The 72,089-nt window shown below is 44.3% G+C and overlaps 2 protein-coding genes and 1 pseudogene across 2 annotated transcripts; 1 reads left to right on the forward strand and 2 right to left on the reverse strand.

Moving 5' to 3' along the window:
• Nucleotides 1–474: 474 nt before the first annotated feature.
• Nucleotides 475–1,293, forward strand: LOC110135997 (myeloid-associated differentiation marker-like). Its single transcript, XM_020891420.2, has one exon. It carries the CDS (start codon nucleotides 475–477, stop codon nucleotides 1,291–1,293), a length of 819 nt encoding a protein of 272 aa, XP_020747079.2.
• Nucleotides 1,294–6,948: 5,655 nt separating this feature from the next.
• Nucleotides 6,949–7,893, reverse strand: LOC110135995 (myeloid-associated differentiation marker-like). The gene has a single exon (XM_020891419.2). It carries the CDS (start codon nucleotides 7,891–7,893, stop codon nucleotides 6,949–6,951), a length of 945 nt encoding a protein of 314 aa, XP_020747078.2.
• Nucleotides 7,894–25,965: 18,072 nt separating this feature from the next.
• On the reverse strand, nucleotides 25,966–27,308 carry LOC110135994 (myeloid-associated differentiation marker-like; annotated as a pseudogene).
• Between the last annotated feature and the right edge of the window lie 44,781 nt (nucleotides 27,309–72,089).

A 72,089-nucleotide genomic window follows, 5' to 3' on the forward strand; every position in this document is an offset into this window, starting at 1 on the left:
GAGATAAGGGCCATCCTATCCTGTGTCTCCATAGATAATGGCCCACAGCTCAGAGAGATCCAGGATGTTCTTGGTTTGAGGCCAGACCCAACGCAGCTGGGAGCTTTGGGATAAGACAAGTCTCCTGACAAGGCCAAGGGTGATGGGTGGGGAGAACCATTCTGGAGCGGCCGTGCTGTTACCTGAGTGTCTGGGTCACTGGTTCTAACCCCATGGATCCTGAGCTTCAGCTGTAACAGGGCCCTGAGCCTTTTCCAGGTGTCTGGCTTAATCCACCTCCGGAACTGGACCTTTCTCTGACGGGTCCTCAGTGAAGACCCCTGCCATACTGGGGACCGTGACTTGCCTGACCTTCACAGCACCATGTCCACTGGGGTCACATACCCAAACATGGAAGCCTGGAATACAGTGTGCTGCTTCCTCCGCCTGCCACAGCTCTTCTCTACCTGTGTGGCCTTCTCCCTAGTGGCCGACATGGGCATTTGGAGAGGGAACATAGGTAACTGGTCCATTTCCCTCTGGGGCTTCTGTTTTGCTGTGACACTCATGATAGTCACAGTCGAGTATTTTAATTTTGAATCACGCTTTCCCTTCTTCTGGTACAACCTCCCTGTCACCTACGCCTGCTACGCCACCCTCCTCTGCCTCTTGACCTCCATTATCTACTCCACCATCTACGTCCGGTTCCTGCCTGATGGACCTCTCTGGGACCGGGCCATGGCAGCCAATGCACTCTCCTGTGTCGCTTCTGTACTTTATGGCATAGATGTGGCCTTTGTGTGGAACTACTATGGGTTCGAAGAGATCACCTGCTATGTGCACACCTTGCCAGGCCTGCTGAAGGTGCTGGAGACCTTCGTGGCCGGTGTCATCTTCGCCTTCCTCAGCAACACCTCCCTGTACCTGCACCAGCCGGCCCTGGAGTGGTGCGTGGCCGTGTACTCCATCTGCTTCATCCCGGCAGCACTAGCTATGCTGCTAAAACTGGGTGACTGGGAGAACATACTGCCTGTCCCCTTCCCCATTTTCCAGTTGGGGCTAATCATGCTCTCTGTCCTCTTCTACATCAGCGCGCTGGTCCTCTGGCCGCTCTACCAATTCTATGAGGAATTCGGCGGGCAGCCGCAGTGGTCCAGTGATATCAGCTGTATCGATGACCTCATGTGCTCCTGGATCCAGCGACTGGCTGTGGCCATCCTGACAGCCATTAACCTATTGATTTATGTGGCTGACTTCGTGTACTGGGCCTGCCAGGTTTCTATAGGGACTGAGGACCAGCCCAGGGACTTCTGATCCCCTCTGGTCACAGGAGGTCTCCTCACTGAGCTCTGTTGTCCTCTGACGCCCTCAATGCACGTGAACTTGGGCAAACTCTGGGAGATGGTGAGGGACAGGGAAGCCCGGCTTGCTGCAGCCCATGGGGTCGCAGAGAGTCAGACATGACTCGGCAAGTGAACAACAGCGATGTCCTCTGATGTCCTCTTCCTGGCTCCCTCTCTCCCTCCTCACAACCTTCCCCACTCATCTCTCTCTCTTTTCTGTTTCCTTCCCTCCTTCTGCTCTGTCTCCTTCCTATTTTGTTGGGTTGCCCGCATTCTGTTTTGCCTCCGTTTTGCTCTCGTTTTTTCTACATTTTCTGATTTTTTGTCCCTTTTCTGGTTGTCCTTGGTTTTCTTGTCTCCTGTGTCCTGACTACCTCTCCCCATTCTCCTTCTGATCCATCAGGATCTGAGACTCCTTCCTTCTCTGTCCACTGCCCCCTCCCACCTCCTAAGGTGCTGACTCCACAACACACAGCCCTCTGTGCAGCTGTTCATACCCTGGGCCTCTGGAGGGGCCTCGTTGCCAAAGCAAGTCTGTTCACCTGGGAGTGCCTTAGTTGGTGTGTATGTGGGGAGAGTTAGGGGGTGGGTTGGGAGAGGTTGGTGGCTGGAGGTATGTAGATAGAATTTGGCCTCATTTCTCCCAGTGGAGAGGGGTGTACAGTGTATCTCCCCTTTAAGTCACACAAAAATCTCTGGAGGTCAGTAATTCCCAGTGGGCAGGACCCTGGATCCCTGGGTCCCATCTTGTGTTCAGCCCCACCTGAAATTGGCTCCGGAATTTTTCCAGGCTTACTAGATATTCGCTGCATAGAGGTCATCTTAACAGAAGTTAGGATACATTTTATCCCAACTGCTTTCTGGGAAAATAAAAAAGGAGCTGGTAAAAAATCACAAGGTCTTGGAGACATCCATCTGCAGTATTTGTGGGGGGCAGCGATGTGGCCCTCCTGCCTCAGTGATCAAAGCAGCAGGTCCTGCCTCTGCAGGGAGCCATATCCTGGAGTTGACAGACTAGTAAGACGTGGTCCAGTGGACTAGGATACTCTTACCAGAACTAGAGGAGTCATAGCTCTTAAGTGGTTTATCAGTGAAATCTTTACCTGGCCTGGGAGTGAGCATTCCTACCAACCTGGGACAAATTGGTTAAAGATGTATCTGAAAACTTGGTTGAAATTAAGGTGGAAATAGAGGGGACTGTGTAATAAAGAATGCTGTCTACCACCCAGTTCTACAAGAATCTAGGCATCAGCTATTGCAGTCACTGATCTACAATCCACCCTGAAAGGAATTGAGGGCGAAGATCAGGATAAGGCACTTTGTGCTCTGGGAAAACTGGAAGAACTGGCCTTCAAAGAGATATTTTCAGGAGAAACTTTTATGGATCTAGTTTCTCGCACCTTCTCATGCTCTTGCAGAAAAGTGCTAAAACTGTTAAGTAAGATGCCTGTTCCTCAGGAAGACTGTTTATTATTCTGAGGTTGACTTGAATAAAATTTCCCATTTCTTTCTTAGACTGTTGATTAATTTTTCTTTTTTTTTGATTAATTTTTCATCGACAAAATCAAGTATGCATTGATGTCTACCAGTCTGGGTAAAGAATCTCATATTCTTCTATTTTCCTAAATCAAACTGAACACAACACTGGGAGCTCACTTCTAAGAGGATGGAGATGCCTCTGTGCTTTAGTAAAAGAATTGTCCAGGGTGGGCTCACCTGAGGGGCTCACTGTCCAAGCCTGTGGTTCATGAGGGCAGCTGCTCCATCCCTCCTGTTGGAGGTTAAGGGTCATTTGTCACAATTCCAAGGCTGGTCCAGTCCCCTCACTGTGGAGCTCAAAAGAGAGTGTAAAGGTCCTCTGCTTAGTCCAACCCTGTTGTCATAGAGAAGGAGCAGCTGGACCACAGGGAGGGGCAGGACGTGTCCAGAGTCACCCTGTGTGTGGCAGAGTCAGAGTCAGGACCCAAGTGTCCTGGTTCACGGGCCAGTTGTCTGTCCATGGCTCCATGTTGCTTGTTACAGGCATAGCAGCAGCATCCTCCAGGCTGGGACTCTGCCCCGTCCACCCTCATTCTGCACAAACCTGTCCTGTCCCCCCAAGGAGGGCACTCACTGATGCTGAGTCAGTTTCCTCATGTACTAGATGGGGGCTGGGTGCCAGAGACCCCTGGTCCCTCCAAGCCCCCCTCTTTCCGGGGCCCCTGGACTTGCCAGTCTTGGAGACTCAGACGTGGAGATGGAAGCCAGCTCCCTCCCCTCTGTCCACCCTCTCTGCTTGTTCCCTCTTGGCTGCTGGATCCTGTTTATTGGTCACATCCTTCCTGATCACACAGACCCTCCTTCCCCATGACCTCTGCTTGGTGGGGAACACATTTCTCTTTCATAACTTGAGTTTCCTCAGTCACTTCACAGTGTTCCAACTCTTGTAAAAATACAAACTGCTTCCAGGGGACCCCGCAGTCTGAGGTGTCCCAGGCTTCCTCGTTCCTGCACATTCTTGTCTTTCCACTTCTTCAGAGTCCAGCTCAGCAGTCTGAATGCTCTCACTCTGTTTGGAGAGCTCATGTTGTTTAAGGAACACAACATTCATTTTGTTGAGAGTACAGAAAGACTCACCATAAGCAGGGGAAGTGGAAACAGAAGCCCAAAATGAGAGAGAGGCAGACCTGGGGTCCACGGCTGGGTCCACAGTCTCATGTTCTCCTGACTCCAGTCCAGTGGCCTCCCAGGCCCGGTCTGGTCTCCCTGGGGATGAATGGCGATCTTGTGGAGAGCAGAGCCCAAGAGATCAGTTTTCTAGTTCTGATTCTGCAGCTCATCTGCCATGAGCACAGACGAGTCTTGTCACTGATCTGAGCCTCAGTTTCCCATTTATAAAATAAGCACATTATACTAAAGGGATTGTTATTAAGCTATTTTCCCTGAAGCTTTAAGTTTCTGGTGAGTTGATGGGGTTGTAATTAGGTTGATGGCATCATCCATCACTTTTCTCTAGCCAGAGCTGTATGACATGAATTCTCTCACTCAAGATCTCATTTGATAATAAGGGTGGCTAGGTTTAAAATAACCCAAGTGCTCATCTTTAGGACAAAGATTAATAAACCATAGTGTAGCCACAATATGGAATACTATACAGCTTGGAAAAATGAGGAGTCTTTCAAAATAATAATAAGAAAATATCTCCAGGATTTATAAGGAAAAAATACTAAGATACAGAATTGTGAATAGTATGATACATTTTAAATAATCAAAGGAGAGAAAATAAAAATAAACATGTCTGTATTTGCTTGATTTACACCAAAAAGCACATGAAGGACTCCTAGGAGTCCAGTGGAGAAGTTACCTGGTCCTGGTGGGGGAGGGGAGCTGAGGGTTGAGTGAGGAGGGATTATATGGCTCAATATATGGCTTTTTGGAACAACTTGATTTTGAAACATGGAAGAAAATTAACTCTTTAAGAAAACAAAATTCAAGCTTGAAAAATATCCCAAGCGGAGAAGAAGGGTCGGGGAGGGATGGTTGGCTGATGTCCTCCATGTTCCCTGCAGACTTGGTGGACAGGCTGGGGGAAGAGCTGAGAGATGCTGCACAGGCTTGTCTCCAAAGGCAGAGGAAAGGAAGGTGCTTTGGGTCCAGGGATCTGGGGGAGGGAAGCTGTGGCCCCCAAGCCCACCATCTGGGTGACCAGGGCCTCCCCCAGCCCTTTAGCACACACAGTTGATGGAGAAGACCCCCCATTCGCCTCGTGTCCAAGCCTCAGGCCTTTCCCTTGCTCCCTGCCTGGCCTGGGCTCCCTGTCTCCTGGGGCAGCAGTCAGAGGCTCCCTTCTCAGCTGGCCAGAGCCTCCTCTGCACATGGTGACTTCAGCTGATGTCCCCCAGACTGTGGCCTGAGCTGCATCCAGAACAGAGCTGAGGGTACAGATATTCCCGTTGTCTGGCTTTTCTTGGAAAATCATGGAGATGACTTCCTCAATCCAACCTTGAATGGAGAGGAGAGATCAGTCTCTCCTGCAGCCTCAGGCACCTGGCTGTCCACCCTGGTTGGGGATGGCAGTGCTGGCTGCCAATCTATGTGGCCCTTTGTCTGTGAGGCTGGCTGTGAATGTCCTTGTAGAGAGGCTGGTGGGTGGAAAGAGAGTGATGAGCTCCATCAGCCCCCACTTAGTCTACACACTCTGTTTTTTCTGGCTGGTTTTCCAACAGGGACTGATCTTTCTGAAATAGGGGTGCCATTGCAGGACCTGTGGGTGGGGCACTGCAGCCAGACCAGGACACACAGTGTCCAGGACATGACTCCTGGACCCAAATGAAGGATTCCAACCTCGTTCCCACAGATCCGCAACTCCTGCAAGTCCACTACCCTTGTTTCCTAGTTTTATAAATGAGAGGAGGGATGAGGTGCTGAAGGTCAGCAGGGGGCACCCATCACTCTTCCTGCACCCTTGCCTGGAAGCTCCCCAATGCTGGGGCACCACTATCCAGATGAGAGGAATGGACCTCTGGTGGGGGGGGGATGTCACCCCCATGAAATAATGTCACCCTCCAGGGAATAAATGCAACTGGAAAAGTGAGTTGGAGGCAGGGTATTAATTAAGTCCCAGGAACGTCTTGGACCCACAGGATCCAGGATGTTAAGGAAATTGACACTTGTCTCCATCCCAGCTCAAGTGTTTGTTGCCGTCTCAGTGCTGGGTGGTGTCCAGCACTGGTGTCCAGCACTCTCTGAGCGCTCAGCTCGGAAAGCAAAAAGAAAGAGATAAGAGGAGGACTCGAGGGAGTAGAGAGAATATGCAGCCATGTTACTGCTAAAGATGCATGTTTCCAAAAACAAAGAGTTTTTGTCCTGAAGAGACGAAGGCCTCTAGTCCTTGGGGAGGGGCTGAACTCCACCAGGCGTGCAGCCCTCACTGTTCTCGAATTCTCCTGGAGATGCGGTGGAGCTTCATGGCTGTCCTGGCGTCTTCCACTGAGTTATGTCACAGCACGCTGTCCTGCAGATACAGGACAGAGAGGGGACAGAGGGCTGAATCCAGGAACCATGGGACTCGGGCCTTCCCTGATAACATCCTGATGTCCAGGGCTGAAGTGGGTCAGGGATGAGTCCCCAAGGCCTCTGACACCCTGGACTTCACAGGTGCCTGGAGCAGGCCTGGCTTCACCCATGAGCCCAGGGCCCAGGCAGGGCCAGGCACAGAATCCAGTGTCCTGCAGCCAGTTGTGCCGTCCAGATGAGAGGGCTTCCCACACTCTAGATGGGGGCAGGGCACTGAGAGAATACTGGAGTAGGTTGCCATGCCCTCCTCCAGGGGATCTTCCTGACCCAGGGGTCGAACATGCGTCTCTTATACCTCCTGCATTGGCAGGCAGGTTCTTTACCACTAGCACCACCTGGGAAGCCCCCCTAGCTTATACCCTTCCTCTTTTCTTTATATAAACTATGAGGAAAACCTGGGGAGCTAGGAATGGATTCTTCGGGACATGGCTTCACATTCTCCCCAGGATTAGCAACTTCCTCAATAAAGCTATTTTCCTTTTAACTGACACTTGTCCCTCATCATTGGACTTTTGAAAAGAGGCAGCCAAACCTGAGGGAGGTTCCTAAATAAGGATCCAGGAAGAGGACCTCATGACTTGTACAGAAGAGGGAACTGGGAGCCCCTGAGCTGATCCTCAGTCCTTGAAAAAACCATGTGGGCCAAGAACACCAGGTCGACCACGTAAACCAGCAGGTTGACGGCTGTCAGGACGGCCACAGCCAGTTGCTGGTCCCAGGTGCACACAGAATAGACAAGTCCATCATTGCAGTGCAGCCGCTCGGGCTGGCCACCAAGCTGCTCGTCAAACTGGTAGAGAGGCCAGAGGACCAGAGCGCTGGTGTAGAGGAGGACGGAGAGCAGGGTCAGCCCCAAAAGAAAAGTGGGAAAGGCAATGGGCAGCCTGTTGTCACAGTCACACCAGTTCAGCAGGAGGGCCGTGGCTGCCAGGAGGAAGCAGATGGAGTACACGGCCACGCACCACACCAGGGCCGGCTGGTGCAAATACAGGTGGCTGTCGATGATAAAGGCGAAGATGACACCAGCCACGAAAGTCTCCAGCCCCTTGAGCAGTCCTGGCACAGTGACCATGTAACCGGTGATCACGCCGAGCCAGACCCAGGTCCGAGCCCAGGCCACTTCGCTGGCATAAGCCACAGCAGCGATGCAGGAGAATGCAGTGGCAGCGATGGCATGATTCTGGGAGCGGCCATGGGGGAAGAACCAGATGTAAGTGATGGGGTAAATGATGGAGGCCGAGATGCAGAGGAGGGCAGCGTAACAGGCATAGGTGATGAGAAAGTTGTACCAGGAGAAGGGGAAGCGGGACTGGAGCCCACAGAACTCGATTATGAGGATGATGAGGGTCACGAGAAAGCAGAAACACCAGATGAATATGGACCAGTTACTTACGGCCCCCATCCAAGTGCCCACACTGGCCACGAGGGAGAAGGCCAGGCAGGTGGAGAGCAGCTGCAACAGGCGGAGGAAGTAGCCCAGGAGGATTGCAGAAAGCAGGCCTGAGGATGAACGCATGGTGATCATAAAGTCAGGTCAGTCTGTCACTGTTTAGCAGTGGTCTTCCCTGAGGACCATCACAGAAAGACACAGCTCTGGAGGGGGTTTAAGTCAGATGCCTGGAAAAGACTCAGAGTCCTGTGACTGCTGAAGCTCAGGATCTGTGAAGTCAGACACCTGGGTAACAGCACAGCTGCTTCAGAATGATTCTCCCCACCCATCACCCTTGGCCTTGTCAGGAGACTTGTCTTATCCCAAACCTCACAGCTGGGTTAGGCCTGGCATTAAACCATGAACATTTTTTTTTTTATTACTTTGTGGTACATGACGTTATCTGCAGAAACACGGGGTAGGATGGTCCTTATCTACATTACTCAATTTTCATGTCTCTGAAAATTCAAAAAGAATTAAAAAAAATTCATTTGGCCTTTAATGTCATGGATTTTGCTACAAATTGGAATCTTGAATAAATATAATATTAAATTAAAATAATTCATTTGGTAACAAAATTTTACCTCAACAGATATGAGACAATTTCTGATCTTTATTTCACTTAGTGTGAATGTTTAAACGTTTGGTTGAAGAAACACTACTGGGTTTGACTGTAAGGTGCTTTAAGACCCCAGGGGGTGTTATATCATACAGGGTAGATTCACCATGTTTCATGATTGAAGCTGAAAAATTCTGAATTCTGGAGGATATATGACCCCAAATGTTTCAGAAATGAGGTACTGGATTGTACTGTTAACTCCGTTTTGCAGAGGAGGAAACAAAAAACACTCAAGGACTTAAGTACCATCCCTAAGTTCATACCACGGCTGCTGCTGTTGCTGGTAAGTCACTTCAGCCATGTGCGACTCTGTGTGACCCCACAGACAAAAGCAGCCCACCAGGCTCCTCTGTCCCTGGGATTCTTCAGGCACGAATACTGGAGTGGGTTGCCATCTCCTTCTCCTGTACTATGGCTAAGAAGTAGAAATTCAGACAGAAGTACCAAAGCTGTGGATTTGAGCACTTTGTTCTATACCGCGCAGGTCAGCAGGGCCCATGGGTGGGAGCACAGGACCAAAATCGAGCTCTGGGACCCAGGACACAGCTGCAGGTCTTCCTTCCACAGCAACCTGAAGACACACATGTCCTGGCCTCTCCTCCCCGCAGCCATCACTAGCAGGAGCTGCCATCTGAGGGGACACAGCCCCACCCGGAGGAGTGGAGATCAGAGATTAACAGGGAGGAACCATGGGGCGAGAGCAAGGCCACGGGGACAAGATGATATGGGAAGGAGAAACTATTCTGAATCCCTCCCCCAACTTTGCCTTAACATGTGGCTCTTCTCCATTGGGACAGGGGACACCAACCCAGCATGACTCCAAGGTGGAGTGTCATGGGGGAACCACATAATAAATTATCATAATGTTTGACTCTTAAGCTCCAAAGATGCCATCCAGATGGGAGTCTGGTAGTAGTCCTACCTGTGAGGATTCTCCTGGCCTGGGAGACTGGTTAGCAGCTTCCAAGCTGGGAAGAAGGGATTGGAAATGAACAAGGATGCTGTGTCTGATGCTGATGGGGAGTCTTTCAGGGCATCTCGAGGGAGGGGATGGGGATGGACAGATGATAGCCCCCTTTAAAGAACAGGAGCTGAAAGAGGAGGCACCCGCTGGACCCTTGGGAGGGGACAGCCCTGAGGATGCACCGGGACTGGGTGGGGGTGGGGAGGACAGAGTGGAGATGACTGGGGGGATTCCAGGGTCCCAGTGGCCCTGAGGCAGCCCAGTAGGTGTCTTCTGACCCAGAAGAGATGCAGGCATGGAGCCAACCTTCCCCATGGAGGAGGGGTCTGGACTGGAACTGAGACAGGAGAACAGGGGCCTGAAGGGGTTTCAGGGCTGTGACAGCGACACGTGGCCAGAGTGGCAGGGACCCTGGAGACCATGGAACTGCCCAAGGCAGTCCCGCCAGCCAGGGCTGCAGTCCTGCTCACCCAGGGGCTCCTCCAGGGTCCAGTGTGGGGGGAGTGAGGCCCCTCCCAGCCCGCCCCCTCCTGGGACAGCTGCCCTGTTTCCAAGGGACTATCTGCTGAGAGGTGCCCAGGGCTGAAGGGCCAGCACCCTGAGCCCCAGCCAGCTTCCTGCCATCAGGGGCCTGGTCACCTTTGCTGATAATAAACCCTGGGGCAAGCTGAGGCTGGAAAAAGAGACACAGAGGAAACCTGAGAACCACCCTGGACTCCCAGAGCTCCTTGAGCCCCAGTTGCCAGGGGAGCCCTGGAGCCTGCAGGCCTCCCCGTGGGCACTGCCGGGTGGGGAGGGGCACTGGGTGAGGGAAGCTGAGGGTCATGCTCTCTGTTCCCCAGTTGCTCTCCCACCAACATCCCCAAAGTCACCCTTCATTCCACCTAAGGTTAAATGACAACTTTGGATCCATTTGATGGGAAGGAGAGGCATGAGGGTTCCAGCTGTGTGACCCTGGGTAAGACCTGTGCCCTCAGTTCCCCCATCTGAAAAGAAGAACTTTGCCTGAGTCTCCCAGCAGCCCCTTCTTCATTCTAATCTGTGAGCCTGGACATGGTGCTCCCGTCAGAGCACAGCCTGGCTGTGGCTGAGCCCCGCCTGCACAGCAGCCAGGCATGTGGACTGGAAGACAGTGAGCTGGGAAGGTCATGGCAGGGACAAAAGAAGGAAGGAGGAGGTGCCAGAAGGGCAGAGAAGTGGAGGGGAAATGGGCACTCATAGAAGGCTCTGGACCTTTGGCAGACATTTCAGAGTTGGATGATTCTGGGCTAGTTACTCATTAGAGCCTCAGTTTCTCCACCTGTACAATGGGCTTAATCCCTACTTTTTATCAATTAAGTAAATAAAAGCATGTGAAGGGCTTATCAGAAGGCCTGTCGCATGACACCCTCAATCCATTCCAGTTACCTGGCCAGGCACCATGGTAACCATTTGCATGAGTTGTTTTACGACAGGAGGTCCTGGTAAGAAACACAGAACTAATAGGCCACCACCAACTGGGAGAGTTTAGGAAAGGTTCAAAAGTGATGCCATGTGTCTAACCACCTCCCAGAATCCTTCTTGCTGGCATCCATCTTGGCTGAACAAGGCATGCACGACCAGGAAGGACTCTGAGTCAGAAGGATTAGCTAAAGACAACCCAGAAACTAATTCCATCACCATAAAACCTGAGACTGCCTGCCATGTGGCAGAGCAGTTCTCTTGGATTCTCTTACCCTACTGCTCTCTGCCTGGGTGCCCCTTCCCAGTAAAATCTCTTGCTTATGTGTCTCCTCAGATAATTCATTTCTGAGTGTTAGGCAAGAGCCCACTTCCAGACCCTGGAAGGAGTCCTCCTTCCTGCAACATAAGTCAAGAAAACCTTATAAATGATCATATGATCATATAAATCAAGCCCAGCATCTTGGGCAACCTATCTCTCTCTGATGTCTTCTTCTCATCCTGGTGTAGTGCAGTTTCCCCTCTGTTTGATTGTCATTTTAAGGTGAGATAAGGTCAGCTGTGCTCTCTACAGACCAGTACAGTGTAGGGGCCTTTGGAAATGGGAATTAATCCAAGAGTCAATTTCCCTTCAATTTTACTATGCATGAGCTAGTTAAGAACACCTGAGGAAAAGATCCTTCCATCCAAGTTGGAGACAGTCCCTTAAATTGTGTCTTTTTCCAATCCTGGTTGCAGGTCATGAGGCATCTGATCATCATCCAAAGATAGACTACCGAGATAAGCTTCAGAAACAAACTTAGGGTGTTCTTTAAGAATTCAATTAGATGTTACATTAATACCCCATAACAAGCAAAGAACTATCCAGGAAGTGAGTCTGACTAGATACAGACCTCCATTAACAGACTGGGATTTGATATTTATAGAAACATCTTTTTCTCCCTAAAATTACCCTCATTTTTATGAAATATAACCAAATTAAGGCTAGTTTGTTTGCAAAATAGGTCTGCTGTCAATAAATTTGGCCTGATGATTTATATAACTGTAATCAATCATAGGGTTTTTGCTTTGCTGAAACTTTAATGTCAGACTGAACTGTTAAAATCAAACAGGGCTGGGAAAGTCATGCCAAAGGCTTATCACAGATTTCACCTAACAAATCTAAGTGAATTCTTCCCTTTTCAAGGTCTCAAAAATTCCTTGAGATCTCTGTATCTGTTAATGAGATAACCTTCTTAACTCATCGGATAAAGTTACTGGAAACCTAAGAGTTTCCAATATCTGGAGGAGTCAGAGAGAAAATACAATTGTTTTAATTTGTTTATAAAGTATAATCTTACCAAATTACAGTCATAACTTGGTTTGAGGGGAAGGTTTCCCCTATTCCCAGAAAATACAGATTCAAACCTGTAATTTTTTTCAGATAGAAACCATAAAAGTTATAAGCATATTTGCTGGTTCATTCCATCCTTTTTTAACTTTTGTGAAGTCATCATGTTTCCCATTAGAATACGAGGACATATCAGAACATTAGGAACTCCATTAATTTCTAGGATATCTATATCAGTAATATTTACCATACATTATAACCTAAGAGGATTTATTACTCATCTGATAATATTTCCCATGCAATTTAGCCAACCAAATAAACACAATTATGTTAACATCTCTCTTTGGGATGTTTCAGGGGCCCTCTGAAGTATCCCAAAGTTAGCTAGAGGTCAAAAGAACTTCAGCAGAATTCAATTTAGGAAGTTTTGTCAAAAAAATCACTCAGAAGGGTTTAGAACATTCGATCAGATTTAGTCGGTGCTGATGGGTATATCATTTAGCTTGCTGATATGTCACAGTGGGTGTACATACCAAGGCTCAAGGTCTAGTAAAAGTCATCTCGGACCTCGTTGGCTCTAACCAGTTTTCCTATGGCTGTGTCATGCCCAACAAAACCCATTTATCCAACTAATTGTAATGCAATTTTAGAAAATACTGATCATGTATAACTCTTTTCAGTTTTATTTTTTGTACCTTCTTTTACTGAAAACACATCTTAGTTTCCATAAAGTACTTTCCACAATGAGGTACATTTCTTGTTAAAAAATTTGTAACAGAATACAGTCTTATTTGACCTCTAGTAAACCTAAGTACCGGAGAAGGCAATGGCACCCCACTCCAGTACTCTTGCCTGGAAAATCCCATGGATGGCGGAGCCTGGTAGGCTGCAGTCCATGGGGTCACTAAGAGTCGGACACGCCTGAGCGACTTCACTTTCACTTTTCATTTTCACACATTGGAGAAGGAAATGGCAACCCACTCCAGTGTTCTTGCCTGGAGAATCCCAGGGATGGGGGAGCCTGGTGGGCTGCTGTCTATGGGGTCGCACAGAGTCAGACACGACTGAAGCGACTTAGCAGCAGCAGCAACAGCAAACCTAACTACAACTAAAGTATTATACCTATTGATGGTTTTAAAGACATGTCTATGTTACTAAGTATTAATTTAATATTGTCAATTAAAAAAAGATGTACAACTTGAGAGTTGTGAGTTAAGTTTTCTTTGGGGCAAAATGAGGACTGCATCCCAGGAGGTAGCATCTCAGATAGCTCTGAGAGATGCTCCAAAGCGGCAGTGGGGGAAAGTCAATATATCAGGTTTTGGTGAAGGGGGAGTTCAGTATCATGAAGCATTCTTTTTACAAAAGGTTTTTGTCAGTCACGAGGATCTGATGTCACCATGAAGGGATTTAGTGCTTCTCTAGATATGAAGAAATGCAAGGATTGAGATCATAAAATGTGTTCCTAAAAACATCCAACTATCTAAAGACCTTTCCCACCAGATTCCCTGGAGCACAGAGTGCCTCACTCCACCCTGAACTCTCTCAGGGGTTGTTGAAGGTCAACAGCTATAGCAGCATGGGCTTCAATCTCTGTAGAGGCAGATGGCAAAGGCCTTTGTTGTCCAGTCATTGGCAATGCTCTTGGTAAGTGCCAATTTGTAGTTGACAATGCTGAATATTTCCCAGTTCACATGAACCTGGAATACATTTAGTTAAATTTAGAATTGTTTGATTTGTAAGTACTTACTTTTCTTTAAACCAATTAAATAGAACTCATTTACAAATGAATCTCAAAAATATTATCCAGAGACAAGAGGTACCCAAGATGTGCACATATTCAGACACAGCACAAAATCTAGCTTCATTTTTTAACCTTAGTCATGACTAGATATTACAATATAAAATTTAATAGTTTATAAAGAACAGTTGGAATAAATAAAAGTTTTGAAGGATTCTTCCCATTTTCCCTTAGTCTCAGGAGTTAGAGATGATCTAGATAAGTGTTCTGAGAGCCCTGGTCTCAATTCAGTTCAGTTCAGTTCAGTCGCTCAGTTGTGTCCAACTCTTTGCAACCCCATGGACTGCAGCAAGCCAGGCTTCCCTGTCCGTCATCAACTCCTGGAGCTTGCTCAAACTCGTGTCCATCGAGTCAGTGATGACATCCAACCATCTCATTCTCTATCGTCTCCTTCTCCTCCTATTCTCAATCTTTCCCAACATCAGGGTCATTTCCAATGAGTTAGTTCTTCAATCAGGTGGCCAAAGTTTTGGAGTTTCAACTTCAGAATCAGTCCTTCCAATGAATATTCAGGACTGATTTCCTTTAGAATGGACTTGTTGGATCTCCTTGCAGGCCAAGGGACTCTCAAGAGTCTTCTGCAACACCCAGTGCAAAAGCATCAGTTCTTCGGTGCTCAGCTTTTTTTTTTTTTTCAGCTTTTTTATAGTCCAATTCTCATATCCATACATGACCACTGGAAAAACCATAGCTTTGACTAGACGGACCTTTGTTGGAAAAGTATGTCTCAGCTTTTTAATATGCTGTCTAGGTTGGTCATAACTTTTCTTCCAAGGAGCAAGCGTCTTTTAATTTCATGGCTGCAGTCACCCTCTGCAGTGATTTTGGAGCCCAAGAAAATAAAGTCTGTCACTTTTTGCCATGAAGCGATGGGACCAAATGCCACAATCTTAGTTTTTTTTCCTGAATGTTAGTTTTAAGCCAGTTTTTTCACTCTTCTCTTTCACTTTCATCAAGAGGCTCTTTAGTTCCTCTTTGGTTTCTGCCATAGTGGTGGTGTCATCTGCATATCTGACGTTATTGATGTTTATCCTGGCAATCTTAATTCCAGCTTGTGCTTCATCCAGCCCAGCGTTTCTCATGATGTACCCCACATAGAAGTCAAACCAGCAGGGTGACAGTATTCAGCCTTGACATACTCCTTTCCCAACTTGTACCAGTCTGTGGTTCCATGTCTGGTTCTAACTGTTGCTTCTTGACCTGCACACAGATTTCTTAGAAGGCAGGTCAGGTGGTCTGGTATTCCCATCTCTTAAAGAATTATCCACAGTTTGTTGTGATCCAGACAGTCATAGGCTTTAGCATAGTCAATGAAGCAGAAGTAGATGTTTTATGGAACTCTCTGGCTTTTTCTATGATCCAACAGATGTTGGCAATTTGATCTCTGGCTCCTCTGCCTTTTCTAAATCCAACTTGAGCTTCTGGAAGTTTTCAGTTCACGTACCATTGAAGCCTTACTTGGAGAATTTTCGTACCATTGAAGCCTCACTTGGAGAATTTTGAGCATTAATTTGCTAGCATGTGAGATGAGTTCCATTGTGTGGTAGTTTAAACATTCTTTGTCATTTCCTTTCTTTGGGATTGGAATTAAAACTGACCTTTTCTAGTCCTATAGCCATTGCTGAGTTTTCCAAATTTGCTGGCATATTGAGTGGCAGCACTTTCACAGCATCATCTTTTAAGATTTGAAATATCTCATCTGGAATTCCATCACTTCTGCTAGCTTTATTCATAGTGATGCTTCCTAAGGCTCACTTCACTTCACACTCCAAGATGTCAGGCTCTAGGTGAGTGATCACACCATCATGATTATCTGGGTCATGAAGAATTTTTTTTTGGGGGGGGGGGTCGAGGGGTTTAGTTCTTCTGTGTATTCTTGTCACCTCTTCTTAATATCTTCTGCTTCTGTTAGGTCCATACCATTTCTGTCCTTTATCGTGCCCATCTTTGCATGAAGTGTTCCCTTGGTATCTCTAATTTTCTTGAAGAGATCTCTAGTCATTCCCATTATGTCGTTTTCCTCTATTTCTTTGCATTGATCACTTAAGAAGGCTTTCTTATCTCTCCTGCTATTCTTTGGAATTCTGCATTCTGATGAATATATCTTTCGTTTTCTCCTTTGGCTTTTGCTTCTCTTCTTTTCTCAGCTATTTGTAAGGCCTCCGCAGACAACCATTTTGCCTTTTTGCATTTCTTTTTCTAGGGGATGGTTTGAGAATGGCCTCCTGTACAATTTTACGAACCACTGTTCATAGTTGTCCAGGCACTCTGTCTATCAGATCTAATCCCTTGAATCTATTTTTCACTTTCACTGTATAATCATAAGAGATTTGATTTAGGTCATACCTGAATGGTCTAGTGGTTCTCCCTACTTTCTTAAATTTAAGTCTGAATTTGGCAATAAGGAGTTCATGATCTGAGCCACAGTTTGCTCCTGGTCTTGTTTTTGCTGACAGTATAGAGCTTCTCCATCTTTGACTGCAAAGAAAATAATCAATCTGATTTTGATATTGACTGTCTGGTGATGTCCATGTGTAGAGTCTTCTCTTGTGTTGTTGGAAGAGGCTGTTTTTGCTATGACCAGTGCATTCTCTTGGCAAAAGTCTGTTAACCTTTGCCTTGCTTCATTTTGTATTCCAAGGCCAAACTTGCCTGTTACTTCAGGTATCTCTTGACTTCCTTTTACATGCCAGTCCCTTGTGATGAAAAGGACATCTTTTTTGGGTGTTAGTTCTAGAAGGTCTTGTAGGTTTTTATGGAACCCTTTAGCTTCTATGGCATTAGTGGTTGGGGCATAGACTTGGATTACTGTGATATTGAATGGTTTGCCTTGGAAACAAACAGAGATCATTCTGTCATTTTTGAGATTGCATCCAAGTACTGCATTTCAGACTCTTTTGTTGGCTATGAGGGCTACTCCATTTATTCTAAGGGATTCTTTCCCACAGTAGTAGATGTAATGGTCATCTGAATTAAATTTGCCTATTCCAGTCCATTGTAATTCCATGATTCCTAAAATGTTGATGTTCATTCTTGACATCTCCTCTTTGACTACTTCTAATTTACCTTGATTCATGGACCTAACATTCCAGGTTCCTATGCAATATTGTTCTCTACAAAATCAGACTTTACTTCCATCACCAGTCACATCTACAACTGGGTGCTGCTTTAGCTTTGGCTCCATCTCTTCTTTCTTTCTGGAGCTATTTCTCCACTCTTCTCCATTAGCATATTGGGCACCTACCAAGCTGAGGAGTTCATCTTTCAATATCATATCTTTTTGCCTTTTCATACTGTTCATAGTGTTCTCAAGGCAAGAACACTGAAGTGGTTTTCCATTCCCTTTTCCAGTGGACCAATTTTTGTCATTACTCTCCACCAGGACCTGTCCATCTTGGATGGCCCTACATGGCATGGCTCATAGTTTCATTGAGTTAGACAAAGCTGTGATCCACATGATCAGTTTGGTTAGTTTTCTGTGATTGTGGTTTTCATTCTGTCTGCCCTCTGATGGATAAGGATAAGAAGCTTGTGAAAGCTTCCTGATGGGAGGAACTGTCTGTGGGGGAATCTGGGTCTTGCTCGGCTGGTCAGGGCCCTGCTCAGTAAATCTTTTATCCAATTTTCTGCTGATGGGTGGGGCTGTGTTTCCTCCTTGTAGTTTGGCCTGAGGCCAAACTGGTCAATCTGGAATCAAGCTTGCTGGGAGAAATATCAATAATCTCAGATTTGCAGATGACATCACCCTTACTGCAGAAAGTGAAGAACAACTAAAGAGCCTCTTGATGAAAGTGAGAGAGGAGAGTGAAAAAGATGGCTTAAAGCTCAACATTCAGAAAACAAAGATCATGACATCCAGTCCCATCACTTTATGGCAAATAGATGGAGAAACAGTGGAAGCAGTGGCAGACTTTATTTTTGGGGGCTCCCAAATCACTGCAGATGGTGACTGTAGCCGTGAAATAAAAAGACACTTACTCCTTGGAAGAAAAGTTATGACTAGCTTAGACAGCACATTAAAAAGAAGAGACATTACTTTGCCAACAAAGGTCCGTCTAGTCAAGGCTATGTTTTTTCCAGTAGTCATGTATGGATATGAGAGTTGGACTATAAAGAAAGCTGAGCACCGAAGAATTGATGCTTTTGTAACATGGTGTTAGAGAAGACTCTTGAGAGTCCCTTGGACTGCAGGGAGATCCAACCAGTCCATCCTAAAGGAAATCAATCCTGAATGTTCATTGGAAGGACTGATGTTGAAACTGAAACTCCAATCCTTTGGCCACCTGATGCGAAGAGCTGACTCATTTGAAAAGACCCTGATGCTGGGAAAGATTGAAGACGGGAGGAGAAGGGGATGACAGAGGATGAGATGGTTAGACGTCATCACTGACTCAGTGGACATGAGTTTGGGTAAACTCCTGGAGTTGGTGATGGACAGGGAGGCCTGGCGTGCTGCAGTCCATGGGGTTGCAAAGAGTTGGACACAACTGAGCAACTGAACTGAACTGAATGGTGGTAATGGCGACCTCCTGCAAAAAGACTTATGCCAGCAAACCCCACGGCTCCCAGGGCTGTTGTGTTCAGTGCTCCTGACCCCACAGCAAGTCTGTCAACCCACACCTCCACCAGAGATGACTCCTGGACACTCACAGGCAAGTCTGACTCGGTCTCTTGTGGCATTGCTGCTCCTTCCTCCTGGTTTCTGGCGCGTACAAGGTTTTGTTTGTGCCCTTCAAGAGTCTGTTTCCCTAGTCCTGTGGAAGTTCTGTAATCAAATCCCATTGGCCTCCAAAGTCAAATTCCCTGGGAGCTCACCATCCCTTTGCCGGATCCCCAGAACTTTTATAACAGTGCAAGAAGTTCTTTGATATGATTGTTCTCCAGTTTTTGGGTGGTCTGCTCAGTGGCTCTATGGTGGGGCTAATGGTGGCCTCCTCCAAGAGGATTTATGCCACACATAGTGCCTCCCAGATCTGATGAAGGCAGAGCCCCTGTCCCCATGTGGCCACTGCTGATCCATGCCTCCACAGGAGACATTCAAACACTCAAAGGCAGGTCTGGCTTAGACTCTTGTGGGGTCTCTGGGTCCTGGTGCACACAAGGTTTTGTTTGAGCCCTCCGAGTGTTTCTGGCAGGTATGGGGTTTGATTCTAAAGGCGATTTCGCCCCTCTACCATCTTGTTCAGGCTTCTTCTTTGCCCTTGGATGTGGGGTATCTTTTTTTGGTGGGATCCAACATTTTCCTGTCAATGGTTGTTCAGCAGCAAGTTGCAATTTTGGAGTTCTCACAGGAGAAGATAAGCATACATCCTTCTACTCTGCCATCCTACAATATAAAATTCATTAGCTTATAAATAAAAGTTGGAATAAATAAAAGTTTTGAAGACTTCTTCCCATTTTTCCTCAGTTTCAGGAGTTAGAGATGATCTAAGTAAGTGTTTACTGGGAGCCCAGGTCTGAAGGCACAGGGAAAGAAAATCAAATTCTAGCAAAATAGTGCCAGGTCTAAAGCAAATTGTGGCCACACAAAGCAAAATGGCCATCACAAATCACAACACAGAACACAGAATATGAAACACGCACATAGACCTGGCAGTCCTAATCAGAAACTTCCTTAAATACAAGATTACAGTCTCTCAGGAAACCTTCTATAGAGACACAGAACTTCAGATACAAGTACTAACAGAGTATATGAAAATATCTCAGGTCTTCAAAGATTTCAAAGTGAGGAAAGGAAGCCAGGTTGAAAGAAGAAGGATGAAGAGGTGGGACAGGAGAGCAAAAGGGATGGCCTTACAAATTTCTCCTGCTACCTGCAGATACCCAGGTGTTATAGGACTTTACCCTGGGCCTCCAGGGAAGGGAGGAATGGAACTTGGCCTTACCAGAAATCAGACCAGACCAGAACAGAACCAGAATCCAGAAGAGAAGCAGAATTCTAGTTCTATCCCAGGAGGAGGTGATCAGTCTCCAATCCTCAGCTCAGGCTGAAGTACTTCGACCAGATTCCTGCATCTGGGAAGGTGGGACTAGAAAAAAGGGGTAGAATAGGAAGTGTTAAGGAGAGGAAAGAGAGAGGGAAGGGGAGAGAGGTCCATAAAGTCTCTTGTTCCTTATCTGGTCGGGACACTCTGGCCATTTGTCCGCATCAGGAGGAGACCAGGGACAAAAGGGTTTCAGTTGTGGCTGCTGGGACTGGCCCATTGGTGGGCAAGCTGGTCCCCAAGTTCCCCAAGTGGTCAGGATGTTAGTCTCCATTTGCTCCAGGAAGGGGGACCCCTTCCAGGGCCCAAAATTGGGCTCTTGTCTAACCCTTGGAATTGAATTATCCAAGAAGACACATGTGCTGACAAAGCAAGAGATTTTATTGGTAAGGTGTGCCCAAGTGGAGAGCAGTAGGGTGAGGGAACCCAGGAGAACTGCTCTGCCACATGGTTCACGGTCTCAGGTTTTACAGTGATGGGATTAGTTTCCAGGTTGTCTTTAGCCAATCATTCTGACTCAGAGTCCTTCCTGGTGGTGCCATCTTGTTCAGCCGAGATGGATGCCATCGAGAAGGATTCTGGGAGGTGGTTGGTTTTGGACACTCAGTGTCACCTTTTGACCTTTCTTGAACTCTTCCAGTTGGTGATGGCTTATTAATTCCATGTTCCTCATTAGGTCCTCCTGTCATAAAAGAACTCATGCAAATGGTTACTCTGATGTCTGGCCAGGATGGGCGGTTTCAGTCAGTGTGCTTCCCCTAAAACATTGCTGGGTTAGGAAGATCCCCTGGAGGAGGAAATGGCAACCCACTCCAGTATTCTTGCAGAGATATTCCCATGGACAGAGAAGCCTGGTGGGCTATAGTCCATGGGGTTGCAATGGGACTAACACAACTGAGAGACTGAGCATGCATGCATGCAAGCTATGGGTTAGCATAAATTTATGAAGAGGCTTGGGTTATATATGCATATTCATGAAGGGGCTTGAGCAGGGGACAGTTCAGTATAGAACTGGAGCAGAGGTTGACAGAGACCAAGCTTTAGTTCACTGAAGTTAGGAGGGTCAGAGAAGGCCAAGATCATTATTCCTTGGGTCCATGTATTAAAAATCAGAGACATTATTTTGGGAGGGGGGACCGGGATGGGGAATACATGTAAATCCATGGCTAATTCATTTCAATGTATGACAAAAACTACTGTAATGATGTAAAGTAATTAGCCTCCAACTAATAAAAATAAATGGGGAAAAAAAAAGAGTCTTCCCCAACAAAAAAAAAAAATCAGAGACATCATTTTGATGACAAAGATCCATATAGTCAAAGCTATGGTTTTTTCCAGTAGTCATGTACAGATGTGTGAGTTGGAGCATAAAGAAGGCTGAGCACAGAAGAATTGATGCTTTCAAATTTTGGTGTTAGAGAAGGCTCTTGAGAGTCCCTTGGGCAGCAAGGAGATCAATCCAGTCTATCCTAAAGGAAATCAGTCCTGAATATTCACTGAAGGACTGATACTGAAGCTGAAGTTCCAACACTTTGGCCACCTGATGTGAAGAGCCAACTCATTAAAAGACCCTGATGATGGGAAAGATAGAGGGCAGGAGGAGAATGGGGGCGACAGAGAATGAGATGGTTGGATTGCATCACCAACTCAATGAACATGACTTTGAGCAAACTCCGGGAGATAGTAAAGGACAGGGCAGCCTGGCTGCAGTTCATGGGGCCACCAAGAGTCAGACACGACTGAGGGACTGAAAAATGACCAGTTGATTTAATGCTTGAGTACTGGGGGTGAGTAAAGTGTTGAATTCTACAAAACAGCTCAAAAATGCTTCAGGCTAATATTTACCATTGAAACAGAATTTATAACTAATTCTTTGCTACTGTTACTTCTCTTTCATGAGTTATTTGTCTTGAGTCACTTGTTCCTGCATTCTTTTGTCCCCTTAAGATCATTAATTCCTTTTCAAGGGCAAATATTGTGGCCATACTTGCCACAATACCTGTCTGAGGGACAGATGTATATACTCTGTCTTGTAATACCAGGCAGGGGAAGCATTGCCCAGTGAGACATAATTATATCTTGGGAGTAATTAGATTCTCACAATATAATTAGGCATAGGACATATAACCATCTTATATAACGGCCATTTAAATATACCAATTTATGTAATCTTTCATCTCAGTGTTGTTAACTTTCATACCTTTAACTTTAGTTTCCATTAAGAGCCCATTAATAAGCCTTGGTCTTAAAGAAGTCCTAGAATCTTCCCTTTTCATCTCTGGCCATTTTATCCCATTTGAAGTCTCCCGTGAGGGGTTGAACCTAAGGACACAGGTCCTTTGGTTAATCTTTTAGCTTGATTAGTTGTCCTGTTGTCTGTTGCCCCAAGCATTTCCTAGTCAAGTATCTCGAGTGCAGCTTTCTTCCAGCTTTAAAATAAGCATATCTATTTATCTATTTTTCAGCTCAGTTCAGTTCAGTCGCTCAGTCGTGTCCGACTCTTTGTGACCCCATGAACCACAGTACGCCAGGCCTCCCTGTCCATCACCAAATCCTGGAGTCCACCCAAACCCATGTCCATTGGAGTCGGTGATGCCATTCAACCATCTCATCCTCTGTCATCCCCTTCTCCTCCTGCCCTCAATCTTTCCCAGCATCAGGGTCTTTTCAAATGAGTCAGCCCTTCGCATCAGGTGGCCAAAGTGTTGGAGTTTCAGCTTCTACATCAGTCCTACCAATGAACACCTAGGACTGACCTCCTTTAGAATAGACTGGTTGGATCTCCTTACAGTCCAAAGGACTCTCAAGAGTCTTCTCCAACACCACAATTCAAAAGCATTAATTCTATATCTATTTTTTAAATGGGGTAAAAAGAACAGATTTGTTTGGGATTTTTTAACATTGGGAACAAACAGGGCCTCTATTTGGCTCATCTAGTCTTAGATCATGTTGTATCAAATCTTTTGTTTAATCCCACTGGCATCAGTTTTCTTTATCCCATTTCTTACTAGCCATCTAAAGATTTCTTTGGGCTTCCCTGGTGGCTCAGTGGTAAAGAATACACCTGCTAATGCAGGAGATGCAGGAGACACTGGTTCAGTCCCTGGGTTGGGAAGATCCCCAGAAGAAGGAAATGGGAACCCACTCCAGTACTCTTGCCTGGAGAATTCTATGGGCAGAGGACTCAGTCAGGCTACAGTCCATGGTGTTGTAAAAGAGTTGGACAAGACTTAGCTACTAAACAACAACAAAGATCTTATCTTTTTGAGTTTAGTCCATTTAAATTTCCAACTTTTTGGGAAATGTCTAGATTTTGCCTCATCTTCTTCTTATTCCCTTGTTAATCAATCTAATTAATAGTTCATCTAATGTGTTAACATCTGTAACACCCATTGAAGGGAAGCCAGGACCACAAATAAAGCTTTCCAAACTGTACTTTTTGCTTGCTTGTTTTAAAGTAAAGGAGTTCTTAAGATGAAACTAAAATATTTTAATCGACCTTCCAACTTGTTTATTTTTCCTCAGGTACTAAGAGAAGAACTGTTTATACTGAGACTCTCTGAAAATATACCAATTTAGAAGTTTTCTCAGTTTAAAGGGTTCATCATCTGGCCACTGCTTGAGGTGCCTCACAAGAAGGTGTAAAGGATACAGCCTTCACAAGATCTAGAAAGCTTCCTCCCTGAAATAGTCTAAGAAAGTAAAGGACCTTCGTTGTGCATGGGCCTTCGTTGTATAGGCAGACAAAACGAAGGTTGAAGTGACAAAGGCCACTTATGGGCTAGGGAAGTTGGCATAGCCAGATCAAAAAAACTCCTTAAAATTCTAATCTGTTCAACTGGCTGCCTTACATGTTCCTTCTGATGGTAGAGACTCTTAAAACACAGGGAGAAAAACCTTGGAAGGTCTGTTATGTTTATAAATCAAAGACACAGGAAGAAAAATGCAAGATGCCTCTAAAAGACTTTTGTTCCTTTAAGGTCAGAATTCTAAAGAGATAGTTTATCAAGCTGGTTTTTCTAGCTGTGCATGCAAAGCTAATTAGTTTTACAGTGTCCAGTAAATAAAATTTGGCCATTTGGGGGCAATATTTCCTTTAAATTCTAATTAAGCAAGAATTTATAAATATAACTCTGTAGGCACTTCTCCATGTCTTGCAACTGAGAATAAACTGCTGTGATGAAAAAATTAATCAACAGTCTAAGAAACAAATGGAAAATTTTTTATTTGAGCCAGTCTGGGGATTTTAACCTAGGAGACAGTATTTCAGAAGACTCTGAGATTGTTCCACCCATGAGGTCAAAGCGCAGTTATATAAGCCTTTATGACAAAGGGTTATTCTTCAAGTGAGGTATTACTGACACTTTACACAATCCAGATCAACTCGATAAAGTGTGCGGTGAGTACAGGTCATTCTGACTCCTTAGGAGAAGAGGAAGGAAGTTTATCTCCTAAAAAGCTGTGATCCTTGATATGGTTCCTCCAGGTTCCTCCATCCATGGGATTTTCAAGGCAACAGTACTGGAGTGGGTTGCTATTTCCTTCTCCAGAGGATCTTCCTAACCCCTGGGATCGAACCCAGGTCTCCTGCATTGTAGGCAGGTGCTTCACGGTCTGAGCCACCAGGAAAGTCATTTGATATGGTAAAGAAGGAATTTTATCTCCTTAAGAAAGTGAAAGTGTTAGTCACTGAGTCTTGTCCAGCTCTTTGCAACCCCATGGACTGTAGCCTGCCAGGCTCCTCTGTTCATGGAATTCTCCAGTCAAGAATACTGGAGTGGGTTGCCACACTCTTCTCCAGGGGATCTTCACGATCCAGGGATCAAATCCAGATCTCCCACATTACAGGCAGATTCTTTACCGTCTGAGCCACATGGCTGTCAATCTACTTAGGAGGTGTGATTAATGCAGATTCTCGATTTGCAGTAATGGGAGGGAGGAGACCCAAACAGGGAAAGAATAATTTTATGTTTAAACTTTCCTCCTCTTGCCATTAAAATATGGATTTCATTTCATATCACTCAGTGTGTTTCCACTGAGCAAAATCTTCCTAGTGTATTTCACCTTAGAATAACCCAGATACTGTTTCTTGAAACTGAGTGTCGAGGAAAACCTACCCATCCAGGAAAGAGTTTAATACTGCTAAATCAAACGTTGCATCATCACCCAATAATAGGAGATCCAGTAACCTCTCCCATATTCATCTGGACTCTCTGAGGAGGCAGATGGGCACAAAAAGGTACCCCACCTCCAGTCCTTCATAGAGTTCAGGATGAGAGAAATCTGCTCTGGGTTCCTTCATCAGTCACCAAAAATGTATGACTGAAGGAAAAAAAAAAGCCTCACAATCTAAGTTGTAAGTTATATTCTGTTTGGAGACCTCCAAACAGAGGTCTGCTTGGGAGACATGTAGCTCTGCGGACCTGTTTCAAAGAGGTGAGGAGGGGCCACGATACATAGGAGTTTTTGCTGAAAAAAAAAAAAAAAAAAAAACATGTAGTCAAACATCAAAGGGTTATCACTAATCACAAAAACAAAAATCTCGAGATAACGAGGTTAGTCTTTTTCTTGGGACCAGAAGGTGCAGGAGTCTGAGTACAGTAGAATCATTCCTTTCTTATGCATCGTAATGATCTAAAGCCAGTGCTTGTCTTTCTCCATCGTGAATTCCCCTCAGGCTGCCCCCACTGGGGGCTGCTGCAGTGGTTGAGGCCTTGATGGCCAGCAGCATTCACTGTTTAAGAAATGACTCACAATATTTTTTTGTCCACATGGTCTGTAAACAGTGGGTTTTAGTAAGCCAGAAAAAATTCTGGAGCCAATCTCAGATGGGACAGAGCAACAAGGGGGGCCTAGGGGTCCAAGTCTTTGCATTAGCGCTCCCACCCAAGGGAAATTATTGATCTCCAGAGATTTTTTTTTTAAACTTAAAGGAGAGGTGCACTGTACCACCCCCTCCACGAGGAGGAAGTGAGGCCTGATCCTTAGCTACCCAACCACACCTCAAAACCACCCCCCACACTAACTAAGGCACCACCAGTGGGACAGACACACTTTGGCAACGAGGCCCCTCCAGAGGCCCAGGGTGTGAACAGCTGCACAGAGGGCTGTGTACTGCGGAGTCAGCACCTCAGGAGGTGGGAGGGGGCGCTGGGCAGAGAAGGAAGGAGTCTCAGGTCCTGATGGATCAGAAGAAGGAAAATGGGGAGAGGTGGTCAGGACACAGGAGATGGGAAAACCAGTGATGACCAGAAAAGGGCCAAAGAGTAGAAAATACAGGAAAAAATGAGAAAGAGACAAAACAAGGTGTAGACAACCACACAAAACAGGAAGGAGACAAAACAGAGCAGAAGGAGGGAAGGAAACAGAAAGGAGAACAAGATGAATGAGGGAGGGTGTGAGGAGGGAGAGAGGGAGCCAAAAAGAGGATGTCAGAGCTCGGTAAAGATACCTCCTGTGAGCAGAGGTGATCAGGAGTCCCTGGGCTGGTCCTCAGTCCCTACAGAAACATGGCGGGCCCAGTACACCAGGTCGGCCACGTAAATCAGCAGGTTGATGGCTGTCAGGATGGCCACAGCCAGTCGCTGGTCCCAGACGCACACATAGTTGGTAAGTCTATGTCGACAGCTCACATCCCTGGACCTCTTGGGCTGCCCGCCAAACTTTCCATCAAATTGGTAAAGTGACCAGAGGACCAGAGCACCGATGTAGAGAAGGACGGAGAGCAGGCTCAGCACCAGATGGAACGTGGAGGAGGAGATGGGCAACCTGTTCTCACAGCCAGCCAGGTTCAACAGGATGGTCACGATCCCCAGGAAGAAGCAGATGGAGTACACGGCCACACACGACACCAGAAATGGGTGGTCCATGTACAGCCTGGGGTTGCTGATGAAGGGTAAGATGACACAGGCCACCAGTGTCTCTAGCATCTTGAGCAGGAATGGCAAGCTGCCTATATAGCCAGTGAAATCACCTGTCCGAGGCCAGCCCAAGATCCAGATTGCTTCGGTGGCATAAGCCACAGTAGAAATGAAACAGAATGCGCTAGCAGCAATGGCGTGGTCCCGGGAGGGGTTGCAAGGCAAAAACTGAACATAGGTAGCAGGGTAAATGATGGAGACCAAGAGGCAGAAGAGGGCGAGGTAGCAGGCATGGCAGAGAAGAAAATCCCCCCAAGAGAAGGAGAAGTGGTACTGTAGCGCCAGTAATTCGATTATGAGGATGATGAGGGTTACCAGGAAGCAGAAGCACAAGATAACAAAGGACCAGTTACTTGTGGGCACCGTCCAGCTGTCCAGGCTGCCCACTAGTGAGATGGCCACGCAGGTGGAGAGCAGCTGCAGTGTTCGGAGGAAGTAGCCCATGATGGCCCAGAGGTCCAGGCCTCAGGACGATCATGTGGAGGTCACGATGGTCATGCAGGTCACCTTCGCTAGTATGAGAGTGGTCTTGACTGAGGACCCACTGGAGAAAGATCCAGCTTCAGAGGCAGAGTAAGTCAGACGTCTGGAAAAGGCTCAGGGCCCTGCGACGGCTGAGGCTCAGGATCTGTGGAGTTGGAACTAACGGCTCAGACACTCTGGTAACACCACAGCCGCTCCAGAATGGTTCTCCCCACCCATCACCCTTGGCCTTGTCAGGAGACTTGTCTTATCTCACAGCTAGGCTGGGTCTGGCCTCAAACCATGAACATATTTTTTCCCTTTGCACTGGGTCATTATCTACAGGAACAAGAGAAGGATGGCCCTTATCTGACATCCCAAACTATTAAGGCTCTGAAAATTGGAAAGTGTAAAAAAAAATTCATTTGGTAACAGAATTTGACCTAAACAGATATGAGATAATTAGTGGTCTTTATTTCACTTAGTGTGCAAGTTCAAAAGTGAAGTTGCATAAGTATTAATGTATTTGATTCCAAAGAGCTTTTGGTGTTATGTCATATAGAGTAGATGTGTACCAGGTTGCTTGTCTGGGGCTGAAAAATTCTCAATTCTGGGCCTTATCTTTATTCTAACTCTGAGTATTTCAGAAAAGGAACTGTGGATTGTACTGCTAACCTCATTTTACAGATGAGAAAACTAAGGCTGGAGCAATCAAGTGCCTTACAAAAGGTGGCATGACTAGGAAGTGGGACCCACATGAAAATGCCAATATTGTGGGTTTGAGCACTTTGGTCTATAGCCCACATGTCAGCAGGGCCTGAGGGTGGAGCCCAGGACCAAATCTCAGGTCCCTGGGACCCAGGACATCCCTTCAGGGCCCCGGGCTTCTTCTACAGCAACCTGAAGATACACATGTCCCAGTCTGGCCTCCCCGCAGTCATCACTAGAAGGAGCTGCTATCTGAGGGGACACAGCCCCACCTGGAGGAGGACAGCTTCAGGGGTGAGCAGGGAGGAAGCCCATGGGGTGAGAGCAAGGCTGTGGGGATGAGATGACATGGGAAGTGGGAGTTGTTTTTCAACCTCCTCCCCCAAATTTTGCTTTAACATGTGACCCTTCTCCACTGGGGAAGGGAGATCCTAACTCAGAATTACTCCAAGGCGGAGCATCATGGAGGAAGCACAGAATAAATTAATATACCATTTGGCTCTGAAGCTCCAAAGATGTCATCCAGATGGGAGTCTGGCAGTAGTCCTACCTGTGAGGATTCTCCTGGCCTGAGAGACTGGTTAGCAGCTTCCAAGCTGGGAAGAAGGGATTGGAAATGAACAAGGATGTTGTGTCTGATGATGATGGGGAGACTTTCAGGGCATCCCAGGGAGGGGGTGGGGATGGACAGATGATCGGGCTTCTTTTAAGAGCAGGAGCTGAAAGAGGAGGCACCCACAGGACCCTTGGGAGGGGACAGCCCTGAGGATCCACCTGGGACTGGGTTGGGGGTGGGGTGGACAGAGTGGAGATGACTGGGGGGATTCCAGGGTCCCAGTGGCCCTGAGGCAGCCCAGTATGTGTCTTTTGACCCGGAAGAGATGCGGGCATGGAGCCAACCTTCCCATGGAGGAGGGGCCTGAACTGGAACTGAGACAGGAGAACAGGAGCCTGAAGGGGTTTCAGGGCTGTGACAGGGACACGTGGTGAGAGTGGCAGGGACCCTGGAGACCATGGAACTGCCCAGGTCACCTGCCCAAGGCAGTCCCGCCAGCCAGAGCTGCAGTCCTGCTCACACAGGGGCTCCTCCAGGGTCCAGTGTGGGGGGAGTGAGGCCGCTCCCAGCCCGCCCCCTCCTGGGACAGCTGCCCTGTTTCCAAGGGACTATTTGCTGAGAGGCCCCAGGGCTGAAGGGCCAGCACCCTGATCACCAGCCAGCTTCCTGCCATCGGGGGCCTTGTCTCCTTTGCTGATAACAAACCCTGGGGCAAGCTGAGGCTGGAAAGAGAGACAGGGCAATCCTGAGAACCACCCTGGACTCCCAGAGCTCCTTGAGCCCCAGTTGCCAGGGGAGCCCTGGAGCCTGCAGGCCTCCCCGTGGGCACTGCCGGGGTGGGGAGGGGCACCGGGGTGAGGGAAGCTGAGGGTCATGCTCTCTGTTCCCCAGTTGCTCTCCCACCAACATCCTCAAAGTCACCTTTGATTCCACCTAAGGTTAAATGACAGCTTTGGATCCATTTGATGGCACAAGGGAGGACTTGGAGAAGGAGAGGCATGAGGGTTCCAGCTGTGTGACCCTGGGTAAGGCCTGTGCCCTCTCTGGGCCTCAGTTCCCCCACCTGGAAAGAAGAGCTTTGCCTGAGTCTCCCCAGCAGCCCCTCTTCCAGTCTAATCTGTGAGCTTGGACATGGTGCCCCCCTCAGAGCACAGCCTGGATGTGGCTGCCCAATGCCAGGCATGTGGACCGGAAGACAGTGAGCTGGAAGGGTCATGGCCGGGACAGAGGAAGGAAGGAGGAGGTGCCAGAAGGACAGAGAAGGTGGAGGAGAGATGGACACTCAGTTACTAGAAGGCTCTGGGCTTTTGGCAGACATTTCAGAGTTGGATGATTTTGGGCAAGTTGCTCATCAGAACCTCCGTTTCCCCATCTATGCAATGGGCTTAATCCCTACTTTGTATCAGTTAAATGAATAAAAGCACATGAAGGGCTCATCAGAAGGCCTGTCACATGGCACACTCAATCCCTGCCAGCTACCTGTGCTCCTCACAGAGGACCCAGAAGGCCCTGGCCCAACTCTGGACATCAGCAGAGGCAAGCTTGATTTGCTTCAGATCAGAGGCTGCAATCCTGTTTGTACTCGAGGAGGCCGGTACCTGTGTTCGGTTTCCCTTCACACTATTTCCTGTGTGTCAGATGATATAGAATTGATGCCATATTTTCCTAACATGTTTAACTGCACAGTGTTTTAATTTCCAAGAATACCTGTATTTCTAGCTCCCTTTGAAGTCTCAGGAGCTCTGGTGTTGCTGAGTTTTGTTGCCTCTAGAGGAGGGTGCTTGGAGCTGAGCGGCTGCTTCTCTATTCCCCTTCTCTGCCCACGTCCCCCTAACCCATTCTCAGGGGATTCTCAGCAAATGAGGAAAATTTGGGAGGAAAATCAGGTCTCAGCTGAGCCAGGGGAACCAGTGCACAGGGCTGGCTTTGGCTTTCGAAACACCTGTAAGTTCTCTGGCAGAATGAACTACGACACAGGGACGGGATCCCTTCCTGCCACCTAACCCTGGAGGCATCAAGGGGAATCTGGGGTGTCTGGAAAGCACCATCTACAGTGGTCCTGCCTTGCTAAGCTCACTTGGGTCACCTCTGACTCAGACCTGTTTACTGGTAAAGGGGATTGGAAGGGCTGCCTGCTCTTTTCACACCCGGTAGCCTTCCATCTCACCTTCTCCACCCCCAGCCCCGCCCAATGGAGAAAAGACCTTCTATTCTGGGACAGGATTCTCCATTTTCACCTGCTTCCTGTCTTCATGCTCACACCCCTCTCTGCTCCCCCACACCCTCCCTGCCCTATCTGAAGGCCTGCTGTCTCTGAAGGTGAGAATCCAGGCAGTCTAGTTCCAGGAGTGGTAGGAACGCTTCCCACTTCCTGCCCAGGCTGCCATGGGCACCATGGCCAAGAAGCCTACTCACTCAGGGCACAGTTTCTCCTCTTCATGGAAACAGCATGTGTTTCTCCTGCTGGAGGATGAGAAGGTTTGAGTAGCTTTGCTGAAACATGGAGGGAAAGGCAATCTCTAGCCTGGCCCAGCACCCTGAGTTCAGGCGATGTGCTGTGTCTCCTGGTAAAACCGCTGGCTTCTGTTACCAGGTGCTGAGGGCAAGACCTGGCAGGCAGAGGCTGGGGGCCAGCCCCCACTCAGTGGTTGTGGGGCTGGGAGGTCCTGAGTTCTAGCCCCACTGAGGTCCTAGTACCTGATCTGAAGACTGGAGATTATAATAACCCTCCCAGAACTGGTGTGGGGTCAGAGACAAAGAAGTGAAGGGCTGGTCCCAGAAGGATGCCCAGTGAAAGGCCATCTGTCCTCTCACCTGCAGTCCTGCCATTAGCTTCTAGCTGGTTTCTACATTTCCATTCTTTCCCTCAATGTCTGCTTGGACTGAACTCAAACTGAGACACCTTTGACAGCTTCTTTGTAACCTGAGGATGAAAAACAAACTGCAAAATGTCATCTCCAAAGCCCTGCAAGCTAAGACCCCTTTCTACCTCTCCAGCCTCCTCACCTTCCTCCAGCCACTAAGAATTTCTTCCAGTTCCTCTTGGTCATCACAGGGCCTTTCCCCTGATATGTCTATGTGCTCCCCAACCCTGAACTGAGACCAGAGCTCAGCCTGGCACACGGTAGTCCTGTACTCAGCCAATGATACTCTAAGCCTCAGTTTGCTCATCCAGAAAATGGAGATAATACCACCTGCTTTTAGTCATAAAGGCTTTGGATTACACCTCGCAGAGAACATTTCTGGCAAAGCTCAGCTGGGAAAGAATCTGCCTGCAATGCAGGAGACCCCAGATAAATTCCTGGGTCAAGAAGATCCCCTGGAGAAGGGATAGGCTACCAACTACCATATTCTTAGGCTTCCCTGGTGGCCCAGATGGTAAAGAATTTGCCTGCAATGTGGGAGAACTGGGTTCAATCCCTAGGCTGGGAATATCCCCTGGAGAAGAGCATGGCTACCCACTCCAGTATTTTTTCTGGATAAGTCCATGAACACAGGAGCCTGGCAGGCTACAGTCCATGGGGTCATAAAGAGTTGGATATGACTGAGTGACTTTCACTTCAAGCAGAGAACAACTGTACTAGAAGGATGCAGGGTAGCTTGGAGAGCTACTAGGGAGGGGCCAGCCTGGGAACAGGCTCAGATCAGGATGGGGGGAGCTGAGCAGCCAGAGCACAGCCAGGGCAGCTGGTCCAGGCACTCGTGGCCATTGGAAGTACACACTGGATGCTACTGCAAGCCCTGCAGAAGAAAATCTGATCTGACCTGGTGTCTTTCAACTGCTCCTTAGGTGTATGTGCAGGCCCCACTTGTGCAGCAAGTCAAATATTTATCTGGCCTTTAAGTTTCTTATTAGGGTAAGGCCTAGTTGCTCACCACGACTTATAGGAGAGGGACATCCTCAAATATGGCAGGCAGTTCAGGTTGACAATTAATCCATGCAGGGAGTTATTCATCACACAAGGCCATGGGGGTGGTTGGGAGAATTAAGTGAGATAACACACAAATCACTGATTCTCAGACTTTTCCCCTAAAGGCAGAAGGGATGGAATGTGTCCAGAGCGGGAGGTCCAGGCAGGACCCTGGGGCTGTAATCCTGTGCTGTCTATAGTCAGCAAGTGTCTGCCCTGTGCCAGGCCCTCTTCTCAGTTCAGGGGCTACAACAATGAACAAAGGAACAGAATACCCCTTCTCAGTGGATCAGTATTCTAGGGTTTATCTTTGAAGCCCCCTGTTTTCCTTGAAAGTCAGTTCAGAGTTCTGCATTCTATTTTGTCATAGGTCTATAATGTCAATAATATACCCATAACATGTCAGGCTTGTTTCAGTACAAAAGTTATGAATGGACTGGTGCCTGTGCTGCCCTATTTGTTTGAAGATACAGAAAACTGTGTCTTGTTGTGCCTATATTTGAGCAAGTTCTTGTGGACACGCCTCCTCTGGGTGATGGAGGAGAAAACTGGGTCCTTTGGGAGGGGGGTAGAGTGTAAGAGAGATGATGGAGGCATCTGGGCCATGTTGGCAGTTTCAGTCAGGTAGTGGCACTTCCCCTAACAGTGCTAGCATCCTTTGGGAGAGCGGAGAATTGAGGGAATTCTCTGAGGTCACAGACCTCCTGCCATAGGGCTGCCTGATCACATCCGACCCTGTGACTCGACTGTGGAACTCCAGGCTATGGCAGAGAATGGGAGAGAGGTTGCCCTTTGCAGCTGCCAAGGTCTCTTATGCCTTGAGGACACCTTTTTATTCTCTTGTCTGTGCCAGCCTGACCTTCCACTCAGAGAAACACTAAATATTGGAAGATCAGGAAGAGGGCGTCTGGTGTGCTGTGACACCCACCAGCATTTTGGTAAATCTCCTGAGGTGCACCTCAAGGCCTCTTGATGTTTTCTCTTTGGGGGACTGATGGAGTTCCAGTTTGGGGGTTTCTCCCTGTGGAAGGGAGAGGGGGTCCCTGTTTGTAAGGCGCTGCTTTGGGCAAGTGTCCCAGGCTTGGTGGGGCTTAGAAGTCACGTCTGGGGCAGTCTTGCCATTTGTGTTTTGAATTTCTGGGCATCTCTTTGCCATTTGCTTTGTTTTTGGTGACTTCCCATTAGTATGGTTTCGTTTGGCTTGTTTACTTTGGTTTGTGAGCACAGACTTCTGACACTAACTGCTTAAGCTAGAATGGAAGTGCTTCCTCTAAAGTTCCATCTCAGAGTCCCCTAGGGAAAATCCTAGGGGACTGGTCAACCTGTAATTGTGACAAGAACTTACTTAATTGGAAGTTAAAGATGATCACATGTAAAAAATATTTTTTCCCCCAGAAAGCTCTTTTTTTTCCCTATGTAATTAAGTAAGATGATGTGGGGAGGGGGTGGGCCGGAAACTGGCTTGGTAACTTTAAATAAAGACCTCCTGGGGGAAACTTACATTTCTATGTGTTTTTCAGATGTAAACTTTCTATCTGACATTCCTAAGTTGTTCTGTTGTGTGTTTGTTTGAGTTAGGCCTATAAGAGGTCCTTTTATAATTTATTAGTGCCCAAGTGATGGATACTTCTAAAGTTAAAGAAACTAACAAATTATGAAATCTAGAGTGCTCTCATTGTAAACAACTGTTTTTTTCCTGTACCTACCTAACCAAAGTTAAGTTAACCTGAAAACAAGAAAAGCTGGTTTGGGAAACATCATTATGATCTTCCCCTCAATGTCACTTACAGATGCTAATAAGAACAATTAAGAATAACGGCAGAAAAAAATTTGGAAGGAAAATCTAGCTATTATTTCAATAACTGGAAGAGGACATGGCGACCCACTCCAGTATTCTTGCCTAGAGAATCCCAGGGACAGAGGAGCCTGGAAGGCTACAGTCCATGGGGTCGCAAAGAGTCAGACAGGACTGAGCAACTAATCACATTTCACTGAGGTAGATTCTTTTAAAAAAGGATTTGCCTTAACCAAATAAATGTAAAAAATCTTTGGATGGTTATTCGGAATCGGATAAATAGAATGGACATTTATTTGATTAAAATACGATTTGACATTACTACGCTTCCCTTAAAGTTAATGAGCTAAGAGGGATTCCCTCTGTTGTTTTCCAGTCCCTCAGTCATATCCGACTCTTTGACACCCCATGAACTGCAGCAAGCCAGGTTCATCTCTCACATCCCTACATGACTACTGGAAAAACCATAGCTTTGACTCTCCGGACTTTAGGGGGAGTTTGTAATTTCCTCGGTTCTGTTTTGCTGCAGCAAAAAATTAAAGCGACGGACAGATCAGTGTTACAGCTCAGTTTTATTTGGCAAGCAAAGGAAAATATATCCTCGAGGCATGAGGGCGGGCTGACCCAAAAGACAAGAAGAGAAGTGAGGCCCCCGGGTCAATTTTGGCTCCTCTTTTTGTATGTTTTTTCTCCTTTCCCTGAGCCTGCCCTGTGTAAACTGGGCTAGCCAGGAAGACTGTTTTACCTGAGGTCCTCACTCAAGTCCCTGGACCTTTCTTTGTTCTGTTTTCATAGGCTTTTTCTTTCTTTGTCCTTTAGCCACCGCCATTCTGGACTGCCTTTTCCCATTCTAACTACCTAACAGGACCTTTGTCGGCAAAGTTATGTCTCTGCTTTTTAATACGCTGTCTAGTTTTATCATAGCTTTTCATCCAAGGAGCTAGTGTCTTTTAATTTACTGGCTGCAGCCCCATCTTCAATGATTTTGGAGCCAAGAAAATAAAGTCTGTCACTATTTCTATTTTTTCCCCTCTATTTGCCATGAAGTGATGGGATCAGATGCCATGATCTTAGTTTTTTGGATGTTGAATTTTAAGCCAGCTTTTTCACTCTCCTCTTTCATCTTCATCAAGAGACTTAGTTCCTCTTTGCTTTCTGTCATTAGGATGGTGTCATCTGCATATCTGAGGTTATTGATACTTCTCACAGCAATCTTGATTCTATCTTGTCCTTCATCCAGCCTGGCATTTCACATTATATACTCTACATAGAGTACATTTTTTCTGTTTTCTGACTGGTGGGATTTGAGCTGTCATTTGAGTTGTCATTTTGATCTTCATTCCTGAAGTAATTACAGATGCTGACCATCTTCTTCTGTGGTGGAGATTTGGTGTTTTGTTTTGTTCTCAACTTGTATGAGGAAAACTTATCTGTGGCAAGTGGCTTCTAGAAAGTCGGTTGCATTTGGAATTCATTTTGGAAATACCGTCCTCCAGAGATTTCTTGAGGTTAGCTGTCATGAACAGCCCACCGGGCTTTCTGAATTGGAGATGTCAGGAAGCACCGGCAGTCAAGTTGAAGTTTGAAGAAAAGTCCACAAGGGCAGCCATTTTTCCATGCCCGCCTCTGGAACCTCCAGTAACAAGTGCCTAGGGAAAGTTGGCTTCCTGGGATGTGAACTAGAGTGGACTGTGCCTGACCAAACACTCAAGGACCTGTGGTTCAGTACTTCTTCCCCCTAAAACTTCACAACCCTCCATTGACACTGTCCCATCCGGGGCCACAGCGTCCTGCTGAGGGTGCTACAGTGCCTAGCAGGCAGCACTCTCAGGAAGTAGGCTTGAGTTGGGAACTTCAGCACTAGGAGATGTGGAGGCTAGGTGACTATTGCCCCCAGGGTCCTCAAGCCCTTGATCCCATTTGGGACTCTAATCCCAGCCAGAACGGAGCAGACAGTAGGCCTTTAAAAAGGGTTAACCGAAGGGCACCGTGCCAGGTTGTGTGGACCCCACCCCAGTCCAGCAGTGGGACCCAAGCCTGCTCAGCCTCCAGGGATGGGATAGCATCCCATGTCAGGGAGGCTGGAGATAATAGAGTAGGCACTGCTTTTCTTTCCTTTTCTTCAACATCTTGTTGATACTACCTTGCAGTATTGCCGATTTGCAATCTTGTGATTGTTGTCAGTGTACAGCTGCCTGCTTCAGGCAGGACATATCCATGGAGTGTATTTGTTGTTTTCTGAATTCTTTTGCCATGGAAACTATTGCAGAAGGTCAAGCAAGGTGCTGAGCATCTGGTCCTTGGGGATTATCTATCTCACATGCAGTTTTCTGTGTACCTGAGGAAGGGAGGAAGGAGATAATCCTTGTGGAGTATCTCCTAGAGACACACATTTATGTGTATAGGTCAGAGATAGAGATTTCTGTGGGTATGCAGGAGGAAAGAAGGAAGAAAACTGATAATCCTTATGGATTATTGATTGCAGATACAGATTTGTGACTGTGTTAGTCAGACAACAATGAGAGAAGTTTGAACCTTCAAACAGTGCTAGTAGGAATGTGAAATGGTGCTGCCATTCTGGAAAACAGTCTGGCAGTTCCTCAAATTGTCAAACCTGAAGTCACCACATGACCCAGCAATTCCACTCTTACATATAAACTGAAACACCTGTGCATGCATGTTCACAGCAGCACAATTTCCAACAGCTAAAGGGGGGGACCACCCAAATGACCATCAGCAAGTGATCAGAGAACAGATACACATAATGGGATCCATCCACACAGTGGAATATGACTCAGCCATGAAAAGGAGCGAAGCTCTGACACAGGCTACAATGTGGATGGACCTTGAACACACAATGACTCAGTGAGAGAAGCAGACACAGAAGGACACACAGCACATGATTCCATTAATAGGAAATGTCCCAAACAGGCAAATCCACAAAGAATGCAAGTGGGTTTGTGGTGGCTAGGGGATAGGGGGAGGAAGTGGATGGATGGATGGGTAGATGGATGAATGAATGGATGATGGATGGGTGGATGGATGGAAGAAGGCGTAAACAGAATGTGGTCCATTCACACAGTAGACTATGACTCAGACATGAAAGGAGCGAAGCTCTGACACAGGCTACAATGTGCATGGACTTGAACACACAATGCTCAGCGAGAGAAGCAGACACAGAAGGACACGCTGCCTTAGTCTGCTTGGGCTGCCATAGCAAAATAGAAGGCTGGGGGCTTCAGCAAGAGGAATGCATTTCCTACAGCTCTGGAGGCCAGACGTCAGAGATCAGGGTGTCAGGATGGTCAGGTTCTAGTGAAACTCGGTTCTTGGTGGGGGCCGGGGTCTTCACCGTGTCCTCACATGGAGGATGGGCTGAGGAGGCCTCTTGGGGGTCTGTTTCATAAGAGCATTAATCCCATTCATGAGGTCTCTGCTCTCATTACCTCATCACCTCCTCAAGGTCCCCCCTCCTCACGCCATCACCTTGGGGGCTAGGTTTCAACATGTGCTTTTTGAGGGGGACACCAACATACAGCCCAGAACAATCACAAACTCTATGATTGTATTTATAATAAACACCCAGAACAGGCAAATCCAGAGACAGGAAGTGGGTGAGTGGTGCCAGGCGCTGGGGGAGGGGAAGGGCAATGGGAGGACCTGAATAAACCCTGCACCTTAGGATGTTCAGGAATAAGCCAGTTCTGACTCCATGTTGGAACTGTGTCTTTGACTTGCTGTCTGTTACTTTTGTTACTATAATCACACATAATGGCCTGCCTCAGAGAATCCTGCAACTCTGCCTGACTATTAAACTAAAGTGCCTTTGTTCAGAACCCTGTCCACCTGTGGATGGCAGGAAGGACGAGATTAACACATCCCCTGCCTCAGACTTGCCGTTCTACAAGATATTTGCAAGATTTAAGGCCTTTTTAGTTTGTTTCCTCACCTCCTCCTTCTCTACTTCATAAAAGAACCTGGCATCCAGACCCCGACAAGATGGTTATGTAGTGACATTGACTGGCCATCACTTTGGTCAGCCAGCCCTTAGGACACAGTCGTATTTCTAGCCTCCACATCTCGTGTCATGCAGCGAGCATATATGGCGAGCGTAGCCAGCTTGGACCCCTGACCCTACACCTGACCCCTGTCCTCAGCTGGTTTTAATCTGCATCCTAAGCAACTCTGTGCCAGCTGCAAAGAGAGGGAGGCTGTTCACACATCCCTCCCAGGGCACGGGGCTCACATGGGCAGACTCCTCCCAGGGCAGGGGCCCGTCTGGGCAGGGCTCAGCACACAGGAACTGTGCATGTAACCCTCATTGCAGAGCGCCCCCAGGCCTCCTCCAGTCAGAGCTGGCCCTGAGCAGGACCTGGACTAACATACAGCCGCTCCTGGGCAGGGCAGTGACCCTGGGCTTCACTCTGTGTGGCCTCTTTCCAGCAGGCCTTCCAGAGGCTTCCACTGCACCTGGGGCCCTGGGCCCCTGTCTCCACCCACCAACCCTCCTCTCCCTGACTCCTGGGTTCCTCTCTTTAGGAGATCTTCTTGAAATTCTCTCCCACTCGTGGGCCAGAAAAAATGATTAGAAATCAAACCAGAGCTGTAGCCCCATGTCCATCTCGACCCTCAGGCCCACACCTGTTCCTTGCTCCTGGCCGGCACAACAAGACCCATTTTCTGCAACTGTGAGCCCCCGATGGGCGAGGGTTGGCTGCCTGGACGAGTCGGGCAGCCCTTCCCGGCAGCGCCTGGGCTGAGGTCTTTATAAACAACCCCCTTCAGGCAGCGGGCTTCTCTGGTGGCTCAGTTGGCAAATGAAATAACCTGCAATGCACGAGGCGCGGGTTGGATCCCTGGGTCAGGAAGACCCCTCGGAGAAGGGAATGGCAACCCAGTCCAGTTATCTCACCTGAGAAATTCCATGGACAGAGGAGCCTGGCAGGCCACAGTTCATGGGGTTACAAGAATCTGACACGACTTAGCAGCTAAACCACCACCACTTCCCTAGTAACTCAGCTGGTAAAGAATCCGCCTGCAAGGCAAGAGATCTGGATTCAATCCCAGGGTTGGGAAGATCCTCTGCAGAAGGGAATGGCTACCCACTCCAGTATTCGGGCCATGGACTGTACAGTCCCTGGGGTCGCAAAGAGTCAGACACAACTAAGCAACTTTCATTTGAAAAAAACCACCCACTCCAGGTAGCAAGAGTGCCTGCGGCGGCACCTGACCCCAACTTCTCTGCCCCTCAGGAGCTCAGCTGGTCTGGTGAGAAGGAGTGAGGGGGTCACACTTTGTGGGCTGATTTCTTATTTTGGGTTTCTTTTTGTTTGTTCTAAGAGGTGGGTCCCAAAAGAACTTGCTGTGATGAATGACAAAGTTTCTACCACCTATACTTTCTTAAGAATTTCATAGTATCTGACCTTACAATTAGATCTTTATCTTGAAAATCTGTTGCTAACTTGTGTCCAAATCTTTTGTAATCCCATGGACTGTAGCCTGCCAGGCTCCTCTGTCCATGGGATTTCTCAAGCAAGAATACTGGAGTGGGTTGCCGTTCTCTTTTCCAGGGAAACTTCCTGACCCACGGATCAAACCTGAGTTTGTTGCATTGACAGGCGAGCTCTTTACTACTGAGCCATAATAAGGTGGGATCTTTATCTTCGTTGTCATTCAGTCACTCAGTTGTGTCCGACTCTTTGTGACCACATGAACTGCAACATGCCAGGCTTCCCTGTCCATCACCGTCTCCCGGAGTTTTCTCAAACTCATGCCCATTGAGTCGGTGATTCCATCTAACCATCTTGTCCTCTATCATCCCCTTCTTCTCCTGCTTTCAATCTTTCCCAGCATCAGGGTCTTTTCCAATGAGTCAGCTCTTTGCATCAGATGGCCAAGAACTGGAGCTACAGTTTCAGCATCAGTCCTTCCAATGAATATTCAGGACTGATCTCCTTTAGGATGGACAGGTTTGATCTCCTTGCAATCCAAGTCTTCTCCAACACCACATTTCAAAAGTATCAATTCTTCGGGGCTCAACTTACTTTATGGTTGAACTCTCACATCCATACATGACTACTGGAAAAAGCATAGCTTTGACTAGATGGACCTTTGCAGGCAAAGTAATGTCTCTACTCCTTAATGTTATCATACTGATGCTTGATTCAGTTACCACATACCCATACACCATCTCGCTTTTTCTGGATTCTTTTACCATAGAGGAATTGCATAAGGTCTAGCAAAGTTCACTGTGCTGAACATCAGGTCTTTCTGGAGTATGAGAGATACAGATTTCTGTGTATATGTTAAAGATTTTGGTATATATGTTAAACATAGAGACTTGTTTATATCTGGAGGAAGCAAGGGGGGAGATTATCTTGCATATTATCTGTTACAGATATAGATTTCTGTTTATATGTTAGTGATACAGATTTCTGTATATTCTTACAGATTCTGAAATTTTTGCATTTGTGGGAGGAAAGTAATAAAAAAAAAGTGAAAGTGTTAGTTGCTCTGTCTTGTCCAACTCTTTGCCACCCCATGGACTGCCACCGCTGCTAGGCTCCTCTCCATGGAATTCTCCAGGCAGGAATACTGGAGTGAGTAGCCATTTCCTTCTCCAGGGGATCTTCCCAACCCAGGGATTGAACCCAGGTCCCCTGCATCGCAGGTAGGTTCCTTACTGCCTGAGCCACCAGGGAAGCCCATTTCTGAGAGGAAAGGGCAAGGAAAGAAGAAAGGAGGTAATCCTTTTGGATTATCCATTTAAGATACAGATTTCTGAGTATATGTTAGTCCCGACCTCCTAATTCATCCTTGCTCTTTCAACTTTTTTGGATCCCTCTGTCTGTGTTTGAATTCTCAGAGTCTCTTTTTGCGCTGTAAAGTAGTTTGTCTACTTCCTTTTAAATTTTGCCTAGTATTCACATCATATGCTATTTTCTCCCTCTGTCTGCCTGACTAGTGTCTGACCCTCCAAGGTCCATCCTTGTGGTGACCAGTGAAATAATTTCACAATTGCAGCGGCGGTCTCTCATGGTTGAGTTTGGTCCATTGTATGTATGTACCACATCTCCTTTAAGCTTTAATGTGTCAGTAGACATTTTGCTGGATCTGTGTCTCAGCTACTGTAAATAGTGCTGCAGTGAGTGTTGGGGTGCATGTGGGTTTTTGAATGATAGTTTTCTCGGGATATAGGCCCAGGTGTGGGAATGTCAGATCCTAGGCTTAGCTTTCTGGAAAGTTGTTGTTGTTGTTTTCCCTGACACAGGGAGGCTGTCCTTTCTAGTGGCTGTTGCCAATGTCCATTCCCACCTACTGGGTAGGTGGGTTCTCTCCTCCTGGCTCGCTCCTGCATTGTTGTTTGTGACATGTGAGAATGGCCATTCTGAGCGGTGGGATTTGATTTGTCATTGTCACTTTAATTTACATCTTCCTGTAATAATTAGGGATGTTCAGCATCTTATCCTGGAGAAGGAAATGGCAACCCACTCCAGTGTTCTTGCCTGGAGAATCCCAGGGACAGAGGAGCCTGGTGGCCTGCCGTCTATGGGGTCGGACACGAGTGAAGTGACTTAGCGGCAGTGGCGGCAGCATCTTATCCTGTTGCAGGGTGGGGATTTTTTTCCCCCCTTATACTTTTCTTTAAAGGGTGTCAGGAAAATTTACCTGTTGCAATTGGCTTCTTGAACATCCGTTGTGTTTGGAATTTGCGTCTGCAATGTCAGCCCCAGATCCTTTCCTGAGGGCAGCTGTCATTCACAGCCCCACAGGCCTTGTTCATTGGAGGTGTGGGTAAACACAGCCGGTCAGGTTGTACTTACAGGAAATGTCCACGTGTCGGAAGCACTGTTTCACGCGCCTCTCTCGTTTCTAGGGCAACCAGAGCCTTAGGGAACGTCTGCTTCCTGGGCTGGGAGTTAGAGGACTGTGCCTGAGTAAACACCCAAGGGCTTGTGTCCCCTGCCTCTTTCCCCTAACGCTTCACTCTCCACCGTCCGAGTCATCCCTGCCTCGCCCACAGAACCCTGCTGAGGTGCCTAGGAGGCTGCACTCTCAGGACAGAGGATTGAGCTGGGGACCCCAGCCCCAGTCGACCTGCAGTCTAGGTTACCTTTCAAAGTTCAAGGCCAGAGGGTCAGGCGACCATCCTCTGGTTAGATGAAGGACTCTGGTCGCAGCCAGAGCAAACCTCACAGTACAGGTTCAAGACGGGGCTCAGTTAAGGGCACCCTGCCAGGCTGTTCAACCCTACTCCTGGCCAGTCACGGATCCAAGGCCATTCAGACTCCAGGGATGGAATAGCATCCAAGGCCATTCAGACTCCAGGGATGGGATAGCAGCCCAGGTCCGGGAGGTGGGTGGAAATTAACTAGGCTTTGCTTTTCTTTAATCTAATGGCGATGGTATATGGGGATACAGTTGACCTGCCATTTGGTGCTTGTCGTCAGTATACAGCCACCTGACTCAGTACAACATACATTAACATCCAGCATATCTGTTCTTTTATGGATTGTTTTGCCCTAGAGGTTCTTGCAGAATTTCAAGCAAAGTTCCCTGTGGTGAACATCAGGTGTTTGTGCAGTATCTGTCAGAGATACAGATTTCTGTGTAAATGCGGAATTAGGAAGGAAGGAGATAATCCTTGTGGATTACTCATTACAGATACAGCTTTTTGGATATATGTTAGTATCAATCTCCTAATTCATTTGTGACATTTCCTTTTTTTTTTTTAATTCTTTGTGTTTCGATTGTCAGAGTATCTTTTTGTGCCATAAACTACTTCCTCTGTATTTCTTTTTTTAAATTTTGCCTAGAAGGGACATCTTCTTCTATTTTCTTCCTCAGCTTCTGACTTCACTTAGTGTATGATCCACCAAGGTCCATCCTTGTGGGAACCATTTGCAGAATTTCATAATTTCAGTGGCAGTTTTTCATGTCTGAGTAATAGCCCATTGTATATATATCCCACATTTCTTTAAGAGTTAATCTATCCATGGACCATTTCTTGGGTCTGTGTCTTGGTTATTCGAAGTAGCACTGGAATGAACGTTAGGTTGCATGTGTCATTTTGAATGATGATTTTTTGTAATATAGGCCCAGGTGTGGGCACAAAATTCCTAGGCTTAGTTCTCTTTAAATTTTTTCTTCTGGCCTGTGGAGGCTGTCCTTTCTAGGGCCTGTTGCCAATGTCTGTTCCTAGGGAGGGTGTAGGGGGATTCCATCATCTCCATGCTTTTTCCCCCTTTACGGTTTGTAGACAGTCAAGATTCCCATTCTGTCAGGTGGGATTAGATTTCTTGTAATTTTGATGGCCATTTCTGCTGTAATAGTTTAGGATGCTGAGATTCTTGTCCTGTGGCTGTTTGGGTTTTTTTTCTTTTCTTTTTCCTTAAATGGTGTGAGGAAATTTTACCTTTAATTGGACTCTTGAAAGTCAGTTGTCTTTGGAATTTATTTCTGCAATAGCCGCCCAAGGTCCTTTACTGAGGGCAAGTGTCATTAACAACCCCAGAGGCATTGTTAATTGGAAAGTGAAAGTGAAGTCGCTCAGTCCTGTCCAACTCGTTGCGACCACATGGAGCCTACCTGGCTTCTCTGTCCATGGGATTTTCCAGGCAAGAGTACTGAGTGGGCTGCCATTTCCTTCTCCAGGGGATCTTCCTGACCCAGGGATCGAATCTGAGTCTCCCGCATTGTAGGCAGAGGCTTTACCCTCTGAGCCACCAGGGAAGCCCCATTGTTAATTGGAGGTGCTAGTAAACATGCTGGAGAAGGCAATGGCACCCCACTCCAGTACTCTTGCCTGGAAAATCCCATGGACGGAGGAGCCTGGTTGTCTGCAGTTCAGGGGGTCGCTAAGAGTCGGATACGACTGAGCGACTTCACTTTCACTTCTCACTCTCATGCACTGGAGAAGGAAATGGCAACCCACTCCAGTGTTCTTGCGTGGAGAATCCCAGGGACGGGGGAGACTGGTGGGCTGCGGTCTGTGGGGTTGCACAGAGTCGGACACGACTGAAGCGACTTGGCAGCAGAAGCAGCAGTAAACATGCAGTGGACAAGCTGTAAGCACAGGAAATGTCCACAAGGCGGCAGCACTTCTTCATGCCCAACTCTGGTTCCACCTGCAACCCCAGCCTTAGGGAAAGAGGGCTTCCTGGTCTATGAATGAGTGAAATGTGCTTGAGCAAACCTCCAAGAGCTTGTGTCTCACTACTTCTTCCCCCTAAAGCTTCACCCCTTCCCTCCAGCCTCATCTGAACCTGGGGTACGGCTCCCTGCTGAGGCTGCGCTCTTAGGAAGGAGGCTTCAGCTGGGACTCCAGCACCAGTGAACCTGGATTCTTGGAGACTTTACCCTGGTCCTCAAGGCCAGAGGGTCAGGCACCATCGTTAGGGGGCACTAGGGATTCTGGCTCCAGCCAGGGCAAGCCAGACAGTGCAGGTTTAACAGGGGTGTCAATGAGGGCACCTCCTGGCCTGTCTCGACCCCACCCCAATCCAGCCCTGGGACTCAAGTCCACTCAGGTTCCAGGAATGAGATATCAGCCCAAGTTAAGGAGGTGGCAGGGTATAAACTAGTGATTCCTTTTCTTTAATCTCATGGGATGCCGTGCTGGGACGGTTTTCAGTTTTGTGCTTGTTGGCAGTGTACAGCCACCTGAGTCAGTTGTGACATATACAGACAGCTTATCTGTGGTTTTCTTCAATTCTTTTTCCTTAGAGGATATTGCACAAGCTCAAAGTTCCATGTGATGATCCTCAGGTCCTTGTGGAGTGTCTATTAGAGATACAGAGTTTCTGCACAATGTACAGAAGGAAGGAGATAAAGCCTTTATTTATTTATTTATTTTGGTTTGCTTTGTCTGTGTTGGAAATCTCAGTCTCTTTTTGTCTTGTAAATTAGTTCCCTGTATCTGCTTTTTTATTTTGCCTAGAATGCTATTGGACAATAGTGAATGGACTCATTTGCTATGGTCTCTGTCCGCTGACTTCACTTAGTGTGTGATCTTCCAAGGTTCACCCCTGTGGCTAGCAGGGGTGTTACTTCAGTTTCAGTGGCAGTTTCTCTGGGGAGTAACAGTGCATTATCCACATGTACCACACCTTTTTTAAGTTTTAGCCCGTTGGTGGACATCTTGCTGGTCCTGTGTCTTGGCTATTGTAAGGGGTGCTGCAGTGAAGGTTGGGGTGCACGTGCGTTTTTGACTGTTGATCTTCTCAGGATATCAGCCAAGGTGTGGGAACGTCAGATCCCAGGGTTAGCTGTCTGAAGGGGCTGTCTCTACCCCACCCTAGTTTTTCCTTCCTCTCTTATTTGTCATTTATCTTTTTTTGGCTAGATGTGTGTTTCAATCCTTACCAATTTTTATCCCTGTTGTTTGGTATAATGTGAGTACAGACCCCTTATCTGATATGTGGTTTGAAAATAATCTCTTCCAGTTTGTGGTTCATTTTTTGATTTTCTGAATAAGGTGCTTCATAGAAGGGAAGTTTTAAATTTTATAAATAATTTTATAATTTTTATTTTTAAGGGGAAGTTTTTAATTTTCTGAGGAAATTTTTAATTTTTAATATTCTGAGGAAGGTTTTAACATTCTGAAGAAGTTTTTAATTGGATGAAAGTGAGTATTTGTATGAAAGTAATTAATTCTATGAATATATTATAATGTTAATATTATATTAATTATATTATAATTGATATATAATTATTATATTGCATATTATATATGTTATACATAATATATATTACATTATATATTATTATATATTATATATTATTCATGTTATATTATTTAATGTATGTTCTATATTTTATATTACATATTTTATATTATATAGTCTATATATTCTATATTATTATAATATAATAAAATATAGTATATGTTATATTATATTATGTATATTATGTCTTAGTATATATTATATATTATCATATATTAGTATATTATATAATATATAATATACATTATATATTTAATATTTATATCTATAAAAATATTTATATAATATGTATTATGTATTTATTTATATAAATATTTATAAATGTATTTATTATATATAAATTATATATATTATATATTTAAACTATATATTATTTAAAATATATATACATTATATATTATATAATGTATATTATATATGTTATATATAATATATGATGTATATATTACTATATTATATATTATTTATAATTTATACATATATAATATATAATATATAATACATATAATATATAAATATATAATATATATTATACATATACTATATAATACATTAATCATATGTAGATTATATATTAAATATTATATTATATATTTATAATTATTAATATATTATATAAGATATATTATTATATCAATATATTATTATAGTATAATATTATTAATACATTAATGTAATGATATGTTGTTAATATAATATTAATATTATTAATGCATTTAATGTATTCATTAAATTATATGTGATGTATGAAAGTTATTTATTTTAGGAATGTTAATAATTTTATGAAAGGTATTCAAATTAGTAAACTTATAAATTTTATAGAAATTTTAATTGTATGGAAATTTTCAATTTTATGGAGGTTATTAATTTTATGGAATATCTGTGTAGCAGTATAAATATTTATCTAACAAGAGATATAAATACCTATCTACGTAGACATGTAAACATTTATCCAGAGATATAAATAATTCTCTATATACTGATATAAATATCTATGTACACATCTGTTTATATTTTTTGGCCAGGTATGTATTTCAATATTTATCAAGTTTTAAGGAGCTGTTTGGTATAATTTGAGTACATATCCTTTGTCTGATATGTATTTTGGAAATAGTTCTTCCAGTCTGTGTTTCATCATTTGGTTTTCAAGGTGTTTCATTTCATAACTGCAGTCACTATCTGTAGTGATTTTGAAGCCCAAGAAAATAAAAATCTGTCACTGTTTCCATTTATTCCAGTTTTCTCATGCTCCTCTTTCACCTTCATCAAGAGGCTGTTTAGTTCCTCTTCACTTTCTGCCATAACGGTGGTGTCATCTGCATATCTGACATTATTGATATTTCTCCCAGCAAGCTCATTTCTAGCTTGTGATTCATCCAGTCCGGCATCTTGCATGATGTACTCTCCATAGATGTTAAATAAGCTCGGTGGCAATATACAGCTTTGACGTACTCCTTTCCAGATTTGGAACCAGTCTACTGTTCCAAGACCAGTGCTGTTTGCTTCTTGACCTTCATACAGGTTTCTCAAGAAGCGGGTAAGGTGGTCTGGTATTCTCATCTCTTTAAGAATTCTCTGCAGTAAGTTATGATCCACACAATCAAAGGCTTTAATTCTTTGAAAGTTTTTAATTTTATGAAAATTTAAAATTTTATGATATAAAAACATACAACTATATTTTATATATGACATATATACCTCTATTTTATATATGAGATATGACCTGTATTGTCATATAGAGATATATACTGATATTTTCACATAAGACATACATACTTATATTGCCATATAAGAAATATATAACTGTATTTTCATATATGAAATACATATGGAATACTACTCAACAAAATAGCAAAATAAAAATGGAAAATTTTTAAAAATAGGAGATGCCAGCTAGAAACTTTGATGAGATTTTAAAAAATCACATAAAATAATTTTACTCTTTTAATTTTTGCGTCACAAAGAACTTATCAGTCAAGTCAAGCCAATTAATGTAACTACAGGATAAATATGTTTTGTTTTTAAACTTAAGTTGCTTCTTTGGCCAATGTTTTCTGACAAAATATTTAATTTTCATTATTTTTCATGCCTACATGTTGATTTCAGTTCACAATGCCCTATAAATAGAAGTCATCAGCAATCTTCTAGTTTCAAATTAAGACTTTTGTATGTATTAAGATGTAAGACAGTATACTTGATTTAGAAGGGTTATCTTAAGCCTCTAAAAGCTTTACTCAAAAGGCACAATGATTTTTATTATGGTCCACGGACTGGTATTTGCAAATCTACTAAATAAGAAGCTCTCGAACTGCTGTCTGACAATTTTAGCTAATAAGCATCCAGGTGCATCTCAAGCACTGAAGCAAACTGAAGTTTGAGAACTATTGCCATGTTAAGTCCTGGCAAAACACACATTTTACCAAGTCCGAGTTGTAAGAATTGGTATCATTATAACTTATAGTAAAATTTTCATTCTTTTGGTTAAAGAACAATAGTAAAGGCATGCACTCTGCAAATATATACATGTATAATTTCATATATGAAAATATACCTGTGTTTTCATATACGAAATATATACTGAATACTACTCAGCTATAAAAAAGATTAAAATAATGGCATTTTCAGAAGTATAATCCTAGAGCTTATCATTATAAGTGATATAAGTCAGAAAGACAAAGGGAAATACCATATAATAGCACTTTTATGTGAAATCTAAAGTATGACACCATTGAACTTCTCTATAAAATGGAAACAAACTCATATATAGAGAACTAGGGGCTACCTGTGGGGATAGAGTGGTGGAAGGGGCAAGATAGGTGTAGCAGATTAAGAGATGGAAACTACTATGTACAAAGTCAATAAGTACAAGGATATGTTTATACAGCACAAGGAAATACAGCCTTCGTTTGTAATACCTTTAAATGGAGTATAATCCATAAAAATATTGAATCACTATGTTGTATACCCAAAACTAATATAGTACTATAGATAAACTGTACTTCCACTTAAGAAATTGTTGATGGCTATCTATAAAAAATTGTTGATGGCATCACTGACTCAATAGACCTGAGTGTGAGCAAATTCTGGGAGGTGGTAAAGGGCAGGGAAGCCTGGTGTGCTGCAGTACCTGAGGTTGCAGAGTCAGACGTGACTGAGACACTGAACAACAACAACAATCTACAAAAACAATAAAGTAATCAAACAGAAAAAAAAATAATGAAATACAAATGGGAAAAGTTTAAAAATACAAGATTCCATCAAGAAGCAAATTTTGGTGAGAATTTTAAAAATCACGTAAAGTAGCTTTGTGAAATTTTCTCAGTCGTGTCCAACTCTTTGCGAACCCATGGCCTATACAGTCCATGGAATTCTCCAGGCCAGAATACTGGAGTGGGTAGCCTATCCCCTCTCCAGCTGATTTTCCTGACCCAGGAATCAAGCCGGGGTTTCCCGCACTGCAGGCAGCTTCTTTACCAACTGAGCTATCAGAGAAGCCCAACCAGCACCAAACTAACTTTACTGTTTTAATTTCTGTTTCCCAAGAAACAGAAATTGGTCCAGTCAAGCCAATTAATCTACCTAACTTTAAACCTTACCAAGCTAAGGGCACTGAGCACATTTTTTTTTTTAACTATAGAATATTTTTATTTTTATTATTTATTTATTTTTCCATTTATTTTTATTAGTTGGAGGCTAATTACTTTACATCATTACAGTAGTTTTTGTCATACATTGAAATGAATTAGCCATGGATTTACATGTATTCCCCATCCCGGTCCCCTCTCCCACCTCCCTCTCCACCCGATCCCTCTGGGTCTTCCCAGTGCACCAGGCCCGAGCACTTGTCTCATGCACCCAACCTGGGCTGGTGATCTGTTTCACCCTAGATACTATACATGTTTCAATGCTGTTCTCTTGAAACATCCCACCCTCGCCTTCTCCCAGAGTCCACAAGTCTGTTCTATACATCTGAGTCTCTTTTTCTGTTTTGCATATAGGGTAATCGTTACCATCTTTCTAAAGTCCATATATATGTGTTAGTATACTGTAATGGTCTTTATCTTTCTGGCTTACTTCGCTCTGTATAATGGCACTGAGCACATTTTGTCACCAAGTTTTTCCAAGATGCCTCTGGTTGGCAAAGTTGCTTTTTTTTTTTAACTTTAACCTTACTTGACTATGCCAAAGTCTTTGACTGTGTGGATCACAACAAACTGTGGAAAATTCTTAAAAAGATTGGAATACCAGACCACCTTACCTGCCTCTTAAGAAATCTGTATGCAGTTCAAGAAGCAACAATTAGAGCTGGACATGGAACAACAGACTGGTTACAAACTGGGAAAGGAGTACATCGAGGCTGTATATTGTCACCCAGCTTATTTAACTTCTCTGCAGAGTACATAATGAGAAATGCTGGGCTGGAGGAAGCACAAGCTGGAATCAAGATTACCGGGAGAAATATCAATACCTTCAGACATGCAGATGGCACCACACTTATGACAGAAAGCAAAGAGGAACTAAAGAGCCTCGATGAAAGTGAAAGAGGAGAGAAAAAAAGTTGGCTTAAAATTAAACATTCAGAAAACTAAGATCATGGCATCAAGTCCCATCACTTCATGGCAAATAGATGGGGAAACAATGGAAACAGTGACAGACTTTATTTTCTTGGGCTCCAAAATCACTGCAGATGGTGACTGCAGCCATGAAATTAAAAGACGCTTACTCTTTGGACCAGAGAAGGCAATGGCACCCCACTCCAGTACTCTTGCCTGGAAAATCCCATGGATGGAGCAGCCAGGTGGGCTGCAGTCCATGGGGTCGAGAAGAGTCAGACACGACTGAGTGACTTCACTTTCACTTTTCACTTTTATGCATTGGAGAAGGAAATGGCAACCCACTCCAGTGTTCTTGCCTGGAGAATCCCAGGGATGGGGTTGCACAGAGTTGGACACGACTGAAGTGACTTAGCAGTAGTAGCAGTGCTCCTTGGAAGAAAAGCTATGAAAAACCTAGACAGCATATTAAAAAGCAGAGACATTACTTTGCTGACAAAGGTCCATCTAGTCAAAGTTATCGTTTTTCCAGTCGTCATGCATGAATGTGAGAGTTGGACCATAAAGAAAGCTGAGCACCAAAGAATTGATGCATTTGAACTGTGGTGTTGGAGAAGACTCTTGAGAGTCCCTTGGACTACAAGGAAATCAAACCAGTCAAGCCTAAAGGAAATCAGTCCTGAATATTTATTGGAAGGACTGACGCTTAAGCTGAAGCTCCAATATTTTGGCCACCTGATACGAAGAATTGACTCTTGAAAAAGACTGTGATGGTGGGAAGGATTGAAGGCAGGAGAATAAGGGGATGACTGAGGATGAGATGATTGGATGTCATCACCAACTCAATGGACATGAATTTGAGCAAGCTCCAGGAGTGGGTGATGGACGGGGAAGCCTGGCATGCTGCAGTCCATGCGGTCACAAAGACACGACTCAGTGACTGAACTGAACTGTCTTGATTGTTCTTGCGGCAATATCATGTGATCTAACAGGTCCTAAGACCACATTACCAAGAGTTTTCTTTTTAACTGAGCAACTTAAAAGTCATGCTGTACTTCATCTTGTCAATGTTAAATTCTCATTGGACTGAGTAACTTTTGAAGCTGTTAGCCCCAAAGTCTTCTCTTCACATCCTAAAGTGTGCCTGCGTTGCTTTATTAGGAATCAAGCAACTGCAAATTGAAGAGATTACCATTTTGTAGGAATTGGGAAGTGGCCAGTTTGGAGCAGTCCATCTGGGCAGGTGGAAGGGACAGTATGATGTTCTGTTAAGGAAGGTGATCAGGGAGCCCTCCATGTCGGATGAATTCTTCCAGGAGGCCAGACCACAAGGTAAGTTTCTTCTGGGGAATCATGGTTTAGCCCTCACCATGAGAGGACATTCATGCTAACAGGTCTGTCTGTAACATCTCTGAGGCCTGAATCGAGAGTCCACATATCATAGGATATACAATGGAATATTACTCAGTCATGAAAAATGAAATAATGCCATTTTAGTAACATGGATGGATGTAGAGATTAGCACATTAAGTGAAGATACAGAAGGACAAGTATCATATGATATCACTTATGTGTGGACTCTAAACTATGATGCAAATGAAATTCTTGACAAACAGAAGCAGTCTCAGACATAGAAAACAAACTTAGGGTTACCAAAGGGGAAAGGGATGGGGATTAATTAGGAATTTGGTATTAAAAGATACACACTACTATATATAATAGTGTATATTTGTGTAATCAAATTACACAAAATGCACATTTTAAAAACTGCTTAAAGATGCATAACTGAGCTCATCACTTTGATACAGCCACTATAGAAAATGGTAAAGAGATTCCTTAAAAAACTAGGAATAAAACCACCATATGACCCAGCAATCCCACCCCTAGGCATATATCCTGAGGAAATCAAAATTGAAAAAGACACATGTACCCCAGTGTTCACTGCAGCACTATTTACAATAGCTAGAACATGGAAGCAACCTAGATGTCCATCGACAGATGAATGGATAAAGAAGCTGTGGTACATATATATATATACAATGGAATATTACTTGGTCATAAAAAGGAACACATTTGAGTCAGTTCTAAAGAGGTGTATGAACCTAGAGCCTATTATACAGAGTGAAGTAAGTCAGAAAGAGAAAGATAAATATCATACACTAACACATATATATGGAAACTAGAAAGATGGTACCGATGAATTTATTTGAAGGGCAGCAATGGAGAAACAGACATAGAGAACAGACTTAAGGACACAGCTGGGGGAGAGGAAGGAGAGGGTGAAGTGTATACAGACAGTAACATGGAAACTTATATTACCATATGCAAACTAGATAGCCATTGGAATTTGATGTATGACTTAGGGAACTCAGGGGCTTTGTAACAACCTAGAGAGATGGGATAGGCAGGGAGATGGGAGAGAGGTTGAAGAGGAAGGGGACATATGTATACCTATGGCTGATTCATGTTGATATTTGGCAGAAAACAGCAAAATTCTGAAAGCAATTTTCCTTCAATTAAAAAAAATGAAACAAAAAGTGGGGGAAAAAAAGATGCATAGCCACGTTCATCACCTTGAGGAACATGATGACGCATGTTCCTATAGTTAGACTAAGAAGAAAGGAAATAACTAAAATGTAATAAATCCTTATTTGTGAAAAAACTGTCACGTTGTCACATTAACTTTATTTTACACATCTGAAAATTAAAGAATCATCCTATAATGCTCTTTACTGTCAATTATTTGAGAAATGCAAATCAAAATTACAATGAGGTACCAACTCAAACTGGTCAGAAGGGCCATCATTAAAAAAATCTCCAAATAACAAGTGTTTCACAGGGTATGGAGAAAAGGAAACCCTTCTACACTGTTGGTGGAAAAGTAACTTGATGCGGTCACTGTAGAGAACAGTATGGTGGTTCCTCAAAAAAACTACAAGTAGAGTTACTATATGATCCAGCAATCCCACTTCTAGCCATACATCCACACAAAGCTTTAATTCAAAAAGATATGCAGTATGTGCATGCCAGCAGCAGATCTGACAACAATCTTTTACTCTCACATCTGAGATACCAGATTTGTTTTCATATATTGTCTGCTATATTTAGACTCTTGGTTCATACTCCATATAACCCCATATTGTCATAATTAAATCCAATTTGAATGTTAGCCTTATTTTTTGGATGTGGCTTCCCTCCAGCAGTGTAGGAGCATTCCCTATTCTCCAGGTCCTATTACCCTGGTGTGACATTTCAGACTTCAACAACTCTTACTTGTTGATATGATACCAATTTCATTCTAGATCAATTTGAACACAGAATCAAAAAGTCAGGGGGCCTATGTTTTCTGTTTTATTCATGGAGAACAATGAAACTTTTAGAAGAAAAAGTACCTGCAGCTCATGTGCTCTTCGAGTCACTTATTGTTTGCAGTAATTTTCTTTCATTTTTCTTCCAGGTGTGATGTTTTATTTGTTTAATAACAAAGTTAGAAGAAAGTAGTTTGAAATGAGGACTTGCTTCTATGTAGAAAACCTGAACCAATGGAAACTATAAAATCAGGGTGCCAAGTTTTAAGAATATTTTAGGTTTGCAAACAATAACTATTATACTTGCAATTTCAACAATTGCAAGCATATTTTTATTCTGATAAATAATACTCTTTTCCAGAAGACTTCCAGCATGGCCACCTCCTGTTGGAAGTCTGAGGTGCTGGAATCAGGCCACTTCCTGTCTATCTTTACAGGACACTAGGCTGCACTCTAAGAAGTTCCTGGCTGTTCCCTGGATCCTGACCATCATGTGGTGGGAGAAATTGGTAACACTGTTGTTTTGCCTGTTGAAATGTTTAATGATGCAGATCCTTTCAGTTTCCTGATGTGGCTGAAGTGTGGAGCCCAGTGATGATTTCTTCAAGAAATGTACCTCCTAGTTCCCATATGAGGGTGAGTCCCCATCCAGTGATGAGAGCCCTGCATGTGTGTGACCCGTGCCTCCTGGGAGACCAGCCCTAAACTCGTCTCAACCCGACCAAGTTCCGTCTACATGATTTAGACCTCTGTAAGTCTTGTCTACACTGATGATATTTAGACGAGACCATGTGCTTTCTGCATTGAGAACATTTAGACCTGACCTTGTACTCTGTGCACTAGGACATGGAGACCTGTGTAGAGACCTGGCCTGGCCTCTGTCCTGGAAAACTCCGTGCCTGCGTCTGAACGTCAGTGCTCAGATGTCCGGGGTCTGGGGCTGAGGTGGGCTTCTCTGGGTAACTGTGCTCTTCTCTGAGTGGGGTTCCATGGCCCTCCCAAGGATCAGTGCTGAGGTAGGGCTTGCAGTCTTTCCCCGTGCCAGGTTCACCTTCCCTAGGGGTCCTGGAGACTCCTCGGGTGGGCTACTTGGTAATTATTCCAATTTTCCAGCACATTCAGGTTAGTAGGGAGGCAGGTTCACCTGGTGAATTGATTGCAGAGTACAGGGATTGGACAAAAAGTCAATGGGCAGCAGGGGAAGTTGCTGCTACACACACCTTCCAGTCCACTCTCTCCTCCAAAGACAACAGAGCTGCCCCTGGTCTTTCAGCCCAGCTGTCATCTATTTTTCTCAACACCTCAGTGGGACAAGAAAGACAGAGGCTGCCAGAACCAAGGCAGTGTGCTCTCCTCTGGCATGAACTTTCAAACCAGTAAAGAAATCACACAGAACCAAAGTGAAATCGAGCGGGAGGGGTGGGGGGCGGGTGCTGACTTCTCAGGGACAATTGTGAGGAGAGGGACGGACGCTACACTTCTTTCTAGGGTCCCAGGAGGTCCCAGGCTCCTGGCTTGTTTACGCATCGGGATCCCACCATCCACAGCTGTGGGGTCTTGACCAAGGGGACCTGTGACCCCAGCTGGGGAGTCTGGGGACTGTGTGAGTCTCACCCCATGTGCATGGGTCAGGATGATGTGTAGGGGGAGACCACAGACATGAAGCTAAGAAAAGGGGAATAATATATGAGAGCTTCACTTGTGTTTAGGAATTAATACTTTGTGGTATTCACTTGATACAGGCATGTGCCTGTTTGCCTCTTTACCCCTGAGAGGTTCACCCTCCCTGGGACTCCTGGAGACTCGTCAGGTGGGCTACCTGGTCATTATTCCAATTCACCAACATGAGTATGGCAAGAGAGGAGGCAGGTTCACCTGGTGAACTGATTGAAGAGCACATGGATCAGGCAAGAAGCCAATGGGCAGCAGGTGACGCTGCTGCTTTGATCTTCTTCCGGGCGACCATCCCTACTCAGCAGAGACCAGACTGGCCCCTCATCTCCCAGCCCTGCATCTGGTGTGTTTTCTCAACACCCCAGTGGAATAAGAAAGGACCTTGTCTACCAGAACCAAGGTAGTGTGTTCAACATTATCATGAGAGCTGTGAAAACAGTTAATTTCACACAGAACCAAGTGGAAGAGAGGAGGACTTCTCAGGGCCAAGTGTGGGGAGAGGAGACCGACCCCCTTCTTTCTACCGTCCCAGGAGGTTACAGGAACCCACTCATTTCCACCTTAGGGGCTCAACCAGCAGAGACCTGGTGTCCTAACCAAGGGTTGTGGGACCCCCAGGTGCGGGGTCTGGGGAGGTGGTGTCACCTTGGAAAGTGTGGAAGTGTGTCCCCAGGTGCAGGTTCTGAGGATTGTGTGGGACAACCCACACATGGTCAGGAATCTGTACCCAGAAACCCTATATCTCCTTTTTACCTGCAGTGTGTCTTGTCCCCTTGGAGATTCCCAACGTCTGAATTCAGGGTGTTGCCCTGATTAACCCGTGGCCTTTCTCTTCTCTTCATCTGTGGCATTCCTATGCAGCCAGGCACCTTTGAGTGGGTTGCTGCTGTGTGTTCCGCTGAGTGAAAACCTTTGGTGGTGTCATATTAATACTGTAGCATATCCCATATCTAATTCATAGGGTCACCACTGTCTGGTTCTCCTACACCAAGCTCAGGTAATTTAGTTTGTAATTTAATTTTTATTTTATATTGAAGTAGAGTTGATTTCCATTGTTTTGTTTGTTTTAGGTGTATAGGAACTCGATTCGATTTTACACAGATCTAGGGAAATCCCATGGACGGAGGAGCCTGGTGGGCTGCAGTCCATGGGGTCGCTACCAGTCGGACACGACTGAGCGACTTCACTTTTACTTTTCACTTTCATGCATTGGAGAAGGAAATGGCAACCCACTCCAGTGTTCTTGCCTGGAGAATCCCAGGGACGGGGGAGCCTGGTGGGCTGCCGTCTATGGGGTCGCACAGAGTCGGACACGACTGAAGTGCCTTAGGAGAAGCAAGGAGTGAGTAAATTAGCCAAGATGGCACGGTCAAGCTCTCTCGCCCCACGACCTCTTGCTTTGCCCCACGTTTTGTAAATAATGATTATGTAACAGCTGAGCTCGCTTATAGTTCTGCGCATGTGCAACATGAGTACTCGCTAAGCTCCACCTGGAGATCCCTGGCGGTTGTATTAGGTTGTGCTGTGGCTGATGCTGTGGCTGCTGCGTCAACCAGGAGAGGATAAACACATCTGCAGTTCTTACAGCTCCTCGCGTCTTCTTCCAGCTCTCCCCTGCCCGCGCCTTGCCTGCCATGGGTTCAATGAACTGTGCGCACGGTGAGAGTGAGGTACAGTGACACCTGACACTGGGAGCAGGATCAGCAAGAGAAGAGGTATATCTATTATTTTTCCATTTTTTTCCTCATATAGGTTATTACAGTTTTTTCAGTAGAGTTTCTGATTCTATTCAATAGGTCCTTTTTGATTATCAGTTTGATAGATTTTTAGTTTGTATATCTTAATTTGAAACTCTTAATTTATCCCTCCTTTTTAATATTCTCTTGATAATCATAATTTGACATTCTCAGTCTGTGAGTCCATTTCTGTTTTGTACATTAGTTCATTGGTATGAATTTATACCATCGAGAAAGCAACAGAGTTCCAGAAAAACATCTACTTCTGCTTTATTGATGATGCCAAAGCCTTTGACTGTGGATCACAACAAACTGTGGAAAATTCTTCAAGAGATGGGAATACCAGACCACCTGACCTGCCTCCTGAGACATCTGTGTGCAGGTCAAGAAGCAACAGCTAGGAAAAAAAAAAAAAAGCAAAAGTTAGAACTGGACATTGAACAACAAACTGGTCCCAAATAGGGAAAGGAGTATGTCAAGGCTGTACATCGTCACCCTGCTTATTTAACTTACATGCAGAGTACATCATGTGAAATTCTGGGCTGGATGGAGCACAAGTTAGAATCAAGAGTGCTTGAAGAAATATCAATAATCTCAGATATGCAGATAACACCACCCTTATGGCAGAAAGCAAAGAAGAACTAAAGAGCCTCTTGATGAAAATGAAAGAGGACCGTGAAAAAGTTGTCTTAAACTCAACATTCAGAAAACTAACATCATGGCATCTGGTCCCATCACTTCATGGCAAATGGGGAAACAATGGAAACAGTGACAGACTTTATTTTCTTGGGCTCCAAAATCACTGTAGATGGTGACTGCAGTCATGAAATTAAAAGATACTTGCTCTTTGGAAGAAAAGTTATGACCAACCTAGACAGCATATTAAAAAGCAGAGACATTACTTTGCCAACACATGTCCATCTAGTCAAAGCTATGGTTTTTCCAGTAGTCACGTATGAATGTGAGAGTTGGACTATAAAGAAAGCTGGGTGCTGAAGAATTGATGCTTTTGAACTGTGGTGTTGGAGAAGACTCTTGAGAGTCCCTTGGACTATAAGGAGATCCAACCAGCCAAGCCTAAAGGAAATCAGTCTTGAATATTCATTGGAAGGACTGATGCTGAAGCTGAAACTCCAATACTTTGGCCACCTGATGTGAAGAGCTGACTCATTTGAAAAGACCCTGATGCTGGGAAAGATTGAAGGCAGGAGGAGAAGGGGATGACAGAGGATGAGATAGTTGAATGGCATCATCGATTCAATGGACATGAGTTTGAGTAAACTCCAGGAGTTGGTGATAGGCAGGGAAGCCTAGCGTGCTGCATTCCATGGGGTTGCAAAGAGTCAGACACAACTGAGTGACTGATGAATTTATAGATTCCACTTGTATATGATATCTTATGATATTTGTCCTTTTGTCTATGACTTACATCACTTAGTATGAAAATTTCTCAGGCTTTCCATGTTCCTGCCAATATCATTATTGTTTTCTGTTTTATGACTGAGTAGCATTCCAGTGTATAGTTGTATCATGTAGTCTTCATTTTTCTTCAGTGGACCTTTTGGTGGATTCTATGTTTTGGCTATTATAAATAGTGCTACCCTGAAAATCGTGGAGCATGTGTCATTTCGAATGATTAATTTCTCCAGATCTAAACCTGGGAGTGAGATTGCAGGGTCATATGATACTTCTATGTTTAGGATTTCAAGGAACCTCCATGCTGTTTTCATAGTGGCTTCACCATTTGCAGTCCCACCGAGATTGTAGGAGAGCTCCCTTTTCTGTACATCCTCTACAGTATTGATTTTTTGTAGATCTTTTCGATGATGGCCATTGTGACCAGTGTGTGGTGATACCTCATTGTAGTTTTGATTGGCAATGATTTGATAATTATTGATGTGGAGTATCCTTCCGTGTGCTTGTATTATTTTATACCTTATGAGTACAGTTTACCTCTTGAAACTGGCTTCTTGAAAGTTGGCCCTGTTTGGAATTCTTCTCCAATGTTTTACCCCAGGACGTTTCTTGAGTCAGGTGTCATTACACCCTGTTGGACTTCTGACTATTAAGAGACTTGCAGCAGCTGTTTTACGGTGGATATATTAATTGAAACCAGCTAATTGCTCCCTGCTCCCTCTCAACTTTCCTGGTACCCATGAGATTCTTTTCTAAATCTGAGGCTGTTGCTCTTTTGAAATGAAGTTCATTTGTATCCTTTTTTATTCCATCAGAAATGATGTCCTATGATAGCTGTCTTTCCTGTCTCACTTACTTCACTTAGTATGATCATCTCGAGTTTCTTCCCTGCAGCTGGAAGTGGCATTATTTCATCCTGTTTATTTCTGAGTAATATTGTATTGTGTATATGTACCCCATCTTCGGTATCCATCCATCCTGGTACATTTAAGTTGATTCTCTGTTTTTGCTATTGTACCTCATGCTGCCATGATCATTGGCATGCAGTTATCTTTAAAATTTTTGCTTTTTTCTGGACCTTTGCCTAGGGATGGCATTGCTAGGTCACTTGGTACTTCCATGTGTTTTTTTTTAAAGATGCTCCATAATGTTCTCCCTAGTGGATGTACCCATTTACATTCCCACTCACAGTGGGTTTTCTGCTCTCCACACTTTGTGCAGATTTTATTGTTGTAGATTTTTTGAGATGTGATCCATTGAAGTAATTCTGATCCATGTGAAGTAATACCTCATTGGACAATTGATTTGCCTTTCTCTTGATAAAGGTGAAAGAGGAGAGTTAAAGCTGACTTAAAACTCAACATCAGAAAAACTAAGATCATGACATCCAGTCCCATCACTTCATGGCAAATAGATAGGGAAAAAATGGAAATAGTGACAGATTTTATTTTCTTGGGCTCCAAAACCACTGCAACCATCAAATTAAAATCTGCTTGCTCCTTGAAAGAAAAGCTATGCCCACCTAGACAGTGTATTAAAAAGCAGAGATGTTACTTTGCTGACAAAGGTCCATCTAGTCAAAGCTACGGTTTTTCCAGTAGTCATGTATGGACATGAGAGTTGGACCATAAAGAAGGCTGAGCACCAAAAAATTGATGCTTTTGAACTGTGGTGTTGAAGAAGACCCTTGAGAATCCCTTGGACAAGGAGATCAAACCAGTCCATCCTAAAGGAAATCAATCCTGGCTATTCATTGGAGAGACAGATTCTGAGGCTGAAACTCCAATCCTTTGGCCACCTGATGTGAAGAGCTGACTCACTGGAAAAGACCTGGATGCTGTGAAAGATTGAAGGCAGGAGGAGAAGGGGATGACAGAGCATAGGATGGTTGGATGGCATCACCGATTCAATGGACATGAGTTTGAGCAAGTTCCTGGAGATGGTGAAGGACAGGGAAGCCTGACGTGCTTCAGTTCATGGGGTCACAGAGTTGGACACGACTGAGCGTCTGAACAACAACAAAGAACTAATGAGGCTGAGCTTATTTTCTTGTGCTTTATGGCCATCTCTATGCCTTCTATGGAGAAATGTGCATTTAGATCTTTAGGCAATTTTTATTGGATTGTTATTTGATATTGTACTATATGAGTTGTTTGTATGTGTTAGTGATAAATTCTCTGGGTATCTTTATTTGCAAGAATTTTTCCATTCTGAGGGTTGTCTTTTTTTCTTTCACTGATCATGTAATTTGCTGTGCAAATGCTTTTAATATTTATTGGGTGCCATTTGTTTATTTTGTTTTATTTGTCCTGATTCTAAGAGGTGGATCATAAAAGAACATGCTACATTTTATGTCAAAGTGTGTTCTGCCATTTTCCTTAAGAATTTCATAGCATCTGTCCTTTTATTTAGACCTTTAATCTATTTGCAGTTTATTTTTGTGTATGGTGTTAGGGAGTATTCTAATTACATTCTCATTTTCATGCTAAGGAACCTGCCCAGTGTCCCCCACAGCGGTTGCTCCCAATCTGCATTCCCAGCATCAGGGTAGGAGGGCTCCCTTTTCTCTGTACCCTCTCCAGCATTTATTGTTTGTAGAGTTTCTGCCTACAACCATTCTGAGTGGTGTGATATGATACCTGGTTGAAGGTTGGTTGTCATTTCTTTCATACTTAGTGATGTTGACATCTTTTCATGTGATTTGCTTAAACACTGTGAGTTAAACTTTCTTATTCAAATTGGTTTCTTGAATGCCTGCCCTATTTTGAATATTTTCCTGATGAATTCGCCTAGGACATCTCTTAAGAAGGGTGTTTTTTACTTTTAGTCCTACAGGTCTTGTGGAAAGTAAGTGCCCATCAGCAATGGTTTCAAAGTGGTTGTTATGAGAAATGGCCACAAGGCGGCAGGTGTCTTTATGCCCAAAGGGAAAGTCTTGTTCCTGGATTGTCAGAGTGGAATATGCCAGAAGAAACGCCCAAGGTTTGTGCCCCAATCCTTCTTTCCTCCTTACCCCTAGCCCCTGGACAAATCCCAGTTGCTGCAACACCACACTGAGGAGTGTGCTGTTATTCATTGTGGGAGGGGGGGTGTTAGTTGCTCAGTCGTGCCTGACTCTGCGACCCCATGGACTGCAGCCCACCAGACTCCTGTGTCCAGGAGACTTTCCAGGCAAGGATCCTGGAGTGGGTTGCCATCTCCTTCTCCAGGATACTCATAGGTGGGGTGACCCTAAGAAAGGAGGTTGGAGGTGGGAACCCCAGCATCAGGAGACATGGAGCCAATAGAGCTTGTCAAAGCTCTTCCAGCCCAGAGGCTCCAAACCCTTTGGGTGCAGTAGTCATAGTCTCACTGCAGGCGGACCCACCTGGATCTGGAGGTTGTGGGCTGATGCAGAGAGGAACAGGCTCACCAGGTCCATGGGGCAGGGCTCATTGGCTGGTTTATCCTCCCCAGCTCCGTCAGCCCCATGACAGTCCGTCCTTGGGAACCAAGCCTGCCCAGGTTTCAGGGATGTGACAGCAGCCCAGATCACCAAGGCCTGAGGGCAATAGAGCCAGCATTCTCCTTCTATAATTTGTATTTTGTATTGGTGTATAGGTGACTTACAATGTTGTAGCGAGTGTTTATTTTTGCTTTTAGTTTTAGGTGGACAGCGACATAATTCACTTATGCATAGACATGTACGCGTCCTTTTTTGGATTTTCTTCCCATATCATTTATTATGCAGTGTTGAATAGGAGTCCTTGTTGATTATTTCAGAAAGAGTAGTGTGTATGTGTGTATTTCATAAACAGTAGTAGTAGTATGTTCATCTCCACCTGCTCATTCCACCTGCTCATTTCTGCCCACCATCTTACCCTTTTGGTAACTATAAGGTACTTTGCTATGTTGTGGGGTGTTTCTGTTTGGTAAAGAAGTTCATTTGTATTCATTTAAAAAATCCACCTCTAAGTGATATCCTGAAAGAGGAACTCCCCAGGTCGGTAGGTGCCCAATATGCTAATGGAGATGACAGAGGTTGAGATGGCTGGACGGCATCACCAACTCGATGGGCATGAGTTTGAGTAAACTCCGGGAGTTGGTGATGGACAGGGAGGCCTGGCATGCTGCGATTCATGGGGTCGCAAAGAGTCAGACACAATGAGTGAACTGAACTGAAGTGATATCCTATGATATTTCTTTCTTGTCTCACTTCACTTAGTATGATCACCTCTACTTCCGTCTTTGTTGCTGGACATGGCTTGATGTCACCCTTAGTATGCTGAGTAATAGTGCTCTGTGTGTGTGTGCCCCATCTCGTTTCCCCACTCATCTGTCCTTATCTATTTAGGTTGCTTCCCTGTCTTGGCTCTCCTACATAGAGCTGCCATGAATGTTAGGTGCACCTATCTTTTAAAATAATGGTTTTCTCTGAATCTATGCCCAAGAATGGGATTCCTGGGGCCTATGGTACTTCTCTGTTCAGTTTTTAATGAACTTTTGTCCTGTTCTCCTTCTTGAAATTTACTCACTTTCATTCCCATCAACAGGGAGGGGGGTTGTTTTTCCTCCATGCCCTCTCTGGCATTTATTCTTCTAGATTTTTTTGATGCTGACCATTCTAACCTGTGTGAGGGGATACCACATTGTACTTCTGATTCACAGTTGTCTAATACTTACAGATGCTGAGCATTTTTCATGTGCTTCATTTGGAGAAATGTCCATTTAAATCTTGTGCCCCTATTTGATTGGGTTGTTTGTTTGATACTGAAGTGCAATAATCTGTTTGTACATCTTGGAGATAAATTCCTTGTGTATCTTTGTTTGCAAATATTAGTTCAGTTATGAGGTCTGTCTTTTTTTGTGTGTTTCTGGTTTCCTCTGCTATGCCAACATTTAAGGGGAATTAGGTCCCATTAATTTATTTTTATTTTAATAATTATAAGACATGAGTAAAAAAGGACTTGCTGCATTTTATGTCAAAGTGTGTTCTGTTCTGTTCTTCAAGAACTTCATTGTATCTGTTCTTTTATTTAGATCTTTAATCTATTTCAAGTTTATTTTTGTGTATGCTATCAGGGAATATTCTAATTTTAAGAAATTATGATTTCTTTAAAAAAAAAAAGCACCCCATTCTCCATAGTGGCTGTTATTAATTGACCTTTTCATGAACAGTGTAGGAGGGTTCCCTTTTTTCCATACTTTCTCAACATTTATTGTTTGTCAGCTTTTGGACAATAGCAATTGTGAACCATGTGAGGAAATATCTCATTGTAATTTTGACTTGCATTTTCCTAATATTTTAGCGATGCTGATATATTTTCATGTGATTTTATTTTTTAAAGGGTGTGAGTTAAACCACCACCTGAAATTGGCCACTTGAATGCCTGCCTTGTTTTGAATTCTTTTTGGATGACAACCCTTAAGACATTCCTCGAGGGCAGGTGTTTTTTACTTACAGCCCCTTGATCCTTGTGAATAGTAAATTCCCAGCACCACTGCTTTTCATGGATTGTTACAGAAAAAGGCCACAAGGGAGCAGCACTTCTTTATGCCTCCCTCTTCTTTTTTTCCCCTTAATTTCCTATTATTTTATGTTGGAATATAGTTGTAGAATATTGCATTTTATATAGGTACCCCATCTTCTGTATCCATTCATCTGCCTTTCTACAGTTAGCTTGCTTTCTTGTGTTACCTAGTGGAACTGAGATTGAGAGTTAACCATGTCTTTTAAATTTTAGGTTTGCTTTGGATTTTTTCCTAGGTATTGGATTGCTGGGTCCTAAGGTACTTCTATGTTATTTTTCAAATGAACCTCTGTACCGTTCTCCGTATTGTATGTACCTATGTACATTGGGAAGGACAGTGCGGGAGGGGTCCCTTGTCTCCACATCCTCTCCACACTTATCGTTTGTAGAGTGTTTGCAATGGCCATTCTGACCGGTGTGATGTGATACCTCGCTGTAGTTTAAATTTGCGTTTCTCTAATATTTAGCAATGTTGACATATTTTCTTGTGATTTTTTAAAAGGATGTGAGTTAAACTTATCTCTTGACATTGGCTTCATAAGCACCTGCCTCGTTTTGAATTCTTTTTCGATGACCACTCCTAGGACATTCCGTGAGGATATGTGTTTTTTACTTCCAGCCCCTGGATCCTTGTGAATGTTAAATATCCAGCATCACAATTCCTCATGGTGTTGTTACAGAACATGGCCACAAGGTGGCAGCACTTCTTCATACCTCACATTCCTTCTAGTTTTTTTCTTATAATTTCCTTGTAATTTTACGTTGGAATAGAGTTAATATCTGACATCATGTTTGTTTGTCTACTTTGTTTTGGGTTCTTTTTCACATATAGATGATTAAAGTGTGCTCAATAACCTTCCCTCTGCTTGTTTAGTAATTACTATGAAACAACGGACTGGTTCCAAATCGGGATAGGAGTACCTCAAGGCTGTATATTGTCACTGTGCTTATTTACCTTCTATGTGTTATAGCTGATGTCCGAATCCCTGAGCGGGAAGAGAGAAGGCTTCCAAGACAATGCAACTCGCAAAAAAAGGGAAGTTTATTGCTGACTCGAGTCAGGGCTCCTGCCGCGTGACCAACGCAGTGGTACGGGGTCAGGGAGCGCTGAGCTCAAGCTGTTACCCAATTTATAAGGTGTGCATAAGCAGTTGGTAGCTGGCTTAAGCGGATTCGTTACATGTTTGCAAAGTAATCTCATTGGCCCAAACCTTCACGGACTTTTTTCAAACTTGGGCGTTCTCGGGCTTTTCAGCTTTCCCCTGATAGGTTCCCTTTTTCTTGCTAGGCGCATGTTGATTGGCTGGCTCCACGTTACCTGATGGGGGCGGGGAATCCCACCATTTCAGGGGAAACCGAAACCCAGGTCCGGGCCGCCTGCCAGCCCCAGCAGCCCCACATTCCCCCCGTCTTTGTTTCTATGGAAGGCCCAATCATGGGTCTTTTACATCATCTGTGGGGACAGTCGAATATTGAGATCTGAGTAACATTAGGTAGACGGACAGGCAGTGTGTTTTTCCTAACAACTCCCCCTTGAGAGACTTCATACTCAAGATGCTTTTTGGGATTTGGGGCGGAGGTCTCTTTCTTCTGTAACTTCTTCCTGCTGTGCCTGGGCATAGGCCTGCCTAGCAGAGCAGAAGTCTCTCTATACCTGACCTAAGTTGAGGTGTTTTATATCTGAAACCAGCATTTACTCTTGTAATAACAGCAACTTAGTTTGAAACTGTTGGCGCCTCTCAGAGAGAAAATAGACAGGGGCCAAACAGGAAACCTAACAGGATGATCATCACTGGTCCCCAGAAACAGGAGGCAACATTTGGGGTGATTGGCTGGTGGTCAAGCAACAGAGCTGTGTTCTAGGAATCTTGCGTTTAGTCTGAAGTTACCATCTTCCACCTGGGTGGGGGCTCCAGTTCTGTAGAAGAACTCAAAAGACATTATTATGCATATTTCTTTGAATAGGAACCAGGACCCGTCTCAAGGCTGTACCACCATTTGGTTGTTTCCCCTCTGTTTCTGTATTTCCTCCCTTCCCTGATTAGCAATTGTTTGAATCCACCCCTTGGAACTCAGGAATACTTCCAATTCAGTGTCTCTTCTCCAAGCTGAGGCAGTTCTATGCCCCATTTTGACAGAAAGTTATCACAGTCATAGTTGCCCTGTTCTCTAAATTAAAACTGAGCAGGACTCTGGGGTGGCGACTCTGGAGTACAGATCTGCTGTACTGTAAGATATAGGCCTTCTTCAGCCTCTTTGACCTTCCCTGAGTTCCAAGTCCTAGATCTGAGCCTTGTATGATTAAAACCTCAACCCCTTGGTCTGCCATTTTGTTGTAACATACCCAGTTAGTAGTAGCTGGAGGAGGGATAACTGGAATTTTAATAGACAAAATAAATCTCTTTCTTTTTAGAAGAATAGGCCTGAAACCCAGTCTGGAACTGGCACTTTGGGGAGACTTTTAGCCAGGTGGCCAGTTACCTAGTTTTATAAAAAGCAAGGTATAAGTTACTAGATTTTAGCAGACATTGTTTTGAGAATGGTGGCATCTAAGCCTGACACGACTCAGAAAACTCAAGTGTTTAGCAATACAATGTCTAATCTGAAATTACACCCATAGTAACATCTGTTTATTTTTCAGGATGTCTGAACCATAGCTGAGTACTCTATTTTGACTTTTAATTGTAAAATTTTTTTAATAGCCAAAGCAGATGGCACCTTTAATGATGTCAGTGTTTCTCTAGGTATGAGAAGATGCAAGAATTGGGACTCATAAAATCTCTTGTAAAGATCTAACTATCTGAAGGCCTGTTTTGCCAGTTTTTCCCAGAGCATGGAACGCCTCATTCTTGATCTTCACCCTGAACTCCTTTCAGGGCCGTTGAAAATAAGCAGTTGCAGTGGCCATGATATAATCTCTGTAGATGTAGATGGCAAGTGTCAATCTTCAGTTGGCAGAGCCCCTTTCTGCTCACAAACTTGACCACGACTTTGACGGGGGCATTTCATGACCATTTTATCCCACAGTGCTGAGAATGTCCATTCTCAGGTTTGGCAAAAATTTTGTTGACAGGCCACTCAATGTGCTGTTACTGGACTAGGCCATAAAACAGTATCCAAAATTCTCTGGACCACCTGTCTTACTGCCTCTTGGTCCAGGAAAACATTCCCTCTTGTTGCTTTTTCTCATATCTAGAGTTACACTGCCATCATCATCGATCTCATAGGGAACTATATATTATTCTATCAGAGGCCTCAGTCACACATTTGGCACTGTAAGAAATAGCAATTTTGTAAAACAGGTGAAATACAAAGAACATAGCCAGCAGTACTAGTAAAGTCATAAGTAAGACTTAAGAGCTTCCATTAGATGTAGCCCAGTATATCCCAGGTCATCTGACTTAGTCTACTCTGTATGAATCTTTATCTTTCAGGGAAATTATACATTGGCACCACCATCTATAAGGCACACAGCCCAGTTTTCTAGTGTTACTAGGCTGATTATCCTTAGCATGATATAATTGTTTTCAACACAGAGGAGACTTTAAACCTAAATTACCATAGCCTGGTGTTATCTATATAAATCTATCTCATAATTGTGGGATATTTCTTTTTCTTTTGCTAAAACTTTTCTTGTTGCTCTGATTGAGCTTGAGGAATAGAAAAAGGCTCAAATTTATAGCCAGAGTCAGAGTAGGCATTATTAATTGGCCCAGTGAGGGGATCCCATCTGGTAGTATCACAGTGACCTGAATATGACTATATATATATTTTTAAAGTAAATTTCCTCAGGGCCAACCAGTTAGAATCTTGTAGTAGAGAAATTTACCAAGGTAACCCAGAACTAGATACAGGTAATTGGCCACAAACCCAACAATTGGATTGATTTTTAAAACTAACATAGAATCAGGCCTATGACAGAAAAGAATTTGATTTATATGCAAAGGTCTAAGAAGTCAAGAAAACATTATAAATGATCATACGAATCAGGTCTAGCATCTTGGACAAGCTGTCTGCCTCTGATGTCGCTGTCTTCTCATCCTGGTGTAGTGTAGTTTCTCCTGATATAAAGTCTTTCCATCCAGGTTGGAGACAGTCTCTTAAATTATGTCTTTTTCCAGTCCTGGTTGCAGGTAATGAGGCATCTGATCTTCATCCAAAGATAGATTACTGAGATAAGCTTCAGAAACAAACTTTCACATTAATATCACATAACAGCAAAGAACTATCTGAGAAATGAGTCTTACTACATGCAGACCTTCATTAACAAACTGGGATTTAACATTTTTTTGAAATATATTTTTCTCCCTAAAGTTACCCTCATTTTTATCAAATACAACCAAATTAAGGCTAGTTTGCTTGCAAAATAGGTCTGTTTTCACTAATTTTGGTCTGATGATTTATATAACCATAATTGATCATAGACTTTTTATTTTGCTGAAACACTTATTGGATCTCAGACTGAACTTTTAATATAAAACAGGGCTGGGAAACTCACACCAAAGGCTTATGACAGATTTTGCCTAACAAATCTAGGTGAACTCTTTTCTTTTTAAGGTCTCAAAAATTCCTTGAGATTTTTGTACCTGTTAGTGAGATAAACTTCTTAGCTCATTTGATAAACTTACTGGAAACTTAAGAGTTTCAAATTTCTGGAGGAGTCAGATAGAGAGAAAATATAATTGTTTTGTTTATAACGTGTTAATTTTACCAACTTATTTTATAATTAGTTTGAGGAAGGTTTTCTCTACTCCCGGAAAACACACAATTTAAACCTGTAATTTCTCAGATAGAAACCATAAAAGTTATAAGCATATTTGCTGGTTCATTCTGTCTTTTGTTAACTTTTGTGAAGTCATCAGGTTTTTCATTAGAATACCAAGAGATATCAAAATGTTAAGAACTCCATATAATTTCTAGGATATCTGTATTAGTAATTTTTCATGCATTATAACATGAGTGGATTTATTACTCATTTGATAATCTTTTTTATGTAATTTAACCAACCAAATAGTTTAATATCTCTCTTTGGGATGTTTCAGGGGCCCTCTGAAACATCCCAAAGTTAGCTAGATGTCAAAGGAACTTCAAAAGAATTCGATTTAGGAAGTTTTATCAAAAAGATCAATTAAAAGCGTTTAGAACATTTGGTCAGATTCAGTCAATGTTGGTGGGTGTATCATTTAGCTTGTTGATATGTCACAATGGGCGCAAATACCAAGGCTCAAGGTCGAGTGAAAGTCAGCTCCGCCATCTTGGACCTAATTGGCTCTAACCAGTTTTCTTATGACCGTGTCATTCCTAACAAAATCCATTTATCTAACTAATTGTAATCCAATTTTAGAAAATCCTGATCATGCATAACTCTTTTTAGTATTTTTTTACACTTTTTTTTTTTTTTTACTGAAAGCACACTTCTTGCTTTCCTTTAGCAACCAAGAGCTAACTTTTATATTAGCATTTTATAGATTAGTGAGCATAAATACCAGTGATAATTTCTAAAACCCTTGCTTTCTTAAAACATTTTAGGATGGCATCAAACATTATTCATTTATAGTTCCAAATCTCTTTAGTTTTTCTGTAAAAGGAAATCAGTGTTTAGTAGTAAATGTTTCAAAATCTTATTTCATTTGGAAATGACCTAATTATTTAATAGACTTCCAATACTTAGTTTAGCACAACCCTTAGAAATTCAAGTTACACCAATCTGGAGAGACTATTTTAAACAGATATTCTTAAAGAATAATTATTCTTAATAGAGTTTATATACAAACTTATACCTCATTTACATTTTTTTAGAAGTTTTTTTTTACTCGAGGTAATTTACTTGCCGACAAACCTGTAACAGGCATAATATTTAACTTATATTAAACCTAGGCACAATGAAAACATTTCACTTGATGTTAATTACTCTAAGACATGTCTATATTAGATAGGTCAACAAACAAACATTAATATCAGGTATTTAATACTGAATATTTCCCAGTTCACCTAAACCTGGAATTTATTGTTTAATTTAGAATTATTTGATTTGTAAGCGCTTGCCCCTTTTTTTAAGCCAATTAAATAGAGCTCATTTACAAATTAACCTAAAAAATATTTTCCAGAGACAAAGACATACCAAAACATAATTTAGACAGACACAGTGCAAGATCTAGCTTCATTTTCTAAGTTTGGTCATGAATTAGATATTACAATATAAAATTTACTAGTTTATAAAAAAGTTGAAATAAATAACATTTTTAAAGGCTTTTTTCCTTTTTCTCTCAGTCTCAGAAGTTAGAGATGGTCTAGACAAGTGTTCCTGAGAGCCGTGGTCTCATGGCACAGGAAAAGAAAATCAAGTTCTAACAAAATGGTGGAAGGTCTAAATGGTGGCCAGACAAAGCAAAATGGCCGTCACAAATCACAACACAGAACAGAGTTAAAACACACATATAAACCTGGCAGTCCTCATCAGACACTCCCTTAAATACAAGAATACAGTCCCTCAGAAAACCTTCTATAGAGACACAAGATTTCAGATGTCTTCAAAGATTTCAAAAGGAGGAGGACCAGAGACAATGCCGGCATACACAAACATGGAGAGCTGAAGGCAAACACACAGACAGACAAACGTCGGCCGATAACATAGTGCTGGGTTTTCGGGCCCCCTGAATTCTCTTGCCTCCCGGTAGCAGGTTTATCTTACAGAATGGCGTCCACTGTTCACCAGACTGGGGATCAGGAGAGGAACTCCCCTTCCCACAGAGCCGGCAGCCTTCCAGCGTGCTCGCTGGCCTCGGTCTTGCGCCGGCTGGAACGTCCAATCCGTTGCCCCTTTACAGAAAGCTTTCTCCTGCACCAGATACCTTCCTGCTTCTCAGCAGGGCCTCGGATTTACACTGGACTTTCCTGTCCTGCCTGAGCACCGGTGCTATATCTATCCTTCCCCTCTGTCCTGGAAGTGTTCTCTTTCCCAGGTCAAGGGATCCCGGACGAGTCCCCAAATGTTATGCTCGATGTCCGAATGCCTGAGTGGGAAGAGAGGAGGCTTCCAAGACAATGCAACTCGCAAAAAAAGGGAAGTTTATTGCTGACTCGAGTCAGGGCTCCCGCCACGCGACCAACGCAGTGGTACGGAGTCAGAGAGCGCTGAGCTCAAGCTGTTACCCAATTTATAAGGTGTGCATAAGCAGTTGGTAGCTGGCTTAAGCGGATTCGTTACATGTTTGCAAAGTAACCTTATTGGCCCAAACCTTCACAGGCTTTTTTCAAACTTGGGCGTTCGCGGCCTTTTCAGCTTCCCTGATAGGTTCCCTTTTTCTTGCTAGGCGCATGTTGATTGGCTGGCTCCAGGTTACCTGATGGGGGCGGGGAATCCCACCATTTCAGGGGAAACCGAAACCCAGGTCCGGGCCGCCTGCCAGCCCCAGCAGCCCCACACTATGCAGAGTGGTGGTGGCGGTTTAGTGGCTAAGTTGTGTCCGACTCTTGCGACCCCATGGACTGTAGTCTGCCAGGCTCCTCTGTCCATGGGATTCTCCAGGCAAGAATACTGGAGTGGGTTGCCATTTCCTTCTCCAGGGGATCTTCCCAACCCAGGAATTGAAGCCGGGTCTCCTGCATTGCAGGCAGATGATTTACCAACTGATCTATGAAGGAAGCCCTCTATGCAGAGGACATCATGAGAAGTGCTGGGCTGGATGAAGCACAAGCTGGAATCAAGATTACTGGGAGAAATATCAATAACCTCAGATATACAGATGACACCACCTTTATAGCAGAAAGTGAAGAAGAACTAAAGAGCCTCTTGATGAAAATAAAAGAGGAGAGTGAAAAAGTTGGCTTAAAATTCAACATTCAGAAAACTAAGATTATGGCATCCGGT

The sequence above is a fragment of the Odocoileus virginianus genome, chromosome 16 (assembly GCF_023699985.2).
Source record: "Odocoileus virginianus isolate 20LAN1187 ecotype Illinois chromosome 16, Ovbor_1.2, whole genome shotgun sequence".
Lineage (NCBI taxonomy): Eukaryota > Metazoa > Chordata > Mammalia > Artiodactyla > Cervidae > Odocoileus > Odocoileus virginianus.

What these genes read in the sequence shown, in the direction of transcription:
- LOC110135995 (XM_020891419.2), bottom strand. Translation starts at nt 7,893, where the DNA reads ATGCGTTCATCCTCAGGCCTGCTTTCTGCAATCCTCCTGGGCTACTTC.
- LOC110135997 (XM_020891420.2), top strand. Translation starts at nt 475, where the DNA reads ATGGGCATTTGGAGAGGGAACATAGGTAACTGGTCCATTTCCCTCTGG.